At 46.0% G+C, this 72,089-nt stretch overlaps 1 protein-coding gene and 5 long non-coding RNA genes across 6 annotated transcripts in view; 3 read left to right on the top strand and 3 right to left on the bottom strand.

Moving 5' to 3' along the window:
- Nucleotides 1-7,798, top strand: part of LOC124657939 — an 8,838-nt gene extending 1,040 nt beyond the window's left edge. The window contains exons 2-4 of the long non-coding RNA XR_006988939.1: nucleotides 4,937-5,243; nucleotides 5,331-5,714; nucleotides 5,837-7,798. This is a non-coding gene — a long non-coding RNA (uncharacterized LOC124657939). The remainder of the gene's footprint in view (nucleotides 1-4,936; nucleotides 5,244-5,330; nucleotides 5,715-5,836) is intronic.
- Nucleotides 7,799-7,870: 72 nt separating this feature from the next.
- On the bottom strand, nucleotides 7,871-8,737 carry LOC124657133 (BTB/POZ domain-containing protein At1g55760-like). The gene has a single exon (XM_047195735.1). It carries the CDS (start codon nucleotides 8,735-8,737, stop codon nucleotides 7,871-7,873), a length of 867 nt encoding a protein of 288 aa, XP_047051691.1.
- Nucleotides 8,738-24,932: 16,195 nt separating this feature from the next.
- LOC124651859 lies at nucleotides 24,933-25,752 on the bottom strand. The gene is made up of 3 exons (XR_006987518.1): nucleotides 25,640-25,752; nucleotides 25,490-25,565; nucleotides 24,933-25,193 (listed from the first exon to the last, which is right to left on the bottom strand). It is a non-coding gene; the product is annotated as an uncharacterized LOC124651859 (long non-coding RNA).
- A 6,043-nt stretch (nucleotides 25,753-31,795) lies between these two features.
- On the top strand, nucleotides 31,796-36,059 carry LOC124658041. Its single transcript, XR_006988981.1, has 4 exons — nucleotides 31,796-32,281; nucleotides 34,873-35,025; nucleotides 35,386-35,535; nucleotides 35,867-36,059. It is a non-coding gene; the product is annotated as an uncharacterized LOC124658041 (long non-coding RNA).
- Nucleotides 36,060-36,069: 10 nt separating this feature from the next.
- Nucleotides 36,070-38,530, top strand: LOC124658040. The gene is made up of 3 exons (XR_006988980.1): nucleotides 36,070-36,217; nucleotides 36,295-36,375; nucleotides 38,141-38,530. It is a non-coding gene; the product is annotated as an uncharacterized LOC124658040 (long non-coding RNA).
- A 25,018-nt stretch (nucleotides 38,531-63,548) lies between these two features.
- On the bottom strand, nucleotides 63,549-64,132 carry LOC124654224. Its single transcript, XR_006988260.1, has 3 exons — nucleotides 64,047-64,132; nucleotides 63,902-63,973; nucleotides 63,549-63,604 (listed from the first exon to the last, which is right to left on the bottom strand). It is a non-coding gene; the product is annotated as an uncharacterized LOC124654224 (long non-coding RNA).
- Between the last annotated feature and the right edge of the window lie 7,957 nt (nucleotides 64,133-72,089).

Consider the following 72,089-nt stretch of genomic DNA (forward strand, 5'->3'; position numbering starts at 1 on the left):
TGTGTTTGCTTCTCTCATGAAGCACAGGGTTCTTGCACAAGGAGATAGCTGATCGGTTGTCAATTCGACTCGAACTTGACACTTCTTTCTCCCAGATAGTTCCTTCAACGAGTCGTGCTAACCGGACCCCTTGACTTGCTGCAGTGCTGCTGCAGCTATGTACTCAGCCTCACATGATGACCGTGCAACTACTCTTTGCTTCCGAGAGACCCATGATACGGGACAGTTCCCAAAATAAAACAAGCACGCCACCTGGTGCTCTTTCTATCATCAATATCACCAAGCATGGTCGCTGTCACCTGTATCCCAACAGAATTGGTCCGCTTGCGACTCTCCCGTAGCTGCAACCTAGATTGACAGTACCCTTCAAATATCTCGGGATATGCTTCACTCGCCATCATGTGTTCTTTCGTTGGCCTCTCCATGTACCTACTAACATAACCTACCGAAAAATTCAGATCAGTGTCCGGTATGTAGAAGATATACGAGGCTGCCCACTACACTTACGTATTCGGTTGAGTCCACTGATTCAGATTTACTATCCTTGCTAAGCTTCAATCTTGGCTCCATTGGAATATGGGTTGGGTTGCAATTAGCCATGCCCATTTTCTCCAATATCCTAGATGCATAACCAGACTGACAGAGTGTGATTCCCTCGTCAGTTTGCTTTACCTCTATTCCCAAGTAATAGCTCAGCAGTCCAAGGTCAGTCATACTGAACTTTGATCTCATCTGTCTCTTGAAGTCATCAATGGCTTGGCTGTCACTCCCGGTGATCACCAAGTCGTCCACATAGACACCCACTATGAGCACTGTTTCTTTCAGCTTCTTGCGGTACAAGCCAGATTCTGAAGGACACCGTTCGAAGCCAAGTTCTGACAATGTTCTGTCCAACTTGAAGTTCCATGCTCTAGGCGCCTGTCGAAGACCATACAGTGCTTTCTTCAGTTTGTACACTTTATTGGCCTGTCCCTTCACCTCAAACCACAGGGGCTGGCTCACATACACTTCCTCGGCCAAATCACCATTCGGAAAGGCAGATTTAACATCCATCCGGTGGATTTTCCGAGCAAGCCGAGCGAGCAAGTGCAATTAGGAGTCTTACCGATTCAAGGCGAGCTCATTGGAGCGAACACCTCATCGAAATCTATCCCCTGCCGTTGCACATACCCTTTGGCTACTAGCCTTGCTTTGTGCTTCACAATTTCTCCACTAGGTTTTCTCTTTAGTTTATAAACCCACTTCAGGCCAACAGGTCGATGTCCCCTAGGCAATTCACGAGAGATCCCATGTCTTGTTATCTTGAATTGCTGCTAGTTCTTCTTTCATGGCTTTTCTCCAGAGCATTCTTCCTTTATCGCATCGAGATGGCTAGAGGGTTCTTCCAAACCCAATAGACACAACCCATCTGTACTCTGCCTCATCCGGCTCGTCTTCTTCATAGAAGTCCGTCGGCGACCGTTTGCCTTGTGGACCCTGTGAAGGCTCGGAGTATGGTGTTGCGGATCTCTGTCCGATCGCTAGAAGATGTTGCCACCGGAGTTGAGAGTGGGAGCGGCAATTGAACAGGTTTTCCATCTCCGGACTGTCGTGTCTTCACTCCCGGCCTTGGCTCTGCTGCGGCCGACATTTCTCCTGCCTTTGCCATCACTGCAGGAGTTTCAGGTGAATTCTCTGTTGTGTGTTCCCCTGAACCTTGATGTCTCTGTTCTGGATACAGCACTACTAGTGGCTCCTGATCACCAGTCTGCGATGAACCAGGCGAGCTCCAGTCCCATGGCCTGTCCTCCTCGAACACGACATCGCGAGCCACCACTAGCTTCCTGGTCTCTGGATCATACAGGCGGTATGCTTTGGACCCTGTTTCATACCCGATCATGACCATCTGTTTGCTGCGGTCTGCCAGCTTGGTTTGGCCAGGTCCGATCTTCTTCACATGGGCTGTGCTGCCAAACGTTCTCAGGTGGTGCACTGATGGTTTCCTTCCATGCCACGTCTCATATGGAGTCATGCCCTTCACACTTTTCGTTGGAGCACGATTCAGCAGATATACGGCTGTACTCACCGCTTCTCCCCAAAACTTGGCCGGCATTCCCATGCTCTTAAGCAAGCTCCTGGCCATGTTCACGACAGTCTGGTTTCGGCGTTCTACGACTCCATTTTGCTGTGGAGTGTAGGGAGCCGTTCTGAAATGCTTGATGCCCCTGGCTTCACAATACTCGACAAATTCGACTGAGTTGAATTCCCCTCCTCTGTCCGTTCGCGGGCCTTTCAGCTTCAGATTTTTCTCGAGCTCAGTTCGCTGCTTGCACCTTTTTGATTGCTGTTAGTGCTTCATCCTTGCTGCGCAGTAACACAATCCACATGTACCGTGAACAATCATCTACCAACAATAGGAAGTACTCCTTTCCCGCAGGTGTAGCCGGTGATATTGGCCCGCAGAGGTCACCATGCCAAAGCTCCATTGGCAGCTCTGCTCGATCATCGCGCCTTTGCAGGAAACTGAAGACGTTTCTGCTTTGCAACCATACATCCGTCACAAATCTGCTCGACTTGCTTGAACTGAGGCATTCCGTTCACCATCCCTTCTGTAGACAAAGAACCCAATGATTTGAAGTTCAAGTGTCCATATCTCATGTGCCACAGCCAGGCATTCTCTGTTGCATGGTTGAGTAAGCACACAGGGTGCGTTTGCTCAATATTCAGGATGTACATGCGGTTCCTAGTCCGTGGCACTCTGGCGAGAACATTTCTTTGCCTGTCCCACAGTGTCATGATGCCATTCTCCCCTGAATATTTGCACCCGTTCTCCTCCAACTGACCAAGACTAATGATGTTATTCTTGAGTTTTGGAATGAGGTACACATCAGACAACACACGATGTTCGCCATTCAGGCACTGCATCAGAATTGCACCACGACCACATATCTCAACTGAGGATCCATCCCCAAATTTCACCCTTCCTTTGATTGAGTGATCCAGTTCAACAAACTTGTCAGGATCTCCAGTCATGTGGTTACTAGCCCCTGTATCTAAATACCAGGAGGCATCTCGGGAACCGGTGAATTTAGGAACCACCTTCTCCTCATTCGGGAAAACTTGCTGCGACGAGTGTCGCTCAACCGGACTATTTCACATGTTTCCAGCATGAGCAGCGTTGGATCATCTTCTTCCTTCTCCGTCAGGTTTGCCTTTTCCTTTTTTGGCTCGGGGCAATCAGACTGGAAATGCCCCTTTTCGTTGCAATTGTAGCATCTGACTTTGGCAATGTCGAACTTCCCTTTCTTCTTCTGCTTGCCACGGTCACCATCTGTACCCTTGCTGTTCTTGGTGCGATCGGTCTTTCCTCCTGACTTCTGACCGGAAGAGGAACCAGAACCGCCGGCACCGCTGTTCTTCTTGTTCTGCATGAGCTGCTCCAGCGCCCGGGTCATGAGCATGAGCTGATCCTCCTTGGTGCCACTGCTGCGACGCCTCCCACGCTGTCCGCTCTCGAACGCTGACAACCTCCCGAGGGCCTCAGAGACCGGCATGGTCTCCATGTCGCCCCATTGCTCTATGGTGTTGACCACGTCTGCAAATCTTTCGGGCACAGCATTGAACAGAACGTCTATAACAGCCTCATCACTGAGTTTCTCACCTAGCGTGCGGATCTCCGCGACGAGCGTGGTCAGCTTCGACCGAACGTCGTCCACCGACTCGCCGTCGTCCATCTGCAGCCGATCGAGCTGGCGCTTCAGCTGCTTGACTCGAGCCTTCTTGACGCGGTCCTCGCCGACCCGCATCCGCCGGATCGCCTCCCACGCCTCCGCCGCCGTCTCGTACTCCGCGATGGCCATGACCATGGCATCGGGGAGCGACTGCGAGAGCGCGGTGAACGCATCCTCGTCCTTGGCCTGGTCGTAGTCGCTCTTGCCGTCGACCGCTGACCAGCACCCGAGGGTGCGCATGATGATGCGCATCTTCACCGACCACACCCCGTAGTTGGAGTCGGTGAGCTGGGGGTAGTGTACCGGTACCCCGCCGCGCGGCACGCGCTCTGGCTGCGGTCGCGCCTCCGCTCGCGCTTGCATTGAGCTCGTCCGTCTTGCCCAGCGACTTGTCACCAATCTTCGCCATCGCGGCCTGATCCGCAACGCCCACGCCACCAGTTCCTCCGCCACCAAAACGCCTCCAACCCTAGTGCTCTGATACCAATTGACAGATCCTAGACCTAGACTCAATGCGATTTTGTGGATTGGTGGAAAACTTACAAACGCTCGCTCTGAACTTTCTCCTACTACGACGAACACACGACGGACGGTGCACGGGGAGACAGAGTTTTGCGACGCGCTCAACTTGCGTCTTTTCGGGGTTTTCTCCTTTTATTCACTTGATCCTACTAAGTCGGCCTCGATCCGATTTACCCGCGCCATCCCACGGACGGTATCGTGGCCAACGTCTACGGCATGATCTCTAGGAAAGAGTAAACGAAGATCCTAACTTGCCGCTGCACGAACAGGCGTGCGTCTGGCATTACACTTATTTTCAGATAAGCTACAATAAACGTGACAGGCTAGTTACAGGAACATCTAGATTAACATAACACTTGGCTCATCTCGTAGTACTGTAGAACCATGAATGTTGTTTTTGATATGCTGCAACCATTGGCATCTCAAAGTCTCTGGGAGCCATGGTGCACTTCAAACAACTAGCTTTGTTTTGACCAATTTCCTAGGCAATGCCTCACTGACACGCCTATCAGTCACCATACCTTGAGGTTTCAGGAAGATTTTGGTGGTTGTCGATTAGCAAAGCTCTGTTGCAACTAGAACGTTGTTTCTCTGGTTGAGCTGCGAATTAGATTAGTCAAGAGAGTGATAGCCTTAATCATGATTTTCTAGCCACCAAATTGTTCCCATAGTTATTTTCTCATTGACTCCATCAATTTACGCAGATCTCTATCAAATGTTGTCAGCTTGAACTCTGAAGTTGGGTAAGTTTGTGGTGCTTCATTTCTCCTTTAGTATTTACCGTGATTTACTTCTCCCTGCTACTGTGCAAGGGAAATGATAACAGATTCTCGGAAATAAATGATAAAGAAGGTTTGATCTTGGTATTGTTTGCAAGGACTGAACCCTTAAGTAGCAAGTCGTTCCTGGAAGAAATACATGGAGCATACCATTCATACTTGTTCATGATTTCCTCAAGCACAATTAGCTTCAAGGCTTCGACAAGCCATTAGCTCTAAGTCATGAAAGAAGGTAGTACTCACATTCTTCCTCCTATTTTGAATAAAAATTATATGTGACATTTCATGCTCTTGCAAAATCAAGTTTATTTTTCAACAGGTTATGGACTGATGACTAAGCGGTTCGAGCTGAAGGATCTTATGTACTGAATGAGCTGAAGAAAATGAATATCATGTTCTGGGAGTTCAAGCGAGTCTCCAACTGTAGAGAAGCAAACTAAATATGCCACACATATTTGTGCAAGAGAGGCACTTAGCTTAGACGTCTCTTCTAGCCTTGATGCTATTCCTGGTTTTCTGAGAGGAGTTGTTCAATCAGAATGTATGCTGATTGCAGCTTAATAAAGTTTGTCGATTAATGTAAAAAAATTGTACTTAACACATATATTTGATGCACTTTACCTGGTTAATTTGGTAACATGATGCATAGAAGCTGATTTAAATTTGCAGGTTTCAATACTGGACCAGAGTCAACAAACGACAGGTTTGTGTTATTATGGATACTTAGCCTTTTTAAGTCTTTTATTTTGTAAGAATACTAGGTAGATAAAATAATTATTGCCCCAAATATGATTTATGATTGTCGTTGCGTTTCTTTCATACTAGGTTCATGGGAATGAATCAAATAATTTTTCAGAAGTGTGTGGTATTGTGCGAGTTTCCTTTTCTGGCGTGTATGCGCTTTCCAGGTTGTTGACGGTGAAAAGGTATTTATTCCAGTCCATTGCATACTCTTTTCTGCATCCAGGTTCGTGCTTATTGCACTTTTGTTATGCTGGAGCTCAATTCTTATTTTTTCTGCTGATGTTGGTGTAAATTATATATGCATATGCTAAGCCAGCTTTGATTTAGTGAGATTAAATAGTTCAAGCAACCTTGTCTCTAACTGCTTTGGGAACCTTTTCTCTTAATTAAAAAACAGTAAAATTTAACTGCCTAGGAGACACTAGAACGTCCGATCTATCTATTAAATGCTCATGATATCTTGCCATCCCCAGGGCTCTTCTCCACCCGCCACCCATCATGACCAGTGAAAACATTGATGGGTGGTTGCAGTTTTTCTCTTTGTGCTGTAACATGGAATAACCAAAGAGAAGCTGTAGGAAAATTTTCTTGGAATCAAGTAAGTTGAGATTAACAGCATGCCGTTGATCTTGGAAAATTGGGCCTGCCTTCTACAAGATGCAAGGCTCTAAAACTCAACAAGGTTTCTTAACATATGTACTCCTCCGTTCTATGAAACTTGTCTGAACTTATCAAAATCTGGATGTATTTAGACACTATTTAGCATCTGATACGTTCAAATTTTAGCAAAGTTCAGACAAGTTTCATGAGATGTAGGGAGTACAAATGTGGAGCGATGAATCTCTATCAGAGGCACGTGGCATTTATTGCCAGGGTTTTCCTGCATATCTGAATATATATTGCTTTGATATGTTATCTGGGTCTCCTCATGTATGTCAAATGAAGTCAATTTCATGTGTCGTTCATATGAAATCCATGAAAGGTGGCCAGGAGCTGACCGGGAGTAAAGGGTATTCTGGAGCTTGTGATACAATTATGTGTAGCGCCGCGCATCAGTGTTCTGCATAATGCAACCCCTTTTATGTCACTCTTTCTCTAATTTTCCATGCAAATCAAAGATTAAAAATCTGTTTCTATGATCATTGCTACTTGGTATCAATGCCAAGTAGCAATGAGGGTCTGCTGTATATCAATGCTGGATTAAATTTGGAAAAAAACAAGTATAGTGTAATTTACTTATTGCTTACATGTATGTGCTCAAATTTTTCCGATGATTGTTACGATTCTTACTTATCTCTCAGATCTGTGCTTGGCTCTAGACTCAATAGTTCCAGTGTTACTACTTCATTTTGACATTCAGTTTTAGCAATTAAAATAATTCCCATTTTAGTGCTCTTCAAATATTTAGTTAGATCTGATCAACTTGATCATATATCTCATGGTACAACTATTACTACTTTGTGCATTGTTCCTATCATGAATCATGATGCCATCAACATATCTTCACAATTATATTCTATTTTTTTCCCTAAATTTACGTATATTGTTCCTGACTGTTGCATTAAAACTACTCAGGGACATGGGATAAGCCCAGAGGACTTAAATGGCCTATGCAAGTTTATTGATGCCTCCAGAAATTGAGGAGATAACTCTTTCCTTCAGTACGGAATATCATATGCTTCAGCAGGATAGGGTACTTAGATGAGTTGGTTTTAAAATCCGTTGATTAAGTACTTTGGTCTGTAGATACTAGATAGTCAATTCTTGTAATGCAAGAGTTGAATTTCTTGAAAATGTGACGTTCTTATTAGAGTTGAATTATATAGAAGAGTAGAAAATGCTAGCTTTTAAAGGATAGAACGGTGTAACTCATAGCTATATCCATTTTTATCAACTTTCTCATGAATGTGATCTTAGAATAAGGAAAAGAGAAACCGGTTATGTGAGTGTATTATTTTTTCTTGAAGTATGTACTATCACCTACATCAAGGCATTGTAACTATAAATATTCTTTTTTTTAAAGAAAATTTTGTATTGTCTAAATTTCCTACACATCTCTATTAACCATTCCTCACAATGGACGGGCGCGGCAACGCGCGCTTTTTATGGTCTAGTTTATCGTGTACCTCGAGAACCAGGCAGTGCCCACTCGTCACCAGTAAGCCGGACGTTGGCCCGTCTAGCCCGTTTATCCGGAAATGCGTCGGAATCCTGCCCAGATGTGGACTTCCGAACACTGGACCTCCTAGGCCGTTTAGCCGGAATGCTCGCCGAAACCTGGCTAGGTGTGGCCTTTTCGGCTTGTTTGGCTGGAGAGCCCGAAGCCTGTCTAGGTGTAGACTTCCGAACACTAGGGAGCCGAGCCTTTTTAGCCGAAGCCTTCGCAGCTGCAGACTCTCGTAGTATGGCCGGGAACTTTCTTCCCCGAGAAAATGCAAATCGCTTGATTTCATCTACGAGCTCCGGGTCCGAATTCTCGGTGAACTCTAGAAAATCTTCCGGAATCTCGTACATCTTCCCGAAATCCACGAGCAGCCTCACACAGCTCCGTTTGAGCGCCGCTAGGCTGTAGGTGTGCGCCATCTGCAGCCTGATCTGGAGCACGTTCTCCGTGCCCACGTCCTTTCCCAGGCTCTTCTCGCACGTCTCCTTCAGGTTCGCGATGCAGTACTTGTCGCCAGCGGCGACGAGCTCGCTCCGGTGGGCGAGCAGCTCCTCCTCCGACACAGAGGCACCGTAGATGTACCTGACGAAGGCCCGGCACGCGGCGATTGACATGTCCGAGATGTCCACCGTGGAGAGCTCCTTCTCCCGGAGAGCATGCGAAAACATGCTCAGGAACACGGGCGACCGCGCTGCCAGGACAGCACGGTGGGCCCTGATGCTGCCGCCCACGGCGTTGACGGTGATGTCGGTGAGGATGCCTTTTTGCAGCATGCGCGCCACGCCAGACTGAGCTTGCGGTTGTGACATCGTCTGCATTGTGAGGGAGAGCAAAGCAGGCCCTGTTCTGCCGTACTGTAATTCAGAAGAAAATGCACTGTTGTTACACTGGCTGTTAGGATAAATCTGTTTTGCTGATACAGTGAGGCAATCGACCGGAGGAGCAATATCACACGCAGAGACAGAGAGAGGAACCTTAAGAATCTGCTCTCTAGTTTGTTGTGGCACTATGAATTCTCTCCTCAGACCTCATCACAATTATATCGTAGACATAGGTTCTGTTCCATTCATGTAGTGGGGAATATTCATCTAAACTCAATCTGTCTGTCAGAGCAACTACTATGCAATCTAATAGCCTTTTAAGTGCAATCATCTAACTAATATAAGTACTTCTAACAAGCTAAGGTCTTACTAAACAGATGAAGTATCTAATATAATTTTAAAAGCAAAGGCCAAATTACAATAAATGATCTCACCACATAAGTACAATCTATCATGCCACAAAATTGAAATCCAATTTAAATCAGCCCTAGTAGAAAAGTAAAAAAAATGATTCCGTACATTGTTGTGAATACCCGCATCATATACTACACACATAAAAAAACTATGTTATATCTCTAAATTAGTAGAGACTAGGCTCTGTTTGGCAGCGTAGTTTTTCACAAACCGCAATATTTCCATCCGAAGACGAATACTACGGTTTTACAAAAAGGAGGTCTGGACCTCTTTTTCATATATACTACAAAAGTAGTGCAGTATTGTAAATGCTAAGGTATATAATACTGCAATTTTTGGTTAAGCCAAACACCTCAAAGTATTTAAAGCCATGGTAATCTTAAAATCCACTGTATTCAGTAAATACTTTAAAAAATAACTTTGTCACCAAACGTAACCTTGATTTACACTGCAGTTACTTTCGTTTCTTCTCATTTCGCTAATATCTTTTTTTTTCTAGTGCTAACCTCAGTGATCTCCCAAGTCTCTTGCACGGCCAGAGGAATCAAGGAGATGCCTTCTTGTCTTTTTCTTTGCCAGATGCATTATTTATCTCTTGACAATTAGAAAGTCTGAATATAGTCATTCAACTATACCATCTATTATTCTTGGTCTCTAAGGGCTAAAAAGCCTAAATCATCTTGACAGTCCAAGAGTGTCTGGTAAGAACTTGGGAGATTAAAGCTAAACACTTATAATAAATGAGGGACTAGAGATTTAGAAGTTTCCAAATAACCAGCAGCTATCTATCGTTACTTAAAAAACAAAAATAAAATAAAACTTGTGAGTTTACCTCAGTAACGCTGACAAACTCGATCTCAACCAAGCAACTTATAGATACACACCCATCCATCACAGGCCAGGTAGAATTACCACTGAGAGGTGCTTCAACTTCTGTTTGTGTGCAGCGCTTGTCAGTAATATTCGGGAAACTTCATCCATGTTAAATGTAAGTAAACAAGTAAATGCAGAGCAGTTTGAAATTACCCTTGCGAATTCATGCATGTAGAAAAAATACTAAAATATGAAGTATGAAGAAACTAAAAATAATCAACAATGCACAATAAAATGTTTGACATCCAGAACCCACAATATGGATTGTATATGAAAGTTCGCAAGGACAAATGTATTTTAGAAGACCATAAGTTCGCGGAGATTAAGCATATTATGTCACCAAATCCATGAGAAGATGATTAATTAAGGTGCTTCATTTTGGCACGAAAGATATATGCCACCGGTTTGGTCGATATCACACACTTGCAACAATATTTATGAACATGCTTGATATGTTGAAGAAACAAATTGAACAGGCCGGTTTGGTTAAGTTAACGACAATAAAAGAAAGAACAGCTCCACAACCACAACATATATTACTCTTTTGTAGCCATACTAATTGTTAGGCGATATTGCTAACACACCAAAACCGAAGAAAGTCTGAGGATGCAATGATGCTAAAGAGGGTGATCCATTATCTGGAACCTTTGTTTTTGGCGGTTTTAATAGTGGATATCAACAGGAAGACCGGATGCCTAAAAAACGGCCGCAAAACATGTATAAAGTTTTAAACATACAATGCATCAGCAGTCTTGAATGTCAATATCCGTCCTATATCAAGATTTTCTCATCTCTTCTGTACTTGCTCGAAACTTACTTCTAGATTGCATGGTCGCAGTAATTTATTAATCACACAAGAAATAGCAGAACCGTAATATCGATATCAGTTATCCTACAGTACTGTGGCAGCAACGCCTACGGGGGTCCGCAAATTCATACTTGTGAAGCAAGCCATGCGCAATGCGATAAAATTTGCACTTCAAAAATTCATAATCGGTTGTTCATCAAATAAATGGCTAAATAAATAACTTTGACTGCCTGACGAGGGCATAATCATAATAATTTTTACAAGAAAGTTTACCTGGAAGTTTCTGTACTATGGCCGGGCGACTTTTTGGAAAAAATGTAAGTCTTAGGGAAACGGAGGCAGCGACCCTGTCCCGGTTTGAACATGGCCAGAGCGTCACCCAAGTACGCTTGCTGGCTCGGACCACAGATATTTGCCTTCACAGTTCAGATGGAACAGTTGAATAAGAAAAGTATAGTAATACTGAAAATTAAGGCAAATAAGATTCCCCGTTGAATACAAGGTTTGGGAATCATCTTTTGGAGGGTGTATAACATCCAATCAAAATACTGCTCCACCAGGAAATTTCGCTGAAGAAACATTGAAGCAAAGAAGAAGAGTTGCAGTACCATTTCCACCACCCAACATAAAAGGGATTCGATTTTTCCTTTTGCCCATTGGGTCCGACCTCCAGTTGCACAAATCTTCCTTCGATTTCCACGTCCTTACCGGCGGTCGAGCTTGACATCTCTTGGGGGAGATAAGAGGCGGCGTGTCGTTGAGATCAGAACCCTAGAACTCAGAACGTTAAATTGCCAAGGGTACGAGTGAGGGGATGGTTCCGGTTTCGCGTTGCTGCGGAAACATGTGATGATTTTCATATATATATTTTAAAAAGCAGGAATTTAGTTGCATGTGCATTGTCAAAAAAAAAAGGTGCATGTCAAAATTTAATAGCGGGTCTGCCTAAGAGCATCTCCACTCGTCCCCCCGACGAGGCCCCCGAGCGACGTTTTTTCCAGCCGGGCCTCTAGGGAAACTACTGGATATTAAGGTACTCCTTTTTTAGAGTACCGGAGCAAAGCATTAACACTCCGTGAACACATGTGATCCTCACATCGCTACCATTCCCTCCGGTTGTCCCGATTTCTGTCACTTCGGGGCCATTGGTTCCGGACAGCGACATGTGTATACAACTTGCAGGTAAGACCATAAACAATGAATATCATGATGAAATAATAACATGTTCAGATATGAGATCATGGCACTCGGGCCCTAGTGACAAGCATTAAGCATAACAAGTTGCAACAATATCATAAAAGTACCATCTACGGACACTAGGCACTATGCCCTAACAATCTTATGCTATTACATGACCAATCTCATCCAATCCCTACCATCCCCTTCGGCCTACAGCGGGGGAATTACTCACACATGGATGGGGGAAACATGGCTGGTTGATGGAGAGGCGTTGGCGGTGATGGCGGTGATGATATCCTCCAATTCCCCGTCCCGGCGGAGTGCCAGAACGGAGACTTCTGGCTCCCGAGACGGAGTTTCGCGATGTGGCGGCGTTCTGGAGGGTTTCGGCGACTTCGACTTCTCTCCGTGCGTTTTTAGGTCGAGGCGAATAAGTAGTCCGAAGGGGGCGTCGGAGGCCAGGCCGAGGGGCCACACCATAGGGCCGCGCGGCCCCCCCTAGGCCGCGCCGCCTTATGGTGTGGGGCCCTCGGGCCTCCACTTCAATTGTCCTTCCGGCTCCGTCGGTATTCGGGAAAATAGGCCCTTTCGTCAAAATCCCGAGGTTTTTCCTGAAAGTTGGATTTCGCACAAAAACGAGACACCAGAACAGTTCTGCTGAAAACAGCGTTAGTCCGTGTTAGTTGCATCCAAAATACACAAATTAGAGGCAAAACAATAGCAAAAGTGTTCGGGAAAGTAGATACGTTTTGGACGTATCAGGAACACATGCCTATTGATTGATTAGTACTTGGATACCGTTTTATTATTATCTGCAAATGCCCTGCTTTGATTGTTACATGAGTTTCTCTCATCCATGCAACGCCCGTTCATCCATCCCTATGCCTACAGTATTTTAATCCTGCTGTTTACTATAATCACTACTGCTGTCTTTGTTACTCTGATGCTGTTATTTCACTACTGCTACTGCTATAAAACTGTTACTACTGATAAACTCTTGCGAGCAAGTCTGTTTCCAGGTGCAGCTGAATTGACAACTCCGCTGTTAAGGCTTTCAAGTATTCTTTGTCTCCCCTTGTGTCGAATCAATAAATTGGGATTTACTTCCCTCGAAGACTGTTGCGATCCCCTATACTTGTGGGTTATCAGGGAGCCGAGATGAGGTGGATGCTCTAGAGCAAGGATGTTGGTCCAAAGGTGGTGGATATGTCGTCATTCCTCGACTTCGTCGATGGGATGCGGTAGACCTTGGTCCAAGATAGCATGAGGACGTCCACAGTAAACGTGCCACAACGATATGTGAGCAGTGAGCCTGTTTATGCACTCACAAAATTTCGATGGTGATGATGGAGGCTCGAGGTCTCTTGAAACACGTGTTTAGGCAGTGTTGGAGTTTAGCGGCAGTCGCTGGCTTCGGCGAGTGTATAAACTCTAGGGATAGTTTTATATGTTTCTATCCTTTTATGATTCTGTCTGTAAAATTTTAGGATAACTATTTTTTCCTGGTATCTGCTAGTCTATGTAGTTTATAACTCATCATACACGGTTTGGGTTTTCAAACGTGTGCCCAATCACACACGTTTTTTCATATGTGTAGTAGACGTGCATCATCCATCCTTCGATGGTGACGGATAGATTTATCGTGCGTGATAGGTTATTTCAGCCATGTGTGAAAGACTTCTATATACTAGTGATAGACTTCAACAAAAACAGCTCTTGTAGAAGGATTTAGGGTAATTCAATGATCAAAAATAAATCTTGGAAAACTGTCAATATAACCCCCAAATCTGTTTTACCAAAATTTCACCAATCTATCAATAATCATCAACGGGACTACAAAGTTGCCCAAAAGTAATAAAAACTACAAATAGGTTACTAAACCACCTAGCGACGACTACAGATACTAGCGCGAGCCGAAGGCACGCCACCGTCCTCGCCCCTCCATCATCGAAGCCAGGCAAAGCTTGTAGTAGTAGAACTTGTTGTAGTAGTAGACAGACGTGAAGTCATCGTGCTAAGGCCACAAAGGACCAGCGCACCAGAGCAGCAACCATCGCCAAGGATGACAACCGTAGATCGGAAGAGACTGACCTGAAACCACACAATAGAACATGAAAGACGGCCGTATCACGGTAGATTCGTCGGACACACAACTCCACGCATCCTCCGCCGGCGCCAGATGCACCACCGGAGCAAGGATAGGACGGAGAGGACTTTATTCTGACTTCAGGAAGTAGCCATCGCCTCACAACCCCGAACAAGACACTGAAAACAAACAAAACAAAGAATTGAAACCTTCCCGCCGGCGAGAGGCCGCGGTCCGCCACATCTCCAAGGCCCCAAGGCCACTGGAGGTTCAGCGAAACGACAACCTCGCCAGCAAGAGGGATTAAACCCTAGATGGGTTTTAGAGTCATCGCCTTGCTTTCACCAAATCAAGTGAGTTGAAACTGAGTTGTTAGGGCATCTCCAACGGGGCAGCGCAAACGGACGCTGAGCGACCGTTTGCATTCGCGGTGACCGGAAATGCATTTGGTACCTGATACGTCTCAAACGTATCTATAATTTTTGATGCTCCATGCTTGTTTTACACCAATTCATATATGTTTTGTTTACACTTTGTTGCTCTTTTACATAATTTCCGGCACTAACCTATTAACAAGATGTTAGAGTGTCAGTTCCTGTTTTCTGCTGTTTTGTATTTCAGAACAGTTGTACATGAAATATTCTCGGAATTGGACGAAACAAAAGCCGAAGTCAATATTTTACCTTAACGAAGACGAAGTCCGAAGGGGGGTCGAAGAGGCATAGCAGGGCGTCCAAACCACCCCTAGGCGCGGCCTGGACCTGGCCCGCGCCTAGGGTAGGTGTGTGGCCACCAGGCATCCCACCGACCTAAATCCTCCGCATATTATACATCTTCTCGGGAAAACCCTGGATACCCGAGCCTCCATCCACGAAAAGTTCCGTCGCAGCCGCCATCGTATAACCCATCTCGGGGGTTCTGAAGCTCTTCCTGGCACCCTACTAGAGGGGGAAATCATCACCGGATGCATCTACATCGCCATGCCTGCCTCCGAAGTGATGCATGAGTAGTTCATCCCTGGACTATGAGTCCATAGCAGTAGTTAGATGGTTGTCTTCTCCATTTTGTGCTTCATGTATAGATCTTGTGAGCTGTCTTATATGATCAAGTTCATCTTTATGTAATCCTACATGTTGTGTTTGCTGGGATCCGATGAATATTGTATACTATGTTGAGGTTGATTATATATTCATGTCATATGTTATTTGTGATCTTGCATGCTCTCCGTTGCTAGTAGAAACTCTGACCAAGTGGATACTTGTGACTCTAAGAGGGGGTATTTATGCTCCATAGTAGGTTCATGCCTCTAGTTTTCTGGGAGAGTGACAATAACTTCTAAGATTGTAGATGTGTTGTTGCTACTAGGGAGAAAACAATAGTGTTTTATCCGAGCGTAATTTTATTGTTTACATTACACATAATGCTTAATGCAATTATCTGTTGGTTGCAACTTAATACTGGAAGGGGTTCGAATGATAACCGGAAGGTGGATTATTAGTCATAGATGCAGTTGGATTACGATCTATGTATTATGTTGTAATGCCCAATCAAATCTCATAGTAATCATCATGTATGGTCGATATTCTGTCAATTGCCCAACTGTAATTTGTTCACCCAACATGCTATTTATATTTATAGAGAGACACATCTAGTGAACTGTGGACCCCGGTCCTTTTTTCCTTTACACTGATAAATTCAACCACTGCAATCCTACTCTGTTACTTACCACAATTTTTGTTCTCTTTAATTACTGCAAACATCTCCTTTCACTCGATGCTTCTAATCCTTTGTGTTCAACAAACCAGTGAGATTGACAACCTCACTGTAAGTTGGGGCAAAATACTTTGGTTGTGTTGTGTGCAGGTTCCACATTGTTGCTGACACCGGTAGTGCGTCCTGCCACTAGTCAGCTAGCAACACCTTCAGAAATCACGCATTTCTCCTACTGGTCGATTAAACCTTCGTTTCGTATGAAGTCGGCGTAACGATAAGCACCATCAGTACCTGCTCCAGCGGGGCGACGCAAAGTGACCGGACCGTCCGCGGCGACGCAAATCTGGCCCAAATATGTGCCTCGGATGCATCTCTGCGGACGCGCAAAGTGTCCGCTCACGTCTGGCGGACGTTTCGTGTGGCCCGCTTGCTAGCGACCTGGCTCGATGCGTCTTCTCAGGCGCGCCAGCAACTGGCGCCGCTGCGTCGCTTCGGCAGTCTACGCCACGTTAATGGTGATGCCTCGCCTACCGAGCGGCCGCCGCCCAACTCCGCCAATGCAGTAATGGCGATGCCACGCATCCCGCGGCCTTCGGCTGCCTCCGGCCTATATAAACAGGACATGCGCTCTTCTTCCTCATCCACTTCTCCACACAAACCGTAGCCGCCACAAGCTCCACCGTAAACCCGCCTAGATCTCCCTACGACGCAGCAAGCCCCGCGAGGAAGTCCATGGCGGGTCCTGGTGGCCAGCGAGGCGGTCGAGGTCGCAGGCCTGGGCACCCCCGGGGCCGGGGCCGCCGAGGTGGAGCAGCTACAGCCCCACGGTTACCGTCGCCTGCACACGGGGTGGGACAAGTTTGCCCGCGACATTGCGCTCGAGCCCAGCCGCCAGCTCACCTTCCTCTACGAGGGGGACGAAGAGATGATCGTCAAGGTATTCGACGACACATCCTGCCGCAGGCACTACCACACCGGCGAGTCCGGCTCGGACACCGACAGTTAGAACTGTCAGAGTGTTCTTTCTTAGCAACGAATATGGCCACGAGCCAATTGAAGCCACTAGTGATGGTTTCTGGATGTTCTTCCTCAAAAGGACCAACAGGACTACAATTACCAGCTGGATTTTTCAGTTTGGGTGATTGAGTGTGTCCGAGAGTGTTCTTTCTTGGCAGCAAACATACAGAACCAACACTAGTTAGGTTTCCTCATTTTGCAATGTCTTAATTTGTGTCAACCATGGTTCAAACTATGTATTAGTTTGTGTAAACCATGTTCCAAACTATGTATTAGTTTGTGTAAAACCATATGCCTAACTATATGTTAGTTTCTGTAAAACCATGTGACAAATTATGTGTTAGTTTATGTAATGTTTGGAACTATGTTTAAATGGAAAAAAGAGAAAAAAAAGATGTAGAAAAAAATCTGCCGGCCCCCTGGAGGCACCCCAGATGCAAACGGACACGCGGACATAAACGGTTATTTTCGCGTCCACTAGGCGACGCAAATAAAAAATTTGGACGTCCAAAATGCGTCGCCCGCTGGAGATGCCTTCATAGTTTGTTCACATAGCCACCAAATCTAATGGATAACAGATTCTTCATATAACAGGAAACTTCAGGAGGAAAAAATAAAGAGGAAAAATAAAGGAGTGCATGCATATGCCAGAGTACAAGACGTTTGAACTATCTGTGGCAACCCTGAGCTGCCAATGCAGCATAATACCATGGCTTCTCTAGACCTTCCAACACCACAATGTCAGTTTTTTGGAGGTTCACAGAAACACGCATCAAATAGTCGATGAGCTGACAAACATCGTCGTCGTTTTCAGTGTGTTTGATCTCCACAAACTTGAGGTTCAAATGTTTGTTGGACATTTCCATTGGCATGGCCCATTCCGCCATGTTTTCAGAGCTCGGCGGAAGCTTTAATTTGACAACAATAATGAGCGTTGTTATGATTAGTTCAAATTGTATCATAGAAGACGATAAAGAGTGGTCACATGCATGCAGGTTTAGATATACCCTAGTAGATTGCTAGATGTGTACCTCGCAGTTCTTGAGAGTAAGCTTCTCCAAGTTGGGAGCGTGTTGGAGAAAATACTCCAAGAGCGTGGGCTCGTCATAGTTGAAATCGCACTCATCCAGAATTAGTGTCGTCAGGTTATGAAACTCTGGCATGTCTCTATCATCGTAGTCTTCCATCACCTGAAAAACATAGATCAAGATGTAAAAAAAAGTTTACCGTGCTCGTGGTTTATGTGCAGGTCTGATCTTGTGGTATGTAAAGAAGGAATCCCCGTGTAGAGAGTGAGACACAGACGGACCAGGTCTAGCGGCGGGAAGCTGGATATCTCTAATCTTGTCACATTATGAAGGCTGCAAAGAAGATGGAATTCATTGTAGTAGCAGTCTCTCTTCATTTGAACCGTGGCCTGGACGAGAGAAGGCATCTCGAAATTCCACAGGTCAACTTGCCAGCGCAGGAGCACGAGGTGGAGAGAGGCGAGGCCACGAGCCACAATGCGCGCCAGGCGGAAAGGGCTTTGCTTCATGCTCATGTTGGAAGAGTCGACGACGAGGGTCTTGAGCGTGGGAGACATGACCACCTCGTCGAAGCCGATGAGGCAGTCCCTGAGCTCGAGGTGCTCCAGCAGAGGGCACCCGGCGGCGCCGAGGAGGCGCTCGAAGCCGTCGCAGAGCATGACCCCGGTGAGCCGCAGCGTGGTGAGGCGGCGGAGGACGGTGGTGTCGTCGCTCGTGGTGGGGCGCAGCGGCACGTGGGCGCCCGGCGAGCGGTTGTGGATGTCGAGCACGGCGGGGCTGTAGCGCGCGAGGTAGCGGCGGACCCAGCTGTTGCCGTCGGGTTCGGTCGGGCGTCCGTCCCGGTTCTTGGGAGGCTCGATGACACGCATCCGGAGGAGGTCGAGGCCGAGAGTGCCGTGCTGCTGGACGAGGCTGTCCGCGAAGTTGTTGAACCTGGCCCAGTTCTCGTGGTCGTCGCCGCCGGCTGCCTGGAACTCGTTGGGGCTGACGTCGAGGCACGGTGCGGTGCGCCAGAGATGGCGCCACCGCCGCGACAGGGTGCTGGTCTGCACGAGCCGCCTGGCGCCCATGGAGGAGAGGGAGATGATGTAGTGGAGCAGGCAGTCCGGCAGGTCGCTGAGCCTGTCCAGCTTCGCGGCGGAGCCGGCGGCGGCATGCTCCGTCTCCATGGCAGATTGTGCGTGCGAGTCAACCGATCGGCGACGGAGACGGCGCGACATTGTGGTCGTGGTTGTAGTTGTAGCGGTCACGGCCTCTCGGTCTGTTTATTTTTTTCGATGTTATCCGTGCCCAAACCGAAGTTATGATTCAGCCCGTCGGTGAAAACAGGAAAGTGCAGCACAAACGTATTCAGCCTCGGGGTAAACCGTCCAACACCAGCCGCCTCCGTCGCTACCTCCATGAGAAAACACCACAAGCTTCTGCGCCACTGGCTTCTCCGCTGAACAGGGAGAGGATGAGGCTGAGCAGGCAGTCCGGCAGGTCGCTGAACCTGTCAGGCTCCGCGGCGGCGGCATGACTCGTCGCAGATCGCGATTTAGGTGCTTGTGAGGGGATCGATCGGCGATGTCGGCGCGGCATTGTGGAGCGGTGGTGGTTGTGATTGTGCGGGCCGGTGTCGTACGTTGAGAGCGAGGCCAGGCTGTGTCCAGTCAACACAATGTATCCCCGCGCGCGCCCAGGGTTGACCGCTCGGTGGCGATTCTTTCTCTCTCTCTCTCTCTTCCGTAAGCACGCACGCCCGCGTTTGTGTGACACGAACGCGCCAGGCTGTCTCCTGCCAAGAGATTTTATTCTTCCGATGACTCGATTCTGCTGCTCACCGCGCTTCTTCACTGGAATGGAAGAAATGAATGGAGAGGCAAATCCTTGATTTATTTCTCGGTCGAGTCGATGCGCTTAATTAAGCAACAAGAGAAGTACTCTTCCTCGGTTTGGTTTGCATCCATGCGTTCCAATCAATCAACATGCAGAGAAAATCACACATTTATTGCTAGCATCAACTCTTGTTTTTCTCACGATATAAATAACTCTGCCACAACCTACCTAGCTCGCTATCTAGATTTTGTTTTTTATCCCATTCTCTTTGCTCAAATCAACAACAACAAGGTGCGCTCACGTACCAAACTCATGGCCTATTTTTCCAAATGTCTTCTAAGAAATAATAATAATAATAATACTCTAATAATAATAATAATAATACACCCTATTTGTTTAAATCTGGCCCTATCTACATACACGCATCTAAATGTAAGAGCAACTTCACTCCAAACCCCAATACGAGGTTCGCTGTTTGCTCGTATCGGCCTCGAGAAGAGCGAGCGGAAGTGCTATTCAAACATTGGGCATGACAAAGCGTATTTCTAAACCACAGCAAAAGATAATTAAATAAGCATTATAAGGCCAGAAGGTAAAATTAACCCTGAATTCTTCCGAACGGGCGCGTGCTGAATGGAAGTCCTAGGAGGGGGCACTACAGGACAGACAAAACCCGCACACACGCTCTACGTGACAAATCTCCATGAAGAGCGAGCGGAAGGGGGAGGTGGACCTGCAGCTCGTTGGGTTGCAGATCGCAGCTCCCCCACACGGATCTCCATGAAGGCGGCGCCGGCAGCCCCATCTACAGCGACGTGACGAGCAACAATTCTTGATTTATTTCTCTGGAGAGCAACCTGTATCTAACAAAGTATAGCCAATGAGGAAATCTTCCCCCGTTGGTTAACGTTTTATGATTTCTTCTTCTTTTCTTCTTATTAAATAGAGCTATATACATCATAAGTCCCACAACTTGTTCTCAATGTACAAACTAGTCCCACAACTTGCAAAATGTGAATCCATAGTACCACAACTTGTATTGAGGGAGCAAATAAGTCCCAAATCAATCGGAAGCTGACACGTGTCATTGTAACTTTCACAAAAAGACCCCTGCTCTTTTTCTTGTGGCACAGTTGACCTTTACGTTGCCTCACAATGCGGGTCCCACCTGTCAGTTCGAACAAGAAACAACTTAAAATAAAATGCGTATGGAGGGATTCGAACACCAGATCCGAAAACAATATGCTGATGCCGTAACGTGATAGCCATAACAACCAGCAGTGCTTTGTGGTACAGTTGAGGCCGATATTTCTTAAATTCGGATTTTATTTAGTTCTGAACTTTCCATTACCGGCTTTCTTCGCCGATGTGTGCATGAAGCCATAGCACGTACAGGAAAGTAGAAACCTAGCAGTGGCTCACCGTCGAGGCAATCACTCAGACTGCTTGTCCTCTGGGTGTGTTCGGTTTGAGAACCGGAAGGAATGGAACGGAATGGTTCCATTTCGACGGCATGTGATGATTCCGACCCCGTGTTCGGTTCAGAAAAAATCCAGGAATGGAATGGTTCCGTTTTCTGTTCGGTTCAGGAATCCCACAGCGGAAAGAAACTGCCTAAATATGATTTTTTTTGTCCAAATCAAAATTAACATAAGCTAAACATGATTTTTTGCAAACGAAAGTCAACTCAGGCCAAAATTAACAGGAACGGAGGAGCACGGTCGTGCCCTGCCTGGCCGCCGCTGGTGCCTGGCCTCCCACGGGCTGGCCGCCGCGTGCTGGGTTGCCGCCGCGCGCTGGTCGTCGCCGGTCGTGCTGGCCGCCGCCGCGCGCTGCCATCGCGGGTTGGGCGCCGCCGGGAGCTTGCCGCCGCACTGACCCTGGGTGCAAGTCCTGGCATTTCATATTGCATGAGGAAAACACCACGCTGCTCTTGAGACAAAAGCAATCTGAGCGATTGTTTCCAGCGGATTGTTTCCAGCGATCCACTGCTAGGAGTTACTGCCTCTGTTCCTTTCTATAATGCATATAGATTTTTGGTATTTATTTCAGAATATAGGGTTGTAGTTTGACTCTTTTTCAATTACCCCCTCTACCGGTCAGCTCCCACACGACATGCGTGAAAAAAAATCAATACAAAAAGGAAATAATTAATTGAGATTCCTAATGCATCACCCCAACGATTCCTTAGATTTAGTACAAAAAGATAATGTTTTTATTTTCTTAATATAACCTGGCTGCACATACATGGAGAGTCAACCAGAGATATTTGTGGGATTTGTTATGTTAGTTTAGGAAGTTACCTATTTTCCTTATTTTACTCTGATCTCAAATCGTTAATCTAGGGGGTCTTGTGTAAAGAACACTCTTGTGCTAATTTCCGTACCAAAAAATTATAGGCACTATATAATGGAACGGAGGGAGTATATTATTTGCGGCGACATACCACGACATGCAAAGTTTAGATCTCGGAGACAAGATGCACGACATGCTCTTAACCCATCGTACATACACAACAGAGTGCCGCACTCTACTTTCTTACGTTCATCCATGCATGCATTGGCGTGAAAAAATCCCGTCCGCGGTGAGTTCAGAGCTATCTAAAAGCAGCCCTGTTTAATAAAGTGACGTCCAAGAACATACAGCATAGCTTCGTTTGTTTGTAATGGTAAAGGGGCTTTGGGAGCAGCGCTTAGTCGTCGGTTCAAATCCCCTGCCACACAGATTTAATTTTAATTTTTCTTTCTCCAACTGACGGGTGGGACCTGCTTGATGAGTTAGCGCCAGGGTCAACTGTACCACAGAAAAATGAGCAGGGGTCTTTTTGAGAAAGTTACAATGACACGTGTCAGCTTCCGATTGGTTTGGGCCTATTTGCTCCCTCAATACAAGTTGTGGTACTATGAATTCACATTTTGCAAGTTGTGGGACTAGTTTGCACGTAGAGGACAAGTTGTGGGACTAATGGTGTATATAGCTCTATTAAATACTACCTCCGTTCCCTATAAGGTGCGATTTGCTAGTACTAATCTCCCCGAGATAACCTCATTAAGTCTGCATGCTCCTCAATAATAGCGTTCCAGTTACGACGAGGCAGCATCTCCTTCCTTTCGTATTCCCAGCTGTTAATTACTGATGAGTCCGCCTATAAATCGTTGCTGGTGTTGGGTGGGCTTGCTCTGCAATTCAAGCCTGTAACCAAGGTAGAACCAATAATCGAGGAGACTCAGCGCAAAAACTAGAGATATTTAAGTAGAAGGGGAGAATTTTCAGGGGCAAGTTTGGCAAGTATTTCCCTCAAAATCACTCCTTAATCCACGCGCCAAAAGATATACACATTCTTCACCGGAACTCCGGAGGGAGTATATAAGAAACAAAAGCACCATGCCTAGTTCAGCTACTAACCAATTCAAGTTCAATCAGCAGCGTGAACAAACACTGTTCAGGCTTTTGCCATGACCTCTCTGACCCTTTTCAAACATCCAGACCATGGTTCATGCAGCAGGAACAGTAAGAGGTGCATGAGAAGCACAACTAAAACTGGCAGCAGCAGCACGCTCAAGCACTACTACCGGAAATCTCCCAAATATTCACCCGAATCCTTCTTTTACTATCTGATTGGTTGGTGGTAGCAAAGCAACCAGAATAAACCTACAGCTTCAATACAACTCATTCGACTTTTACAACAACCATTATACTGCTACTAGGCCATAGAAATGATTTAGACATACCGGATGATCAACTATGTAAACGAGGCTCACAAGAAATCACAGCAATGACGAACCAACAATGTCCTTGTTTAGTCCTCGTTATCCTCGAACAAGAACAGAGCATGGTCAGGTCAGAAAAGCAAACATTGGCATTTATTTAGACAAGACCCAAAAAAAACAGCCGCTAATAAACATACTCGTACCATTGATTCATTCATTACCCAGCAATCAAAAACACTTGAATACAAGAAGCAACCCAAAGAATGTATGTACTACTTGAAACTAAAACAGAGTTCAACAAGCCCTAAACTAAAACAGAAAAGCAAACATTGGCATTTATTTAGATACCCGTTAGTGGCACAACACCAGCAAATCTTCTAATCAGATGATTGATAGTAGCAGCCAAGTGAGAAAATGGCTTGGGCAACTTAAATAAAAGCCACTTTAGCCAAACCAAACACTAGTGTTCTCTAAAAACCAAACAGGAGCATGTTTTGTTCTTCCAAGCTGCCTGGGAAAGAGTGCAAGTGTGTTTAAACACACTTGTACTCTTCACTCGTTCATTGACTCATGACCCGGCAAGCAAAAATATTAGAACCAAAAATTGCATGCCAATATGTATGCAATACTTGAACCAAATCAGAGATACACGAGTCCTAAAAATCACACAACATGACCTACCTGTCAGTAATCAAAACACACACATACGCAGCTAAAAGATTAGAAAGAAGCCATAGGTTTTGCAACAGAGTCTAGAGAACTACAGCCTGATGCTTTGGTAAAAGAAAGCCAGCAACAACTGGAAATCGCTGGATCAACATACTCGAGGCCATCACAACATCGGGCAGCAGTCAACATAAAGTTCACAGTAACTTAAACATGAACTTGGAAAATAAGCATCTCCAAGGTGACAGGATCATCATCATCACCATAATTCAGATAAGGGCCATCGAGCCAATGTCCAGAACATTGAGAGGAACCAAAATCTTACCTAAACACAACATGGAGTCAAAAAACAAGGCCACCTCTGTCCTTTAGTTCTCCTCATTGTCCTCGAACAAAAAAAAATGGTTAGCAACAGAGAAAATATTTAGCAAAACTAAATTCAGAAGACAGTTTTTACTTAAATCCACATGGCACCGACGGACCGCAATATCTACAAGCTAGTACAGATACTACATGATCAATTACACAAGACTACCACAACAGTATTGCACCGCACAATCAAAAGAGCATGAATTTAATAAAGGCGAGTAACATATCAGAGACCACAAAGCATTCAAACTGACCACAATTAAGCTATTGTTCAAGTATTAGAAGGGAAACCTGGTTTCATTGTTGACAGATAACCATACTTTTTAGCACAAGTATAATCAGTTTGCATCACAACCAGGAGACAATAAGACCAGGACACATACAAGTTTAATCATTGCAAGCTGATAAGACAAAAAGTAGTTCTATACTGCACCTCCTAGTACCCAGCGACTAGAGAAGAAAATATAATCCAGGACTACCATAATGCACAACTTATTGCTTGATTCCCTAGTTCGCCAAACATATTAGAAGGCTACGCAATCAAACCAAACCAAGCATCCACTTGCAGGCTTCAGACCAGCACTAAAATAGAAGCATGCAAATAGGAGTGATGTGCAACCAAACGTGGAAACCATGTGCAATTCTTCTCCCCCCAAAAAAATTTCCTGCAGCTCAAGGAATTGGCCTGACCTGCGGGCTGCGGCGTCCTAACAGTGCATCAGCAGACGGCGGAGACCATCAACAGTACATCCCGCCTAGCTCCTTCAGCTGCCTGCACAAGAAAGCAAAATAATGTTTCAGCTAACACTCAATCGGCGGTTTAGCTAACTACTTAGGTGCAGTTAAGGACAGCTCGCTAACACCAGAAAAATGCAGGATTAATATACTAATCAGAAGCAGACTAAATGTCCTTTCTCAATTTCTCAAACTGGACATGTACGCAAGGTTCACATAGCACTGATTTGCATATATGTGCAACCAAAACGTGACAAGCAAATGCAATTTCTTCTCCCAAAGCAATTTCCTGGAGCTACAAACCCCTACAGCAGATCAACGAGTTGGCCTCACCTGCGCCATCATACCACTGCAACCAGCGGACGGTGGCCACCATCAGCAGCACATCCCGCTTCTCTCCTCCGGCTGCCTGCACAAGAAAGGTACGATTTTTCAAACGAGGAGAAGCGGGATGGGGGAGGCGGGTTAGGCCGCAGCTCATACCTTCAACAGCAGTTGCGGCTGTCGACGTCCCGGAGCCGGCGAGGCAGCGGGAATCTTCCCGCGCGGCCATAGCCTCCAGGCGCGAGGAGCAGGTGGTGAAGGGTGCGGGCTCGGGGACGGAGCAACGAGGAAGACGTCGGGGAAGCGGGAGACCAGGGGTAGCGGTGCCGCGCGTGGCCTGGCCTGCGTCGTCCTCGACGCCGGCCGGCGACCTAGTGTTTCGTGGCGGCCCAATTGAGGGTCGATTGGAGGCGCGTCGCGGGGGATTCGGCACGGGGGAGCTTCGCCGAACGGTGGCGAGGTCGAGGTTGACCGGCAGGCGGCGGGTATGGAGCGCCGAAGCTGGAATCCGACGCGAGGATAGGGACGGAGGGGGTCTCGGGAGAGAACTGGGAGGAGGAGGTGGTAGGAGAGGTCTGGTGCCGGCGACGGAAGATGGCTGGGGTGGCCGGCCGGCAGCGCAGGTGAGGATACGTGGTGGCCGGCGGCTGTGGGTGGAGGTGAGGAAGAGGGGCGCTCGGCTGGTGAGTGGGAGGGGAAAAGACGAGAGGTATGAAGGCGTGATTTTGGGCCAAAGTAAATATTTCGTCTGAAATTAAATTCTTGTGGCGGGCCCTCTCTACTTTTTCGTTTTGGCGCTTCTAATTAAGTGAAACAAACATGTGATGTCAATGAGTGGCGAGTTTGGGTGACAAGTGATTATCTTCGAAACAGACTTTCATCCCGCTATATTAATATAGCAACCACAACGATACAAGTCTGATAACAAGAAAACACTAAGGGCAATATCACATACATGTCCAAAAGGAAAAGAAAATGACGGAAATGGCGAAGCGCCGTCGGCAACCCGCAACCGTTGCGCCCTCCGTCATCAACCCACCAAGCTCCAAATACTCCGAAGCGCTCGTACCAAGCGGTACGTAGGGTATAGTGGACATGGGAATCCATCACCACCCTCTAGGAAGGAATGGTGCCACGCATCGGCGGCACCACGTCAGGGCCAGACAAGCTGACGGGGATTTCTCCCGCCCCCATCCACAAAAAACCCTGGCACAATGGAGCACCACCGCCCATCTTCTCCACCCACCCAAACGCTAACACGATCTGTAAGTGGACACGTCCACGGCTGTTCGCTGCCTTGCCACTTCTGTCGGCTTGATTAAACGGAACTAAGAGTTTGCCCCTTAATTTCCGCCTAGTTTTCACGATTTCCTGCAAGCCACTTAAACCCGTCAAACAGCCTCGGCTGTCAACCGACAGTTCATCATCTCTGTTGGTTCGTTCTCTAAGCTCTTCTTTTCCCCTTGTCTTTTGTACTCCACCTACTACCAACCTATCAGGTGCACCCGTGGCAAAAATCAATCAAAAAATCCTGAACAAGTCATGGTCGCACCATTGGCCTCTCCCTGAATGGTATTCGTTGCCTAGCGGCCGGCATCCATCCTCTATCTTTGTTCCACCTTCATTTCAGTTACCCCAATCCGTCGTCGCCACATTAGCAAGCATCGCGGTCGTCTGCTCCTCCTCCTTTGCCGATGGTGCTCATGGAAATGGCGCTCCCGCCTCCTGAAGCATTGGCGATCGACGAGATGGGTATCACGGAGGGCCAGTTCGTGGTGCAGTTGAACATGGCCGCAGGCGTGACCACGGTGCTTATCTTAGGTTTGGAACATCGGCACAGGGACGAAGGGGGTCTATGCGCATGTGATAACATAAATAAAACACTCGTTGATAGCCTTTGATAATATGAGGGTTTGTCATGCGCATAGGATCTCCAATAAAGAAGCTCATTGTCTAGCCAGAAGCATAGTGCTAGATGTTCTAGGCCGCCAAGTGTGGCTAGTTAATCCGCTAGAGGGCGCTTCTGTATTTCTAAATTTGTTGAAGCTAATATAAATGGTGGTTTCCCTTCAAAATAGTTTAAGTGAAACAAGCGTGTTTTATGATTGGCCGGACAGAGATAGGATGAGTAGGTGTGATTGGTGGTTGGCTCTAAAAATTGTACTCCCTCATTTTGTCCTAAATTTTGTTAAAATATGCATATATGTATATTTTAACAAAGTTGAGACATATTTTTGTGAACGGATATACTACCTCCATCTAAAAATAGGTGTTTTAGTTTAATCTAGATACGGATGTATGTAGTAGACACATCGTAGATTTAGATACATCCGTATCTAAAAAGAGTTGAAACAACTATTTTTAAAATAGATGGAGTAATATAAATTCCTTCCGTGACAAGCTCTCTACTAAGTATCTCCATTTTAGTTTGATTTGGCGCTTGTTCTATTCAAGTATTCAACTAATGGATTGATGCACCCTCTCGTAGCTAGCTTCATTTGCATATGTACATACATACGGATCAACTACAACATGTGATGATTCAAACCAAGTTGACACCTTTATCTAAATAAATAAAAAACCAATAATACAGCTCCTATTGGGACTCGGCCTTTGCTACATTAGCTACACACATCACGCGAGCGAGGCAAAGTTCAAGAAAAATATGAAGGAGCCTAGTACAATGGCTCTGAAACTCTGCTTACGTAGCTAGCCATGTAGTACTAGCTAGCATGTCTCCACTCCACCATGCCATGCAACGCTAAGAATGCCTACATGTTACTAGTATATATATGTGGCATGCCCACCGATCTAAGACACTCAAGATCAGTGGACAGGGTGTTTCTGCACCCGGGTGCATATGCACCCTTTATTTGAAATACATATTAAATATATTTACAAATGTCAAAAAAATATAAATAAAAATGCCGCATGTATACCTTGACATGTTACATGCTCACAAAGTTGTCTCAGCAAAAATCAAGATGTTTTGTACCCTGTGCAAAAAAGACAAATTTTTGGTGCTAAAATAGTCTATTTCTCGAGGCATTATTTGTCTTTTTTACACAGGGTATAAAAATTGTCGGTTTTATGTGATACTTTACGTGCACACATAGAACATGTCCCTCTACATGCTAATTTTTTTTCCTAAATTTTTTATGTTTTTGAAATATGTTTTATACATACCGGGTGCATATGCACCCGGGATCAGTTTTGGTTTTCTGAAGATCAGTTCTCTTCTTTCTTTTTAAGTGACATATAGGCTAAATATTAGTTTGAGTAAAACCAGCAACTAAACAATCTTGTCCTCCGCTCACCGAAGGTCACCATAGGTACCATCGTGCACGTTGTCGTGAAAGCCAAACACGGACCCTATGTGTACAGAGAAGTATTCTGATCTTCCGCACAACGAGCCATGGAAGAAGACGGCCTATGTTAGCTTCGCCATCGTGTTGCAACAGTATATATAAGTCTACCACGTACAGGACGAGTTGTTCTCTTGGACAAATTCAATTGCACTAGATGGTTCTTTCTTAGGGGAAACTAATGTTTTAAATAGCCAACTATATAGCTGGCTATTTAAGAACTTTGACACCTTTTAGCGGGCTAATGCAGTTAGTCACACCATGCGGGAAATGCTATAACGGGCTATAGCCGGCTATTTAAAACTATGGGGAAAACCAAGAAAATCACCACTGTGCACCCAAAAAAAATAGGGAGTACATGACATAAGATCCACCTAACTGGGTTTCCTCTAAGAATGCACATGGAATGATACACACACCCACCACACACACGCGCATGGGGGCCTATTTTACTTATATTAGGGTGTTGTGAAAAAGAAAAGCCATTGAACAACTCTTTGTTTCACAAACATGACTATTTTACATGAATATTTTGGACATAGAGTATGAAACCGCGTTTTGCGTGCTATTAAGGATCGAAAATGCACCCACACTTGCATGGGGTCCCATTATATGAATATGATGGTGGCGAGGATAGGGAAATCCACTCCCCAACAAGTTGCATGACTCATGTAGCTCTATGTGACTCCCACATTAACTCACCTTACAGACATCCACTATTAGGAAAAAGCTTATCATCGACAGACAAAAAAAGGTTACCGCCGGCACAACGTCGCTCGCCAGTGGCAACACACATGTGGTAAAGGCTTATCGCTGGTGCACCATCCTGGTCCGCCAGTGGTAAGATGATTTATCGCCAACGCACCATCGTGATGTGCCGGCGGTATTTTTACCATAATTCAAAAAAAGCGATGCAGATCTAGATCTAGATCTAGTCGTTCGTTGCAGTGGCCGTCTCTTTGGAGGGTTGTTGGAGGGAGTGCAGTTGAGGAGGTGGCCGCCAGTTGTAGCTTGCCGGAGGGAGGTCGAAGGAGGAGGCGATCGGGAGTAGCTAGACGGAGGGAGGTCAAGGAGGTGGTTGCCAAGAGTAGCTCGCCGGTGGGAGGTCAAGGAGGTGATCGCCATAGGGAGGTTGAGGAGGTGGTCTCCGGAGGGAGGTCAAGGAGGTGTTCGCCGGAGAAGAAGGAGGAGGGAAAAGGTGAAGATGAGGAGGATGGGGAGGAAGTGAGAAAGGAGAGAAGAGGTCGCCGACTAGTTTTGAATTTATAGGAAGGTTACCGCCAGCGCACGACTATGGTGGCATGTCAGCGGTAAGTACCCACTTTTTTAATTTTTTTCGCAACAAAATCTAAAAGATGAGAAAACTCTGTTTTTTATCTTTATGATTGTGAAAATCGGTAAATGTCCTACGACCGTTGAAATCGGAGGTCATATGCAACCCCGAGAGCCATTTTACCGAAACATTATGCCTTTTTGTATAATATGTTAAAATTTATGTTTGTTAATTTTCCTAACAACTAGAACACATAACATATGGTCATCTCGAAGGATTTTATTTTCAAAATTGTATCATTTAGTGGGGCACCGGTGGTAACTAATATACCACCGGCGGCCCACTATAGTGGTGCGCCTACGGTAAGTGGAGGGCATGGCTCTAGCTTGCCTGGGACCTGGGCGACCCTTACCCTCGGTGCACCAAAAGTTCTGACCGCGGGTGGTATATTGGTTACCGCTGGCGCCCATAAATTTGGTGCACTTGCGGTAATATAGTGTCAACGGGCCACTTTTTTGGCGGGCTAGCGGTATCTCGGGGCCTATAGGGATTTTTCTAGTAGTGGTTGCAAGCACCACCCTTGGCGTGTTGGATCACAATCAACAACATATCGAGCCACAAACCCACCTCATTGGGTTGTAGCCACGCCGCAATCCACGTCCTCCATCGACATGAAAAACAACCCTTGGACGTTGCCTCGACACCATCCCACCCGCCGACTAGAGACAAACAACCTTGGTAGCACAACTGCGGATGGTGTAAAAATGTGACCCATTCTCCAAGGGTACTCCCCACGGGGAACAACAAATAATATGTTACCCAAAATAGAAACCAAATTTCCATCTATCCCTGGCTAGTTCGACATTGGTGTCCATCACACAATAATTAAAAAGAAGTTTGTTCAGCTCATTGAAGAAATCCAGAGGTAGCTAGTGCTAGTTGATTTTCTTTGGTTATCTTGGCTAGCTCTTGAGCTTCTTTCTTCTACTCCCTAGGTTCCAATTTAATAAACGCAGAGTGTTTAACTTATCTCGATGCCATGAGTAGTTGGCTGGGTGAATGCATTAAGGCATCGAGCAATCAACAACTAGTACGTGATGCCTCGCTAACAAGCGAAGAAATAATTAAGGCATCGACCGAATCAATTGTCGATTGATGTACTCCTATTTTATGTTCTCACCTTTATTGTGGAGAAGAAATAATCTGCGCCGTTTAAGCTATCCAACACACGCAGCAGCCAAACCATTTCTCTCCCACCCAACCAAACCCTCCCAGAACGAGAGATAGAGGCGGCCACGACCACACGCCGGCGGCGTCGCGGCGGGCTTGCTCGCCGGGGCGCGCGCGCATCCTCCCGCGGCGCTCGGTCGAGCTCGCCTGGCTGCGTCGCGCGCGCGGCCGGGGACGCCAGGATGCTGCGGCGAGCCATCCGCACGGCGTCCTTCTTCCTGCCGCCGGCGGTCGCCAGCTGCCGCGTGCCGTCGCAGCCCGGATTTTCCGGCATCCCGGCGACGGAAGTCCACAGAGTCCACGTCAAGCTCGCATCACCGCGTCGCGCGCCACGCGCGGCTGAGATCCCCTTCCCCGCCTTCTCTCCACAACGCCAACAGGCCCGCGAAGCAGCAGCAAGGCCTCGCAGGTGACGTACTCAGTCCCTTTCCCCATCACTTAGAACGAGTCAAGTAGAATCGAGTCGATCTTGACAGGCGAGTGTAAAAAATAACGATTTTTCATTTGTTGCACTACAATTTTTAATCCTGGGAACAACCAGCAGTTCGTAGGTTCATACGAGCTCTTGTACATGTACTGCAACTGCTACTTTGTACCAATTCACATTGGTTTGACTACGAGGAGGCATACATGTTTCTTATTTATTAATCATCCAAGGTAATACGAGCGCACACAGATGATAGATATAGTAGGAATCCTAAAATTTTGCATTTCCCATATGACAGGCTTTGCATCTGATTTCGTAACTAGATTAACTAAGTAACTGTGTCAAACCCTTTTATGTTACGTCTGGATTGATTCGATTTTCCGCAGGTTATGTTACTGTTCTGGTGGTGTTGGCGTTCTGGTGCTGCTGCTGTCCACCAGAACTCCTCCTGGCGCAGCCACCGTCCAACGGAGCTCCTGCCGGCCTCCATGTCGCCCAATCAGAAGGTCTCTATCTCGATTCCTCCACTTTTCGTTGAAAAGTGTGCTCGAGCACCTGCTCAGTGCACACCCATATTGCCGTCGTCCGTACAATCTAGAGATACAAGAAGTCGCTCCACGCACGACAGATGGTTAGCATTGTGCGCCACATTAGTACAACTGTATCCGCTAATTATGTGCTAAGCATAGGCGCTTTTGCATAGGGATTGATTTATCTTTTTATTTGTCTCTTACTGTCTGGGCTCATGGGGCACCCACCACTGACTATCTGGGCTTGTGGCTCGCCACTGTTCCCTGTTTATGTCCGGCTTTGGTCTCCATCAAACTGAACCAAAAATGACTATTCAAGTATTGACTTATGTCCGGTACTAATCGACCCTAGTTCCCTTGCCATATTCAACTAGGCTGAGTAGTTGAAGAGATTTTTGAGGCAGCTACAAAGCTAAAGGCAGATATACAAAGGAAGGGACTGGCTCTCATTTCCTCTCTATGCTGCTACAGTAGTTGGGCGAGTTCTCCCCAGATCCGGGCTGGACCAAGGTCATCTATGGTGGCGATGCCGCCAGAGAGTGGCTGAGGCGAGGCTCCGGCCACCGTAGTGTGAATAGGTTTAGGTGTTGGCTTTATGACATAATTTCGAGTAGGGCGTCAATCTCCGTTGACAAGATTGGTACAGTATGGGGTGGCTCTCCCTAATTGTCAAGCTCTGATGGTTGGAGCCATAGCTGCCATGTTTCTGGTACGGAGGGTACAGGGGACGAAAATGGGGGACGTGAATCGGATGAAAAAAAGGAAACATCTCTAGATCGAATCTTATACGTCGGGGACGCGAACCGAGTTGTTTCGGTACGGTGAACCCGGTACGGTAATGTGGTACGGGAAATATGAACCTATCCTAGTTGATACAACTAACCCAAAAACGATATTCAGATGAAGTCTGCAGCTTATATATGATAGAAGTTTTGAAAGATTAAGATCAAATCATCAAATTCATGGAAGAAAACAGACTCGAAATCCCAATTCCCATCAAATCTTTCTATCTCTCTGTGGCTGTCCTCCAAGAAATCCATGGGATGGGAGTACACTTATAGAGGATGGGAGAAGAAATAAAAGGAATCCTGGGATTCCTGCTGGCTCCATTGATGAAGAATTGGAGATGGTGAAGGGAAACGAGGAGTCGAATGGGAGAGGAAAAGATACAGCGGGTTGGGACTCTGGCTCGGGAGTTAATACGATTTGGGGAAGGGGAACTTCTGTCTCACTGTTTTTCTCCAGTCGTCAAACCTGGGACGATCCCGGGCAGAGGAAACGTGAATCCGCTGCGATTTTGACTGAATCGCGGGGCGTTTCTGAATCCATATTCGGTTCATCGAATCCGGTACGAGGGACGGACCACCGTACCCCGAAACCGGTTGCTATGCCGGTGGTGAGCGTTGCCGCAGCAGCAATCTCCGGCAATAAGGTCAAGCTTCACCAATTCTGGATCTGGGTTGCCGTTAATGTTGATGTGTTTTTCAACTTTTCTGAACACGTGTCAATGTGTTTCTGAATTTTTTTCTGGTGCCCAAAAATAAGGTATCAAAATCGCTGCCTTTGTTTTTAGGCATCTGGAATAGCTGCTCTTCGTTTCATTCCCAAAACAAAAAAAGTGATGCCTTAAAACCAAAAAGCAGCACCCAAAAATACAACATCTGAGATGCTCTTAGGAGATGAAGCACGAACACACTTGTGCCAAGAGCTTGATTAATTTTGCGCATTCATTTTCGGCAATAATACAGACATATTCGTGCTAAAAATCAATTGTCAAGGCAGGAGCCTAATAGTCATGGGCTGATTTATTTTTTCATTTTTGGTCGAGTCACAGGCCGAACAGGGACATATATAGAGACATAATCTGAATATGTAGCTGTTTCATGGGTCAAGAGCCTCAAAGGTATCAGCAACAGTGATCTACGAGGTTCAACGGGATTTCAAGCTCGCCTTATATATAGAGACATAATCTGAATATGTAGTTGTTTCATGGGTTAGAGCCTCAAATGTATCAGGCCCAACAGGATTTCAAGCTCGCCGCCCATCACTAGGGAGTCTCATTAATCTGCCATCCTGCTCGCACATGCCAGGGATGGCCCATATCCCCAGGAAGCCATGCGATGGGTGCACGGTTCAGATAAATGGCCCCGCTCCTTTTCATTTTCCTTGGACTGTGTTGTGTATGAGGGTGACAGACAGACAAACGAATGAATCGGGCTCCACATTTATTTGTCCTAGTTAGGTGCATGTCTTGTATATTGTTAGCTCATATTAAATACTTGTTCTACTGCTACTACTTTGAGTCTGATTCTGTAGCTAGATTAATTAACTGTGTGCTCCTTGATTTCTCACTTGCTTATATTCTGATATTTTTGGATACACACTTGGATATGGGAAGCAAGTGGATGGAAGAAGTATCATCTATCATGCAGATTTCTTAGGGGATATTATTCCCGCTATAACACTCGATAATTACCATGATGCGCTTGCCATGTTTTTTTAAATATTCTAGTATGTATTCCTGTAAAAGTAACTTGTTACTCATGCTTTGATTTGATTTTGATCAGGTCACTGTCATTTTCCTGTGTTGCAAAACACCTCTGGGGGTGCTGTGGTGGCGGCACTGTCCACGGGAGCTACTGCTGGTGCTCACTGCGGCTTGCTGCCCCTGCCTTGTTTGACTGCGACCTCTCCTACAGCACCGTGTCACCCATCAGAAGGTCTCTCTTTCTCTCTCCCTCAGTTTCTCTAATTTCCTTGACAACTCAATGTTCATTTGCATACAAATGGTTTTTTACTACCTACTTCGAGTCTGATTCTGTAGATAGATTAATTAATTAACTGTGTGTTTCTCAATTTCTCACTTGCTTATATTCTGATATTTTTGGATACACACTTGGATGTGGGAAGCAAGTGGAAGGAAGCAGTATCATCTATCATGCAGATTTCTTAGGGGATATTCTTATCACTATAACACTCAATAATTACCATGATGCGCTTGCCATGTTTTTTTTTAATATTCTAGTATGTATTCCTGTAAATGTAACTTGTTACTCATGCTTTGATTTGATTTTGATCAGGTCATTTTCCTTTTCCTGTGTTCATCCCCTTGGGGGGTGCTGTTGTGGCGGCACTGTCCACGGGAGCTCCTGCTGGTGCTCACTGCAGCTTGCTGCCCCTGCCTTGTTTGACTGCGACCTCTCCTACAGCACTGTGTCACCCATCAGAAGGTCTCTCTTTCTCTCTCCCTCAGTTTCTCTAATTTCCTTGATAACACAATGTTCGTTTGCATAGGAATGGTTTTTTTACTACCTTGCGGCAATGTAAAGGTGTTGATCTGTGGTGATGATGAACGTGTGAATATGTAGTCCTTGCTGTACTGTTTTGCTGGAATGATTTCCAGAGAAAAACGATGCTATATTCCTTGGTTACTCTTTATCGGCATGCCTTGATATGTCTTTTGCAGTAGACACTGGTCTTGGTTATTTTGGTTTTGTAATTGTTGCAGTTCAGTAAGTTCTTTGCTCAGTTTTGCTCTGTTGACTTGATTGCCATGTGCAGGGCGGTAGCTCATCAATGTCAGCGTGTACCGCAGTCCATAGCAAGGAGAGGGTGTCATCTAAAGCATGGAGATGGCCAAGGAGCTTGTCCAAAGGCAGGATTGAATGAGGTGGCCTTACTACGCCAAAGTTTTGGAACCATGGGTCTCGTGCTGCACAGTTTCATTTTCCAATGCCATTTATGAGCCTCACAGTTTCGCACATGATTATTTCGGGCAGTGATAGATATATAGCGTTACTATGTTCTGTCACTTGTATATTTGATCTTCCATACAGTGATGCTGGGATTTCTGCTGGTGCTTTTTGCCCAGGAGAAAACATGGCTGTGAGCTCCTTTTGGCGGAACTTCAAGGTGTGCATTTCTTATTAGCTTTGTGGATGATGCCCTATTTCATTCTCTCCTTTCCCTGAGTATATTTTGACCTATAGGTGTGGATCCAAAGTTCGTCTTTAGAATCAAGCGATGGGAAGTCAATCTGGATGGAGATGCCAATCAGTTGGCTCATAAAAGTGAGTTGACTATGATTTCCTCTAAGCAATAACATCTGTTTATATTAAATGGTTATGATTGTATTTACTGTTGACCTATGTAATAATGATTTAGAGAGCGGTCATTTCATTTATTATTTTTGCATGGCAAATGATGCAGATGATATGTAGGGAGGTAAGTTCTTGCTCTGTTTTGCTCTATTGACTTGATTGCCATGTGCAGGGAGGTAGGTCATCAATGTCAGCCAGTACCGCTGTTCAGAGCAAGGAGAGGGTGTCGTCAAGAGCATGGAGCTGGGCCAAGGATCTTGTCCGAGCGAAGGATGGAATGGGGTGGCCTTACTACACTTAAGTTTTGGGACCATGGGTCTCGTGCTGGAGAGGTTTCATTTTCCGCTGTCATTTATGAGCGTCACAGGTTGGCACATGATTATGTCGGGCAGTGATAGATATATAGTGTTACTAGATTCTCTCACTTGTATATTTGATCTTCCATACAGTGATGCTGGGTTTTCTGCTGTTGTTTTTGTCCCAGGAGAAAACATGGCCATGAGCTCCTTTTGGGGGCAACTTCAATGTTAGCTTTGTGGATGATGCCCTATTTCATTCTCTCCCTCTTTCCCAGAGTATATTTTGACCTATAGGTCTGGGTCCAAAGTTCGTCTTTACAATCAAGCGATGGGAAGTCAATCTAGATGGAGATGCCAATGAGTTGGCTCATAAAAGTGAGTTGACTATGATTTCCTCTAAGAAATAACATCTGTTTATATTAAATGGTTATGATTGTATTTACTGTTGACCTATGTAATAATGATTTAGAGAGCGGTCATTTCATTTATTATTTTTGGCAAATGATGTAGATGATGTGTAGAACAACTAAAATTTTGTTGGAAGAAACCTATGACAGTTGCAGCCTTCACAGGTGATTGAAGGGTCATCACATTGTTGGACCCTGATAATAATCCACTTGTTGTGATTGCAGAAGCACTATCGGGATTTTATTATTCCCCATGCTGTACTTTTGCCATTATACTAACACTAGTGTTCTGATTTTTCTTACCTTTCATGTGCAACCCATTCCCAAACTTTTCTTCATTGGGACATTGACATATTAGATGTCTCTATCTCAGAGTTCAAAACCCTTTGTGCAGAAGGTGTAAAACTATACGATGCCACCTTGTTTGAAAATGGCATGTACTCCCCGTCTGTACATGTTTAATCGACGCACCACTCGCACTTACACAAGCTAATCCCTCTACACCACGCGTGTCAGTTTAATCTGAACGGAGGGAGTAGCTCATGATGAATGTTTTACATTTGTTACTACTTATTATGCTTCCTGTATTGGACAACCCAATTATGGAGCTCTGAATCTTTGATTTGTAGAAGCATCAAGTTGCTTAGCCATGCCAACTGTAGGCACATTAAAATGATCTGGTGCATCCTTGTTCGATCTGCTATTACTTGTTGCACGACTATAACTCTCCTTAAGTAGGCTCAGTATTACCATTTAGATACGTTTGGCCCCATCTTCAAGGGCTACATGAATATGATTACTGTAGCTGTCCTTGTTCAAGCCTTGTTCCCCTTTGAATTCATGGTTGTTTATGTTGCCCCTGATATAGTGATATGTTAAAATAAACTAGAAGTGCTCCGTTTTAAACAAAGCCTTGTCTTTGGTGCGATGCTAATTCATCATAAATAATCATATTCAGTGTCAACCTTGTGATCATATTTTACTTGCTATACAACTGACATCCTTCATTTCTTTGCATGACCTACCTAGGTGAGTATATACATGAGTTAATTATATTGTATATCTCGTGGCTGCAAGGGGTCAAGTCAAGGACTCCAATGTCATGATCAAGATCGGTGCGGAAAGTGTTGCTCCACTTCTGTGCAGATTGCACCTGGGAAATAAGCTACACTTCCTTCCTTTTCTCCCTGCCTTCCTTTGCATTTTGCAACGCTTTGTTTCTCACTACCGTTAAATTTTTGCGGTTCTTGTAATATTGTAGTTCCTTCTAATGTGCAGTAGCATTTGTTGTAATCAACATGCATCTTGACGGAATGTTGATCTCCTTTATTTTGGTGTACCCAAGTTGTAGTTGATGGACAAATCATGCACATAGAAATGGTTGTTATGAAGGGAGAAATTTGGCTGTTATGTCACAAATGATTGTTCTTTGCTGATTGATTTTTTTTTTGGTATTTTTCCGAGTGTAATTTAGTTATGAAGGGAGAAACCTGGCTGTTATCTTGGATGTTAAGATATGTGGTTAGCAAGTGTAGTGCGTAGCACTTGCGGTGATGTGCCTGAAGCTGATGGTACCTATATATATACATGCGTGCCAATGCTGGGTATGTTGTTTATCCAGTAACTAGCAAGCTAATGTGCATGCACTCAACTCTGTTAATTTTCGTGTAGCTAGCTAGCTGATGTAGTAGTGTCGTGACCATCAATCCATTGGTCATTGGCTTGAGTTGGGTTATGACCGTCCATTAACTTTTTTGGTTGCAACCTGAAGCTCAAAGATAATTCCTAGCTATAGCACCAGATTATTATGTTGTAACAAATTGGTCAGCACTATATTTTTATAACACTTTCAGCTACAAGTGTCTTGAACGGGATGTTTTGGAGGTGCATTAATGATTGAAATTTAGGATGTTTATGTAGGATGGTTATGATTGTATTTACCGTTGACCTGTATAATCATGATTTAGAGAGCGATCATTTCATTTATTTGTTCTTATGAAATGATGCAGATGATGTGTTGAACAATTAAAATTTAGCTGGAAGAAACCTATGATAGTTGCAGCCTTCATAGGCGATGGAAGCATCATCACATTGTGGGACCCTGATAATAAATGCACTTGTTCGTGTGATTTCAGAAGCACCATAGGTATTTTATTATTCGACATGCTGTACTTTTGGCATTATACTTACACTAGTGTTCTTATTTTTCTTACCTTTCATGTGCAGCCCATTACCGAACTTTCCTTCATTGGGATATTCACATATTATATGTCTCTCTCTCAGAGTTCAAGACCAGAGGTTGTAGTGTGGAATGCGTTGAATCTTTCCATACAATGGCCTTACACCCCTTCGTGCAGAAGGTATAAATCTACGATACCAACTTCCTTGAAAATGGCATGTAGCTCATGATGAATGTTTTACTTCCTGTATTGGGCAACCCAGTCATGGAGCTCTGAATCTTTGATTTGTAGAAGCATAAAGCTGCTTGGCCATGCCAACTGTAGGCACATTAAAATGATCTCCTTAAGTAGGCCTAGTATTACCATCCATATATGTTTGGCCCAATCTTTAAGGGCTCCCAAATGATAGCTCAAATAACTTAATTCTAGTGTAATAGTGCAAGCTGATGTGGTTCATGACCAAATAGTTTGCACACTTGTATCATATGGAGTAAAGTAGGGCCGTGTGGTTACTGTAGTTGTTCTTGTTCAGGCCCTTTCCCCCTTTGAATCCAGGCTGACTATGTTGCCCCTGATATGTTAAAATAAACTAGAAGTGCTCCGTTGTAAACATTGTCTCTTCTTGGATGTGATGCTAATTAATCATATTCAGTGTCAAGCTATGGTTAAGCTACTACATCTTCTCTATCTGATTTTCACCCATGATGTGATCATATTTTCCCTGCTATACTACTGACATCCTTCATTTCTCTGCATGACCTACCTAGGTGAGGATAAACATGAGTTAATGATGATATTGGATATCTCGTGGCTACAAGGGTCAAATCAAGGACACCCATGTCAGAATGAAATGAAGTTTGGCCGGCTCGTAAAAGAAGGAAGTTACAGATATCCGGTAGATAAGCAAGTTGGAAAACGGGAGAGGCAAATGTTGTAGCTTACGTCTTTGAAGAGTATATTGTATATACTTGATCCAAGTTAACAGAAAGTTATGATTGCAATTAGAAGCATATGCCACTGCGATGTACCAGTACAAAGCTTCTAATTGCATATGGTAACTATTTTATTATTTGTGTTGCCTACTGCTCGCTCTCCATATTGTGCCTTCAAGGTCAACTAGTACTATATAAATGGGCCAAAAAAAGGTTTCATCTCCTTTTGCGGGATCTTGAAATCCATATTGGGAGAAGAATTGCAATGATATCCATATTAGTTCCACGAGCCGCTGAATGATGCTAGTACACGAGTGAAAAATGCAGAAAATCTTTGTACTTTATTTTTTCTAATTTCAAGCGTATACATGTAAAAGCTTCATTTGATACTATATCTTTGTAGGCTTGTTGTTTTAGTACTATTTCCCACCTCACATCCTGTGACTGCCGCAGGAGGTACTTGCTAAGGTACAGATGACGAGTTGATGCTCGCCGGTCCAGCTTAACCTGTAACTCATCCAGCTGTTGTCCTCTTTATTCTCTCGCTGGAAGGAAGCATTGCGACCCTAGTCGTCGGCTCTAGTGAGGGGGGTACTACGTTTTGACGCCCCACCACCATCTTCCGCAGAGCCGACGAATCCATGTTGCCTCGATGCCTGAGCGAAAGAGCAACAACTTAGGCTCGAACTTCCTTCCTCAACCTGATGGACGACGACAGTTGCAGCCAGGTGAAATTGGTGTGTGGTGTGGGAGGGGTTGGACGAGTAGCGCTACCTTACACGGCTCTGTCGACTGAGTCATCTTCGACGAATCCATGTTGCCTGGATGCCTAAGCGAAAGCGCATCAACTCAGGTTCGAACTTCCTTCCTCAACCTGATGGACAACGGCACTTGCAGCCGGGTGAAACTGGTGTGTGGTGTGGGAGGGCTGGACGAGCTTCGCTACCTTACACGACTCTGTCGACCGAGTTAAGAAGCCTCCCCTACACCCTGATCTAGCGAATGTTTGCCACCCCAATACCCTATGATCTATTAATTCCTACATGGACATCTCTAGCAGCTTCTGGTCCGTGAACTCCGTGCAGGAGGAACAATGAGCAAGCAAGCGGAATTAACAAGGCTTCCAATTGATTGATCAAACTAGTGTGATGATTCTTTCAAGAGGATGGGAGTAGTTGGTATGCGAGAGGGGAGACAAAGTTTTGCACGAAGAAGTCGAGGTTGAAATCATGCGCTAGTTCAATTGATTTCCTTCAGCCTGCGTGATTGATCTTTATGATGTACTTTAGTATTAAGGAGAAGAAACTACAGAGTATGTTTATATTTTATATTAGCTAGAAAATAGAGGTGGGGAGAAAAAGTGCCTAAACCATGGGATGGAGAATTAACGGAAGGACACAGGAATGGTGGCATGACAACCCACCAAATAAGGAAAATCGAGGAGACGTGCCCCGTGATTATTACTTTATGTTTGACTACGTGGATTCTATCATATAATTATTTGAGATGCTGTTATATCCTCACCGTTGTAATTATGAGTGTGCTTATTTTAATGCCATGTAACCAATCCGTGGAATGACATATCTCACCCATGTACACATAGTTCTCTTAATTTTGAAGCTCTCTTCCCTCTAAAGTGAGTCTATAATTAAAAGACATGGTGAAAACCGTGGGCTGATGTACTAGTGTCACGATCATCAATCCATCTGTCATTGGCTGAGTCAGGTTGTGATCGTGGATAACTTTTTTGGTTGCAACCTGAAGCTGAAAGATCATTCCTAGATATAGCACCAGAGTACCAGACTATGTAACAAATTGTTCTGCACTATATTTTTATCACACTTTCAGCTACAAGTGTCTTGAACTGGATGTTTTGGACGTGCATTAATATACTCCCTCCATGTCATACTAGACTTACTATGTCTTGCAGCGTGACCAAGATGCGAGTGCATTGGACGATAGGATACCTCGCATTGGGCGATAGGATATCTCTCCAAACTTTTAGCCAACGTAAACCCCGCTCCAAGTTCTACATGGATCTCTAACTGCTCTATTAGGGCCAGATTAACTGGAGCTTGTACTGGTTGAGGTGTTTCCCACGGGAATGCATGCAGATCAAATTCACATCCAGTATACGGAGGAGTGTATCCATGTAGGAAGCCTTTTAAACCGATAATATGAATGCAGTTTATGGAATGGACATTTTGTTATGTGCTTGAATATGAATGCAATGTAATACCGGCCATCAAAACCTCAAGCTATCCATCAACTGAAACACTACTTTCTACTACCTCCATACCAGTTTACAAGGCTACTACGCGTTTCAAGAAGGAAATTTGACTATAAATTTGGTCAATAAAATATGAAATATATACCACAAAAATTATATCATTGAATTTATATTCAAAAGAGGTTTTTAATAGTATAACTTTTATTGATCAAATTAGTAGTAAAAGGTTTTTGCGAAATACGTAATAAACCTGTAAACCAATATGGAGGAAGTACCTTAATTTGGTCAAGGCTATTAAGGGAAAAAGGCACTTACCATTGAGGTTAGTTTTCAAACCTGCCCCTGATAAATTGCGCTCTCTCTCCTTTATTTTCTCTTCCTTCCTTGGTACAGATGCAATAACCTCCTTGTGCATGTGCTGTGCGCAACCAGTCAACACCGGATTTAGGGGAAACTAATTGTTCATGCATGCGCCGTCCCTGGATTTACCTATTTCTTAGGAAGTTGTGGACGGAAGGGTTTGGTAACCCACGAAATAAGGAAAATCGAGGAGACACACCCATGATTATTGCTTTGATTGACTACGAGGACTCATTCCATAATTAACTGAGCTGCTGTTGATCTCATCACCGCTGTAACTATGGGAGGACTTGATTTGACGCCATGTCACCAATCCGTGGGATAACATATCTCAACCATCCAAAGCAGCAACCAGCAAAATGAGGATAACCGATGGATCCAGACACACACATAGTTCTCTTAATTTTGAAGCTCTCTTCTCTCCAAAGCTACTCTATAAATAAAAGCCATGGCGAAAGCCGCGGGCGGCAGCGCGTGCCGTGACTTATGACTTTGGACTTTGGCGAGGAGAGGAGAGGAGAGGACATGACGCTCCGGTTCTCATTCGAGGCCAGCACCGTGATTATTACTTTGTGTTTCACTACGTGGATTCTGTCATGTAATTATTTGAGGTGCTGTTATATCCTCAGCGTTGTAATTATGGGCGTGCTTGTTTTAATGCCATGTAACCAATCCGTGGAATGACATATCTCAGCCATCCAGATATACACATAGTTCTCTTTATTTTGAAGCTCTCTTCCCTCTAAAGTGAGTCTATAATTTAAAGACATGGTGAAAACCGTCGGCTGACGTACTAGTGTCACGATCATCAATCCATCTGTCATTGGCTGAGTCAGGTTATGATCGTGGATAACGTTTTTGGTTGCAACCTGAAGCTGAAAGATCATTCCTAGCTATAGCACCAGACTATGTAATAAATTATTCTGCACTATATTTTTATCACAGTTTCAGCTACAAGTGTCTTGAACTGGATGTTTTGGACGTGCATTAATATACTCCCTCCATGTCCGGAAATCTGTTTCGGGTCATACGTCCAGATGAACATATTATCTAGACCACAGAGCCACCTCGGGATCTCTGCTGCTGACACGTATTCTAGTGTGTATTCTGTAGTACAACGGCTATTTGCACAGTGCACGGTCCCACAATAACAGCAACGGACTTGTACCAATCAGACGGCAGGGCCAAACCTGTACATGACGCTTCACTATTTCTTGTACCGTGCACTCCAAATCCTGTTCCGGCACCAACAATCTCATTAAATCCACCCATCGTCGCTTCATTGCGACCGTCTTATTCCTTTGGCTAGCTTAGGCCATCTCCAACCGGACGACCCAAATCGCGCCCGCTCGTCCGGATGAGTCGAATCGGACGAAAACGCAGCCCAGCGCGCAGACCCATCCCTAAAACGGATGGCCGCAGCGTCCGGGATGACCCAAACCCGGACCAAATCTGGGGTGAGTTTGCGTGGCCGCGGATGCCGAATGCTGGTCGCTCGCGTCCGCCCCTTGTCCGCCCATGGCCCGCGTGTCATAGAAATATATTTTTTTTTCATTCAAGGGAATCATTACAATTTTTTTAGCCTACTACTTCTATCCTAATACGTACGGACCTCGGCGACCCCTTCCTCGCCGGCTCGCCGTGGGGGCCGTGGATTTCACTCGATGCGGGCGGCCTGTACGCGTGTGGATTCCACTCCAGCTTTACGAGCTGGGTGGCGCGGCGGAGGACTTCATCCTCCTCCTTTCCGCTCGCGCACCTCGGGCGCGCTCGCGCTCCGCCTCCTGCGGTGGCACCATCCGCTTCCCGCATAGCTTCAGCTCCTGCAGGGCGGCGCGTTCCACAGCGGTGCGCGCCTCCAGGCGAACGCGGTCGGCGGCCTGGGCCTCGTGGTTCTCGTTCCGCCGGCGCATGCGTTCTTGTCGGTCGCGCTCCGCCGACGCCGCATCCTCCCGGGCGCGCCGCTCTGGCGAGGGCATCTGGATGAGGTGGCGGGCTGCTCGAATAGCGAGCAGCTCGTTCTTCTGGCCGAGGAGGTCGCCTAATCGGCGGCGGCCGGCCCGCCAGGTGGCCTCGTGCTCCTTCGTCACGCGCGTGAGGTCGGCGAGACGCTCCTCGATGGTGGCGTTGATGTTGGCCAGCGCGAGGTCCTCCTCGTCGACGGGCTCCTCCTCCGCGGCGGCCGCGGCCTCGTACCAGCCGTCCGCGGTCTCGTGCCAGCCGTCCGCGGCCGCCTCCACCATCGCCGCGTCCCCTTCCTTCTTCGCCGCCGCCTCGGCAGCGACGCGGAGCGCGACGTCGTCGGCGACCCACCGCGTGTCCGCGCGCTCCTCCTCCTCCGTCCGCGGAAACCTAGCCCGGGCGGCGAGGGAGAGCTTGGCCCACGTGGCCTGCAGGGTGCGCGGCATGGCGCCTGGAGAAGGTGGAGAGGGAGAGGACGGCGGAGAGGGTGTGATGCGGTCTCTGGCCGCCGCCGTCTTTTATAGCCGGCGGCCTGGCGGGAAACTTGGGCGCGAGCACGTGCCAAAGGGCTTTTCGCGCGCGGGGGAACATTGGTGCGCGCGGGAACTTTCCCGCGCGTTCCACCGTCCACCATTGCTGTCCCGTCGAGGCCTGCCATGGCGCAGCGCCGCGCAAGGAAGACGAACCACGTGGCGTCTGTTTGGGTCGCCGCGTTGGGTGCAGCGTGCGACCCAAACGGACACGCGGACGCAGGCCGCTGTCCGCGTGTCCGCTCGGCCACCCAAACGGTCCAAAACAGATGGCACAGCGCGTCCGTTTGGGTCGCCCGGTTGGAGATGCCCTTCGGGTATCTTCAGCCGTCCGAGGCAAACGAAAACAAAAGCAAAGTGATAATTTATATTGACGCAAAATAATGTTTTGTGTGCAGGGACGCAAATGCAGACAAATTTGGTTAAAATGTGTACAGACTGCACTCTGCTTTGGGCCCGTCTCATAGCGACTGCAATCGCTTCGTCTTTTATGGGTCGTAGGGACCGAGGCAGAGGGTGCGGCCGCAGGGCTGGGCAAGGGCGGCCATACTGGATCTGCACGCTCACCATCGCTTGCGCGCTCACCCTCCCCTGAGAAGTGGGAGTGCATGTTCACCATGCACTTCAAGTTTGTCGTCTACATTATCGAGGACCCCCTTAGCCGAAAGAAACTCCCATATCAGTTCGCGGATTTTCTCGCCGGCGGGGAGCCGACCCCCATCAACCTATGGGAAGACAGATGCGGCGAGTGCAGGTGGCCCATCGAGGTTGTTGTTTGACGGGGGAAGGCAAGATGTACCTCGATGCCAGCATCGAGAAGTTTGTCCGCGCCCACTATTGGAGGTCAGATACATATGCTGCTCTGCAGCTACGAAGGTGATGGCGACATGAGCGCTGGTGTGTTCGACGACTCACGATTTACCCTTACGCAAGATTTTCCCCACCAGCCACCCACGTCCCTAACCCCGGCACGAATGTCATGTTGTAAAGATTAGTTCTATGCGTGGTGTCAACTATGACCACATCACGGGAAGAGGAGATTTCACATCATCAAACTATGACAACATGCTCTCTTCTCTTCTCGGGATAACCTCCGATCGATTTTCTCCGGTGCTCCAATTTTGTTTGCGCACGGAGTACGCTCTGCAGTTGGCTCCGACCCTTGCCCTGTAAAGCACAATGCAATTCCATCCCAAAAATAATCAGACTAAGTTCATGCACCTCTTTGTCTCCTATGAATTACCACCTGGTACACACTGAATTTGGGTATCAAACGCTACTGAATGAAAGTGCTAGCAGTGAAGTATGCATGGCATGGATTCCAGAAGAACGGTATGAATGCACGACCACAAATAAATCTCGAACAACAGTTACCAAGGCACTGACAATTTTGTCCAACTAGGAGCTTCTAGAAGCTTCTGGGTCAACTTTGAGAGTCAACTGTTCTGGATCGGCCGGGCACTCGCAACAAGATCTGGTGTTCTCACCAATAGGTTTTCCTTGCATCACAAACTTGAATGGTAAAAACATTGCTCGTGCCAGCAAGCATCCATGTGAACAATTGACCATTTACTTACCCCACACCCAGGGTTCAGCCTGCTCTTGCATTGTCTTCGACCTTCCAGGGTTCAGCCTGCTCTTGCCATACCTTACGCCGAACCCATGTTCCTTGTAGAATTCATACGCCTTGCTCAGTGAATCGAATGTCATGCCTAACATTGGCTCGACAACATGCTTTCCTCGCTTCTTAGGGTAACTACGAATTAATTTCTCCAATGCACCAATTCTGTTGGCACAAGGAGTGTGTTCCGCAGCGTTTGCCTGAACCCTTACCATGCATAGCGCAACAGAGATCCACCCCACGAAAACAAATGTAAGTGTCCCGTTGCTGCACCTCATGTATATCCTACATGCCTACCAAAACCGATATGTCTCTACTCTCTAGTGGTAATGTGGTATGCAGTAATTGCATCTTTTTACAATCGACATTGGTAGTAAATAATTACATCTACATTGCCAACACTGAAAGTTTATGCAAAGAAAACAAGACAGACTGAAGTTGACAGTGTAGTATGGAATTCCACAATGAAAGCTAGAATGTTTGATCTGCACGCATGAAAACAAGATTTACTCAACTAAAACTTAAGCAGGAACTGGCCGTTTAATCCAGCCTGGAGCTTCTGGGACTATTCTAAATCTGCCCCAACCTCCTCTTCCCGTTCACCCTGCCGCGGCCATGCTCTCTCTGCATCCGAGCAATTGCTCTGAATTTTCTTAGCCGCGGCCCGACGCTGACAGCCTCGTCGTCTCCCGGTGCCTCCGCCACAGCCCACGGCAGCTACCACACTAACCGCCCCCTCCTCCTCTATACGAACTACAGAGCCTGGATCCATAATGGCAGCCCCCGCGCTCGAGTCACCGAATCAAACCGGGACAGGTCGAGGAGAAATTCTCGCAATCAAATTCGCAATCCAGGCTTCCTACCAACCTAGGCAAATACTACGGGATGCCAAGCACAAGACGTACCAACCTTTCAACCGGATCGATTGGGAAATCCATGGCTCCAACCTCCAGGAATAGGCGGCGAAGCTGCCCCGCCTCCGCATCCGCCGCCGTCCCTAACCCCCTGCAACCCACGCGGATTCCAAATCTTGGACCAGCAGTACAGATTTTCTGAATTTTTCTGCTCCACCGGCTCAAGAAAATGGTCGTTAACTCTACTGACAGCAGAGCTCAACCAGAGCATTAATTCCTATACGTACCGACGAACAGTGCGCACAACTCGCTGGTATATTTCATTTTCAGCGAGATGAGCTCGCCTGACAATATCTGACAAAACAGATCTCCACGCAAAAGTGGATGGTCCAGATAGTAAGATCATCTGGTCATATGAGCCGAAACGCCGCTTCCCTCCATGTCAGCCTACTAGACTTTCTTGCAGCGTGACCAAGATGCGAGTGCATTGGACGATAGGATACCTCGCATTGGGCGATAGGATATCTCTCCAAAATTTTAGCCAATGTAAACCCCGCTCCAAGTTCTACATGGATCTCTAACTGCTCTATTAGGGCCAGATTAACTGGAGCATGTACTGGTTGAGGTGTTTCCCACGGGAATGTGCAGATCAAATTCACATCCAGTATACGGAGGAGTGTATCCATGTAGGAAGCCCTTTAAACCGATATGAATGCAGTTTATGGAATGGACATTTTGTTATGTGCTTGAATATGAATGCAATGTAAAACCGGCCATCAAAACCTCAAGCTATCCATCAACTGAAACACTACTTTCTACTACCTTCATACCGGTTTACAAGGCTATTACGCGTTTCGAGAAAGAAATTTGACTATAAATTTGGTCAATAAAATATAAGATATATACCACAAATATCATTGAATTTATTTTCAAAATAGGTTTTTAATAGTATAACTTTTATGAAATCACCTAAGAATGCTAAGGAGATACGAGGATTTCTTGGTATGGCAGGCTATTATCGGAGATTCATAGAGGGATTTTCGAAGATTGCAGGACCAATGACCAAGTTACTCAAGAAAAATACTCCATTTGTGTGGACAGATGAGTGTGAAGCCAGCTTCCAAACACTCAAAGATAAGTTAACCACGAGCACGGTGTTAGCAGTTCTCGAACTCTGGAAAGGATTACACGGTGTATTGTGATGCTTCCAAGAATGGACTTGGATGTGTTCTTATGCAAGATCGGAAGGTAATAGCTTATGGATCAAGACAAGTTGAAACCCCATGAACACAACTACCCGAGTACATGATCTAGAGTTAGCGGCGATTGTGTATGCTCTGAAGAGTTGGAGACAATTTCTATATGGATCCAAGTGTGAGTTATACACCGATCACAAAAGTTTGAAATATTTCTTCACTCGAAGGAATTAAACATGAGGCAGAAGAGATAGTTAGAGTTGATTAAGGATTACGACCTTAAGATCAACTATACACCAGGCAAAGCTAATGTAGTAGCAGATGCCCTAAGTAGGAAGAGTACGGAGAATCAACCTACGGAATGGGAGATTCCAAAGGAACTTAAAGAGCTAGAGGAGGCTCAGATTTTGTTTATTCAAGGTGATGATAAGGGAAGTATAGCAACCATGAGGATTATGGATGAGATGTATTCAGATTTGAAATATGAGATTATCCGGAAGCAAGCGGATGATTTGTTCATACAAGAGGAAATCAAGAGGATTGGTGAAGGAAGACCATCGGAATTCCATCTAGGGGATTTTGATTCACTATACTTCCAGAAGAGGATATGTGTACCGGATGATTCCAAAGTGAAGTCAATCATATTTAAAGAAGCACATGAAACCCCTTATTCCATACATCCGGGAAGTACTAAGATGTATATGGATTTGAAGGAGATGTTCTGGTGGAACAACATGAAAAGAGAGATAGCACAATATGTCTCGGAATGTCATACATGTCAACGAGTGAAGGCAGAACATCAGAGTCCTGCGGGATTACTCAAACCACTAGAGATACCGGAATGGAAGTGGGATGAAATCGGAATGGATTTTGTTACTGGTTTACCAATGACTAGTAAGAAGAAGGATATGATATGGGTAATAGTGGACAGACTTACCAAGAGTGCTCATTTCATAGCCGTAAACACAAAAGATACTGCAGAAAAGCTTGTGGATATATATGTGAAGGAGATTATGAGTAAGCATGGAGTACCAAAGAAGATAGTCTCAGATAGAGGTTCAATTTTCACATCGACATTCGGAAACGACTACAAGAAGCTTTGGGATCCAAATTGGATTTCGAGTACAGACATATCATCCACAAACCGGAGGACAAACCGAAAGAACCAATCGGATACTTGAGGACATGCTTAGAGCTCGTGCTCACGAACTTTGGAGGCTCATGGGAGGACCATTTACCTCTAGCGGAGTTCTCATATAACAATAGTTATCGGAGTAGCATCCGGATGGCACCGTACGAAGCATTGTACGGAAGAAAGTGTCGATCACCAATTTGTTGGTTTGAAACCGGAGAAAACAAGGAGTTTACACCGGACTACATCAAGGAGAGACAAGAAGTCATCGAGGTGATCCGGGATAGACTCAAAATAGCTCAGAGTCGTCAGAAGAGTTACGCCGACTTAAAGAGAAGAGATTGGGAACCGAAAGTGGGAGACATGGTTTATTTAAAAGTTAGCCCAATGAAAGGACTTAAGAGGTTCGGAGTGAAAGGAAAGTTAAGTCCTCGATATATTGGACCATTTAAGATACTCAGTCAGAATCGAGGAACAGCTTTTGAGTTGGAATTACCGACACAATTAAGTCAAGTTCATAATGTGTTTCATGTTTCACAACTCAGGAAGTGTTTGAAGGCACCGGATGATCCCATCACATATGAAGAAATAGAATTGCAATCTGACCTAACTTATGTGGAAAGACCGGAAAAGATCTTAGAAGTACAATGGAAGAAGTTAAGAAACAGAGCAATCAAATATTGCAAAGTTCAATGGCAACATCATCCTGAGCGAGAAGCAACTTGGGAGACAGAAGAAGAATTGAGGAAGTCATACCCCGAGATGTTCAGGTACCAATCTTAACTTCGGGACGAAGTTTCTGTTAAGGGGGAGAGGCTGTAATAACCCAGAACATAGGAACAACGAAGGGTAGATTTAGAAATGGGATGTGCATTTCATCGCAAAACGGGGAAAATTTTTGCGCCTTATTGCAACTAAACCTAAGAGGGATCGAGGTTCTCTCTCACTTTGCATTTAGGGTTAGGCAATGTGAGTTAGGGAAATTTCGACATGATCTCTTTTGTAACTTGTTACTTTGAGGAATGTTTGCATTTGATAAGTGTTAAACAGTAACTATAAACATCACACCATATAAACAATGAATTTAAAATTCAAACATAAGATATAAATTCAAATCACTTTGAATTTCAAAGTGAATATCAAATAATATTTTATCAAGAATATAAACATTACATAATACAAAACTCATAAACCAAAACTTGAGCTTTATTGATATACAACACAATTACAAAGTCTTTACAATATTCTTGATACAAGAATTGAGATATAATGAACAGAATAAAAGAAAAGGAAAATTACAAGTTTAATTCTAAACTAAACCTAAACTAAGTGTCTTGAGGATGATCTTCTGGCCATAGTATAATTTAAACCTGCAAAATAACACAGAGAACAAGAACTAGCCAGAATGCAAGTGTTAGCAAGATTCAGTTTAGACAGTTAGCAGAAATAACACAAATTGGTCAGCACTATATTTTTATCACACTTTCAGCTACAAGTGTCATGAACAGGATGTTTTGGAGGTGCATTAGTATACTCCCTCCACCTTGGTTTACTAGACTTGCTATGTCTTGAAGGGCGACCAAGGTGCGAGTACATTGAGCGACAGGGTTTCTCTTTCCAAAATTTTAGCCAATCAGTGTTGTTAATCCTCCCGTGAAATTCCATATAATGCTAAGAATAGTTATGGGATGCGAAGGAACAACCGAGGCCCACGATGTAAATCGCTCCACGTTTTTCATGTATCTCTAACTGCCCAATTAGAACCGGATTAGTTGGGCATGTACTGGTTATCTGATTTGTTAATTGCTTAGATTTTCTCGAGTGTAACTATGTTTCTGCAAATTATGGGTCTCTCTCCGATACCTTTTAATTGATTTAAATTTAGTACAACTTAAACTTATTAAAGCAGAAGGAGAACCATATGAAAGATGTAAATCCGGTCATCAAAACTGAAGGTATCCATCAACTAAAACACTACTTCCTTGGTTCACATGGTCATCAAAACTGAGACAAGGAATATGCAGCAGCCTTCTCGTTAACCGCAATATGCCAACACACGTCCTGGCCTCTCTCATGCATTGCGTTGTTTTAAATCAATCAACACCGGATTTAGAGGAAACTAATTCAGAGATCTTCAATTGTGCATGCATGCATGCGCCGTCCCTAGATTAATTATTACCCATTTCTTAGGAAGCTGCGAACGGAAGGGATGGGTACTCTCGGGAGAAAGGAAAAAATGGAAAAAGAATATTTACCGCTTAATTTAGGGAATGGAGGGAGTATTAGCTAGATAAAATTGTTGTAAGCAAAAACCTGTAGAGTTTGCACCCATATGACAACGAACATGTAGATCCCATGTTGGTCCAGATTGATGAGACTGAATTCCAGGTGTTGTTCCCATCCATATTGTGTTGTTCCCATCCATATGACAAGCCGATTTCATTTTAGGAAGCATGCAGATTTAGGTAAGCCAACACATAGTCAAGCTAGTCCCATACGGTCCAGCTTTGGTAACCCGAAAATCGAGGAGACGGCCCCCCTGATTATTGCTTTGATTGACTACGAGGATTCTGCCCTGTAATTAACTGAGCTGCTGATGTTGATCTCCTCACCGCTGTAGAATCTCATGTTGTTCCTGATTGAGGCTGAGTTCCAAGTTTTGTTCCCATCCATATGACAAGCCGATATGATGTTAGGGAGCATGCAGATTAATTAAGGTAAGGCAACGCACAATGGAGCTAGTCCCATGCAGTCCAGCTTTGGTAACCCACGAAATAAGGAAAATCGAGGAGGCGACACCCATAATTAATGCTTTGATTGACTACGAGGATTCTGTCCCATAATTAACTGAACTACTGTTGTTGATTCCTCACAGCTGGAACTATGGGAGGGCTTGTTTTGTCGCCATGTCACCAATCCGTGGGATAACATATCTCAGCCATCCAAACCAGCAACCAGCAAAATGAGCATAACCGCTGGATCCAAACACACACATAGTTCTCTCAATTCTGAAGCTCTCTTCCCTCCAAAGCTAGTCTATAAATAAAAGACATGGCGAAAGCCGCGGGCGGCAGCGCGTGCCGTGACTTATGACTTTGGACTTTGGCGAGGAGAGGAGAGGAGAGGCCATGACGCTCCGGTTCTCATTCGAGGCGAGGGCCAGCGCCGGCGGACGAGGTGTGGCGTCGGCTATTCGTATCCGTCCTCACCATCTTCGATAGGATGGCTGGCCTGCCGGATGCGAGAAGATGATCTCCGTACTACAGCAGGTAAATTACTTGTTCGCACCCGGCTCCTCTAGACCTTCAGAGAGCACAATGTCAGTCCTCTGGAGGTTCTTAGAAACACGCAGGAGATAGTCAATGATCTCACAAACACCGTCGTTTTCACGTTGTTTGATCTCCACAAACTTGAGGTTCAAATGGTAGCCACATATTTTCCCTGGCTTGGAACTTTCTGCAGCCTTCTTAGAGCGCGGTGGATGCTTTAATTTGGCATGCAAAAAGAGTATCGATATGATTAGTTCTAGATGAAGAAAACTAAAGAGAAGGCTATGTAGAATTGATAGGGAAAAAAGTCACGTCTCCAGGTTCAGATATAAGCTAGATGCGTATACCTTGCAGTTCTGCAGAGTAAGCCTCTCCAAGTTGGGAGCGTGGCGGAGAAAATACTCCAAAAGTAGTGGGGAATTATATCGTAGACATAGGTTCTGTTCCATTCATGTAGTGGGGAATATTCATGTAGACATAGGTCCTCTGGAGGTTCCTTCGATGGTGACGGATAGATTTATCGTGCGTGATAGGTTATTTCAGCCATGTGTGAAAGACTTCTATATACTAGTGATAGACTTCAACAAAAACAGCTCTTGTAAAAGGATTTAGGGTAATTCAATGATCAAAAATAAATCTTGGAAAACTATCAATATAACCCCCAAATTTGTTTTACCAAAATTTCACCGATCTATCAATAATCATCAACGGGACTACAAAGTTGCCCAAAAGTAATAAAAACTACAAATAGGTTACTAAACCACCTAGCGACGACTACAGATACTAGCGCGAGCCGAAGGCACGCCACCGTCCTCGCCCCTCCATCATCGAAGCCAGGCAAAGCTTGTAGTAGTAGACAGACGTGAAGTCGTCGTGCTAAGGCCACAAAGGACCAGCACACCAGAGCAGGAACCATCGCCAAGGATGACAACCGTAGATCGGAAGAGACTGACCTGAAACCACACAATAGAACATGAAAGACGGCCGTATCACGGTACATTCGTCGGACACACAACTCCACGCATCCTCCGCCGGCGCCAGATACACCACCGGAGCAAGTATAGGACGGGGAGGACTTCATTCTGACTTCAGGAAGTAGCCATCGCCTCACAACCCCGAACAAGACACTGAAAACAAACAAAACAAAGAATTGAAACCTTCCCGCCGGCGAGAGGCCGCGGTCCGCCACATCTCCAAGGCCCCAAGGCCACTGGAGGTGGAGCGAAACGACAACCTCGCCAGCAAGAGGGATTAAACCCTAGATGGGTTTTAGAGTCATCGCCTTGCTTTCACCAAATCAAGTGAGTTGAAACTGAGTTGTTAGGGCATCTCCAACGGGGCAGCGCAAACGGACGCTGAGCGACCGTTTGCATCCGCGGTGACCGGAAATGCGTCTGGTACCTGATACGTCTCAAACGTATCTATAATTTTTGATGCTCCATGCTTGTTTTACACCAATTCATATATGTTTTGTTTACACTTTGTTGCTCTTTTACATAATTTCCGGCACTAACCTATTAACAAGATGTTAGAGTGTCGGTTCTCGTTTTCTCGCTGTTTTGTATTTCGAGAAAAGTTGTACATGAAATATTCTCGGAATTGGACGAAACAAAAGCCGAAGTCAATATTTTACCTTAACGAAGACGAAGTCCGAAGGGGGTCGAAGAGGCATAGCAGGGCGTCCAAACCACCCCTAGGCGTGGCCTGGACCTGGCCCGCGCCTAGGGTAGGTGTGTGGCCACCAGGCATCCCACCGACCTAAATCCTCCGCATATTATACATCTTCTCGGGAAAACCCTGGATACCCGAGCCTCCATCCACGAAAATTTCCGTCGCAGCCGCCATTGCATAACCCATCTCGGGGGTTCTGAAGCTCTTCCCGGCACCCTACCGGAGGGGGAAATCATCACCGGATGCATCTACATCGCCATGCCTGCCTCCGAAGTGATGCATGAGTAGTTCATCCCTGGACTATGAGTCCATAGCAGTAGTTAGATGGTTGTCTTCTCCATTTTGTGCTTCATGTATAGATCTTGTGAGCTGCCTTATATGATCAAGTTCATCTTTATGTAATCCTACATGTTGTGTTTGCTGGGATCCGATGAATATTGTATACTATGTTGAGGTTGATTATATATTCATGTCATATGTTATTTGTGATCTTGCATGCTCTCCGTTGCTAGTAGAAACTCTGACCAAGTGGATACTTGTGACTCCAAGAGGGGGTATTTATGCTCCATAGTAGGTTCATGCCTCTAGTTTTCTGGGAGAGTGACAATAACTTCTAAGATTGTAGATGTACTGTTGCTACTAGGGAGAAAACAATAGTGTTTTATCCGAGCGTAATTTTATTGTTTACATTACACATAATGCTTAATGCAATTATCTGTTGGTTGCAACTTAATACTGGAAGGGGTTCGAACGATAACCGGAAGGTGGATTATTAGTCATAGATGCAGTTGGATTACGATCTATGTATTATGTTGTAATGCCCAATCAAATCTCATAGTAATCATCATGTATGGTCGATATTCTGTCAATTGTCCAACTGTAATTTGTTCACCCAACATGTTATTTATATTTATAGAGAGACACATCTAGTGAACTGTGGACCCCGGTCCTTTTTTCCTTTACACTGATAAATTCAACCACTGCAATCCTACTCTGTTACTTACCACAATTTTTGTTCTCTTTAATTACTGCAAACATCTCCTTTCACTCGATGCTTCTAATCCTTTGTGTTCAGCAAACCAGTGAGATTGACAACCTCACTGTAAGTTGGGGCAAAATAATTTGGTTGTGTTGTGTGCAGGTTCCACATTGTTGCTGACACCGGTAGTGCGTCCTACCACTAGTACCCGCTCCAGCGGGGCGACGCAAAGTGACCGGACCGTCCGCGACGACGCAAACCTGGCCCAAATATGTGCCTCGGATGCATCTCTGCGGATGCTGCGCAGACGCGCAAAGTGTCCGCTCACGTCTGGCGGACGTTTCGTGTGGCCCGCTTGCTAGCGACCCTGGCTCGATGCGTCTTCTCAGGCGCGCCAGCGACTGGCGCCGCTGCGTCGCTTCGGCAGTCTACACCACGTTAATGGTGATGCCTCGCCTACCGAGCGGCCGCCGCCCACCTCCGCCAATGCAGTAATGGCGATGCCACGCATCCCGCGGCCTTCGGCTGCCTCCGGCCTATATAAACAGGACATGCGCTCTTCTTCCTCATCCACTTCTCCACACAAACCGTAGCCGCCACAAGCTCCACCGTAAACCCGCCTAGATCTCCCTACGACGCAGCAAGCCCCGCGAGGAAGTCCATGGCGGGTCCTGGTGGCCAGCGAGGCGGTCGAGGCCGCAGGCCTGGGCACCCCCGGGGCCGGGGCCGCCGAGGTGGAGCAGCTACAGCCCCACGGTCACCGTCGCCTGCACACGGGGTGGGACAAGTTTGCCCGCGACATTGCGCTCGAGCCCAGCCGCCAGCTCACCTTCCTCTACGAGGGGGACGAAGAGATGATCGTCAAGGTATTCGACGACACATCCTGCCGCAGGCACTACCACACCGGCGAGTCCGGCTCGAACACCGACAGTTAGAACTGTCAGAGTGTTCTTTCTTTGCAACGAATATGGCCACGAGCCAATTGAAGCCACTAGTGACGGTTTCTGGATGTTCTTCCTCAAAAGGACCAACAGGACTACAATTACCAGCTGGATTTTTCAGTTTGGGTGATTGAGTGTGTCCGAGAGTGTTCTTTCTTGGCAGCAAACATACAGAACCAACACTAGTTAGATTTCATCATTTTGCAATGTATTAATTTGTGTCAACCATGGTTCAAACTATGTATTAGTTTGTGTAAACCATGTTCCAAACTATGTATTAGTTTGTGTAAAACCATATGCCTAACTATATGTTAGTTTCTGTAAAACCATGTGACAAATTATGTGTTAGTTTATGTAATGTTTGGAACTATGTTTAAATGGAAAACAGAGAAAAAAAGATGTAGAAAAAATGTGCCGGCCCCCTGGAGGCACCCCAGATGCAAACGGACACGCGGACATAAACGGTTATTTTCGCGTCCACTAGGCGACGTAAATAAAAAATTTGGACGTCCAAAATGCGTCGCCCGCTGGAGATGCCTTCATAGTTTGTTCACATAGCCACCAAATCTAATGGATAACAGATTCTTCATATAACAGGAAACTTCAGGAGGAAAAAATAAAGAGGAAAAATAAAGGAGTGCATGCATATGCCAGAGTACAAGGCGTTTGAACTATCTGTGGCAACCCTGAGCTGCCAATGCAGCATAATACCATGGTTTCTCTAGACCTTCCAACACCACAATGTCAGTTTTTTGGAGGTTCACAGAAACACGCATCAAATACTCGATGAGCTGGCAAACATCGTCGTCGTTTTCAGTGTGTTTGATCTCCACGAACTTGAGGTTCAAATGTTTGTTGGACATTTCCATTGGCATGGCCCTTTCCGCCATGTTTTCAGAGCTCGGCGGAAGCTTTAATTTGACAACAATAATGAGCGTTGTTATGATTAGTTCAAATTGTATCATAGAAGACGATAAAGAGTGGTCACATGCATGCAGGTTTAGATATACCCTAGTAGATTGCTAGATGTGTACCTCGCAGTTCTTGAGAGTAAGCTTCTCCAAGTTGGGAGCGTGTTGGAGAAAATACTCCAAGAGCGTGGGCTCGTCATAGTTGAAATCGCACTCATCCAGAATTAGTGTCGTCAGGTTATGAAACTCCGGCATGTCTCTATCATCGTAGTCTTCCATCACCTGAAAAACATAGATCAAGATGTAAAAAAAGTTTACCGTGCTCGTGGTTTATGTGCAGGTCTGATCTTGTGGTATGTAAAGAAGGAATCCCCGTGTAGAGAGTGAGACACAGACGGACCAGGTCTAGCGGCGGGAAGCTGGATATCTCTAATCTTGTCACATTATGAAGGCTGCAAAGAAGATGGAATTCATTGTAGTAGCAGTCTCTCTTCATTTGAACCGTGGCCTGGACGAGAGAAGGCATCTCGAAATTCCACAGGTCAACTTGCCGAGCGCAGGAGCACGAGGTGGAGAGAGGCGAGGCCACGAGCCACAATGCGCGCCGGGCGGAAAGGGCTTTGCTTCATGCTCATGTTGGAAGAGTCGACGACGAGGGTCTTGAGCGTGGGAGACATGACCACCTCGTCGAAGCCGATGAGGCAGTCCCTGAGCTCGAGGTGCTCCAGCAGAGGGCATCCGGCGGCGCCGAGGAGCCGCTCGAAGCCGTCGCACAGCATGACCCCGGTGAGCCGCAGCGTGGTGAGGCGGCGGAGGACGGTGGTGTCGTCGCTCGTGGGGCGCAGCGGAACGTGGGCGCCCGGCGAGCGGTTGTGGATGTCGAGGGCGGCGGGGCTGTAGCGCGCGAGGTAGCGGTCGACCCAGCGGTCGCCGTCGGGTTCGGTCGGGCGTCCGTCCCGGTTCTTGGGAGGCTCGATGACACGCATCCGGAGGAGGTCGAGGCCGAGAGTGGCGTGCTGCTGGACGAGGCTGTCCGCGAAGTTGTTGAACCTGGCCCAGTTCTCGTGGTCGTCGCCGCCGGCTGCCTGGAACTCGTTGGGGCTGACGTCGAGGCACGGCGCGGTGCGCCAGAGATGGCGCCACCGCCGCGACAGGGTGCTGGTCTGCACGAGCCGCCTGGCGCCCATGGAGGAGAGGGAGAGGATGAGGCTGAGCAGGCAGTCCGGCAGGTCGCTGAACCTGTCCGGCTCCGTGGCGGCAGAGGCTGCGGCGGCATGCCTCGTCGCAGATCGCGATTTAGGTGCGTGCGGGTGGATCGATCGGCGCGTCATTGTGGACCGGTGGTGGTTCTGATTGTGCGGGCCGGTGGTGTCGTACGTTGAGATCGAGCGAGGCGGCGGTGGATGTTGTAGTGCTCGGTTCGATGGCCAGGCCAGGCTGTCTCCAGTCAATACAATGTCTCCCGCGCGCGCCCCGGTTTGGTGTACATAGCGTCCGCGTTTGTGTGACACGACCGCGCCAGGCTGTCTCCTGCCAAGAGATTTAATTCTTCCGATGACTCGATTCTGCTGCTGCTCACCGCGCTTCTTCACTGGAATGGAAGAAATGAATGAAGAGACAAATCCTTGATTTATTTCTCGGTCGACTCGATGCGCTTATAATTTATCAAGACACTCTTCGTCTCCTCGGTTTGCGCCCATGCGTTGCGTTCCAATCAAGATGGAATTTACTGCCACCATCAACTCTTCACCATAATAATAACTCAGCCACAACCTACGCAGCTCCCTATCTAGATTCTGTTTTGTATCCCCTTCTCTTTGCTCAAATCAACAACAACAAGCTGCGCTCACGGACCAAACTCATGGTCTATTTCTCCAAATTTCTTCTAACAAGTAATAATATACCCTATTTGTCTAAATTTGGCCCTACTACATACACACATCTAAATTTTGACAGATGTAAGACCAACTCCACTCAAAACTCCAATACAAGGTTCGATGTTTGCTTGTATCAGCCTCGAGAAGAGCGAGCGGAAGGGTTGCAGGTCGCAGCTCCCCCGTACGGATCTCCATGAAGGCGGCGCCGGCGGCCCCATCTACAGCGACGTCACGAGCAACAACCGGAGCGGGATCGACATCGTTCCGTTGTCCTACATGGGGGGAAGTGGAGAAAAAGTACGAGAAGAGTGACAGGGTGACACACGTCGCACAAATTTTATTGACTTTGCTGTTAGCCGGCGCTCCCACTTGCCTCCCTTTGGATTAGGTTTGGCCTGGGTTTACCGGCGTCGACACAAAAGCAGAAAATAGGGCATGCATCTGCGCATATTTTCTCTCTCCAACGTTCCCATTTTTAGCATCTTTACCCCTTTGGGGAGGACTGATCAAAATGATCTAAGACAACTTTGGTGGAACGAAGCAAAAACATGTTCCAAAAATATAAATCCAAATTGACCAGGAAAAAAAAAACACTAGTGCCCTTTTGAATCAACGTCTATATTGCCCAAGTACTCCCCTCCCATAATTAGGAGTACTGGGTACCATAAAAACGCTCAATTATTAATCAACTGCAATTCAAACATTGGGCATGACAAAGCGTATTTCCAAACCACAGCAAAATATAATTAAATAAGCATTATAAGGCCAGAAGGTAAATTTAACCTTGCTACTACTAAACGACAGAATACTACAGCACCATAATAACAGCCATGCTACATCGATGCATACATACACGCCAGATCTGATCGGGAAGAGAGCTCGTCGTTTTTGAAACTTCTTTGTTTAGGATTTCTTCTTCTTTGAGAACTGAGTGCTTGCTCAGTGGAAAGGCTTGCGAATGCGCAAGCAGTCAATCCAGGTTCGAGTTCCAAGGGGATCAAATTATTGGTTAACGTTTTAGGATTTCTTCTTCTTTTCTTCTTAGGCTGCTCATAGTGGGGAGTAACTTAGACTAGTAACATATGCCATGTTACTAGTCTAGGTTACTAACTTCATAGTGGGTAGTAACTTATATGTTGTGTCATGCATTGTGTCATTTATTATGTTGTAGACTCATTTTGCCTTGGGGTGTGTGATGTTATGGTAACATAGCTAGTTAACACATCACTCTCTTTCTTCATTTATTCGCATGCCATGTCACCAAAATGCTTTGAGATGTGTGATGTTACTAGCTATGTTACTCCCACTATGAGCAGTCTTAAATACTCCCTCAGTTCCCTATAAGGTGCGATTTGCTCCTAATCTCCCCGAGATAACCTCATTAAGTTTGCATGCTCCTCAATAATAGCGTTGCAGTTACGACGAGGCAGCATCTCCTTCCTTTCGTATTCCTAGCTGTTAATTACTGATGAGTCCGCCTATAAATCGTTGCTGGTGTTGGGTGGGCTTGCTCTGCAAGCCTGTAAGCAAGGTAGAACCAATAATCGAGGAGACTCAGCACAAAAATTAGAGATATTTAAGTAGAAGGGGAGAATTTTCAGGGGCAAGTTTGGCAAGTATTTCGCTCAAAATCACTCCCTAATCCACGCGCCAAAAGATATACACATTCTTCACCGGAACTCCGGAGGGAGTATAATAATAAGAAACAAAAGCACCATGCCTAGTTCAGCTACTAACCAATTCAAGTTCAATCAGCAGCTTCAACAAACACTGTTCAGGTTTTTGCCATGACCTCTCTGACCTTTTCAGACATCCAGACCATGATTCATGCAGCAGGAACGGTAAGAGGTGCATGAGAAGCACAACTAAAACTGTCAGCAGCAGCACGCTCAAGCACTACTACCGGAAATCTCCCAAATATTCACCCGAATCCTAGCAACAGCTCTTCTTTTACTATCTGATTGGTTGGTGGTAGCAAAGCTACCAGAATAAACCTACAGCTTCAATACAACTCATTCGACTTTTACAACAACCATTATACTGCTACTAGGCCATAGAAATGATTTAGACATACCGGATGATCAACTATGTACACGAGGCTCACAAGAAATCACAGCAATGGCGAACCAACAATGTCCTTGTTTAGTCCTCGTTATCCTTGAACAAGAACAGAGCATGGTCAGGTCAGAAAAGCAAACATTGGCATTTATTTAGACAAGACCCAAAAAAAAAAATAGCCGCTGATAAACACACTCGTACCATTGATTCATTCATTACCCAGCAATCAAAAACACTTGAATACAAGAAGCAACCCAAAGAATGTATGTACTACTTGAAACTAAAACAGAGTTCAACAAGGCCTAAACTAAAACAGAAAAGCAAACATTGGCATTTATTTAGATACCCGTTGGTGGCACGACACCAGCAAATCTTCTAATCAGATGATTGATAGCAGCCAAGTGAGAAAATGGCTTGGGCAACTTAAATAAAAGCCACTTTAGCCAAACCAAACACTAGTGTTCTCTAAAAACCAAACAGGAGCATGTTTTGTTCTTCCAAGCTGCCTGGGAAAGAGTGCAAGTGTGTTTAAACACACTTGTACTCCCTTCATTCGTTCATTGACTCATGACCCGGCAAGCAAAATTATTAGAACCAAAAGTTGCATGTCAATATGTATGCAATACTTGAACCAAATCAGAGATACACGAGTCCTAAAAATCACACAACATGACCTACCTGTCAGTGACCAAAACACACACACACATACGCAGCTAAAAGATTAGAAAGAAGCCATAGGTTTTGCAATAGAGACTAGAGAACTACAGCCTGATGCTTTGGTAAAAGAAAGCCAGCAACAACTAGAAATCGCTGGATCAACATACTCAAGGCCATCACAACATCGGGCAGCAGTCAACCATACAGTTCACAGTAACTTAAACATGAACTTGGAAAATAAGCATCTCCAAGGTGACAAGATCATCATCATCACCATAATTCAGATAAGGGCCATCGAGCCAATGTCCAGAACATTGAGAGGAACCAAAATCTTACCTAAACACAACATGAAGTCAAAAAACAAGGCCACCTCTGTCCTTTACCTCATTGTCCTCGAACAAAAAAAAAAAGATGGTTAGCAGCAGAGAAAATATTTAGCAAAACTAAATTCAGAAGAGAGTTTTTTCTTAAACCCACATGGCACCAACGGACCACAATATCTACAAGCTAGTACAGACACTAGATGATCAATTACACAAGACTACCACAACAGTATTGCACCACACAATCAAAATAGCATGAATTTAATAAAGGCAAGTAACATATCAGAGACCACAAAGCATTCAAACTGACCACAATTAAGCTATGGTTCAAGTATTAGAAGGGAAACCTGGTTTCTTTGTTGACAGATAACCATACTTTTTTAGCACAAGTACAATCAGTTTGCATCACAACCAGGAGACAATAAGACCAGGACACATACAAGTTTAATCATTGCAAGCTGATAAGACAAAAAGTAGTTCTAAACTGCACCTCCTAGTACCCAGCGACTAGAGAAGAAAATATAATCCAGGACTACCATAATGCACAACTTATTGCTTGATCCCCTAGTTCGCCAAACATATTAGAAGGCTACGCAATCAAACCAAACCAAGCATCCACTTGCAGGCTTCAGACCAGCACTAAAATAGAAGCATGCAAATAGGAGTGATGTGCAACCAAACGTGGAAACCATGTGCAATTCTTCTCCCCCCAAAAAAAATTCCTGCAGCTCGAGGAATTGGCCTCCTAACAGTGCATCAGCAGACGGCGGAGACCATCAACAGTACATCCCGCCTAGCTCCTTCAGCTGCCTGCACAAGAAAGCAAAATAATGTTTCAGCTAACACTCAATCGGCGGTTTAGCTAACTACTTAGGTGCAGTTAAGGACAGCTCGCTAACACCAGAAAAATGCAGGATTAATATACTAATCAGAAGCAGACTAAATGTCCTTTCTCAATTTCTCAAACTGGACATGTACGGAAGGTTCACATAGCACTGATTTGCATATATGTGCAACCAAAACGTGACAAGCAAATGCAATTTCTTCTCCCAATGCAATTTTCTGCAGCTACAAACCCCCTACAGCAGATCAACGAGTTGGCCTCACCTGCGCCATCATACCACTGCAACCCGCGGACGGTGGCGACCATCAGCAGCACATCCCACCTCTATCCTCCGGCTGCTTGCACAAGAAAGATACGTTTTTTCAGGAGAAGCGGGATGGAGGATGCGGGTTAGGGCGCAGCTCGTACCTTCAACAGCAGTTGCGGCTGTCGACGTCCCGGAGCCGGCGAGGCAGCAGGAATCCTCCCGCAAGGCCATAGCCTCCAGGCGCGAGGAACAGTTGGTGAAGGGCGCGCGCTCGGGGACGGAGCAACGAGGCAGACGGCGGGGAAGCGGGAGACCAGGGGTAGCGGTGCCGCGCGTGGCCTGGCCTGCGTCGTCCTCGACGCCGGCCGGCGACCTAGTGTTTCGCGGCGGCGCAGTTGAGGGTCGATTGGAGGCGCGTCGCGGGGGATTCGGCACGGGGGATGGCGCCGGAGCTTCGCTGAACGGTGGCGAGGTCGAGGTTGACCGGCAGGCGGTGGGTATGGAGCGCCGAAGCTGGGATCCGACGCGAGGATAGGGACGGAGGGGTCTCGGGAGAGAACTGGGAGGAGGAGGTGGTACGAGAGGTCTTGCGCCGGCGACGGAAGATGGCTGGGGTGGCCGGCCGGCAGCGCAGGTGAGGATACGTGGTGGCCGGCGGCGCAGGAAGAGGGGCGCAGGTTTTCTTTGGGGTGGCTGTGGGTGGGAGGGGAAAAGACGAGAAGGTAGGAAGACGTGATTTTGGGCAAAGTAAATATTTCGTCTGAAATTAAATCCTTGTGGCGGGCTCTCTCTATTTTTTCGTTTTGGCGCTTCTAATTAAGTGAAACAAGCATGTGATATCAATGAGCCGCGAGTTTGGGTGGCAAGTGACTATCTTCGAAACAAACTTTCACCTCATTGTATTAATATAGCAACCACAATGATACAAGAGTCCGATAACAAGAAAACACTAGAGCAACATCACATATGCATTCCTTAGGTCCTCCACCCTCTAGGAAGGAATGGTGCCACACGGCGGCGGCACCGCGTCAGGGCCAGACAAGCTGACAGGGATTTCTCCCGCCCCCATCCACAAAAAAACCCTGGCACAATGGAGCACCACCGCCCATCTTTGCCACCCACCCAAACGCTAACACGATCTATAAGTGGACATGTCCACGGTTGTTAGCTGCCTTGCCACTTCTGTCGGCTTGATTAAACGGAACTAAGAGTTTGCCTCTTAATCCCGCCTAGTTTTTGTGGTTTCCTGCAGGCCACTTAAACCCGTCAAACAGCCTCGGCTATCAACCGACAGTTCATCATCTCTATTGGTTCGTTCTCTAAGCTCTTGTTTTCCCCTTGTCTTCTGTGTACTCCACCTACTACCAACCTCTCAGGTGCACCCGTGACAAAAATCAGTCAAAAAATCCTGAACAAGTCATGGTCGCACCATTGGCCTCTCCCCAAACGGTATTCGTTGCCTAGCGGCCGACATCCATCCTCTATCTTTGATCCACCTTCATTGCAATTACCCCAATCTATCGTCACCACATTAGCAAGCATCGCGGCCGTCTGCTCCTCATCTTTTGCCAATGGTGCTCATGGCAACGACGCTCCGGCCGCTGGCGATCGGTGGCGATATGGGTATCCTGGCGGCAGCCGCGACCACAGTGCTTATCTTGGTTGTACAGGACGTGAAGGAGTCTGTTGGTGGAGCGCTCAACAATCGGCTGCGTACGGGAAAGATCTTCCCTTGCCCATACTTGTTCCTCGGCGCCGCCATCACCGTGCTCTAGATGAGGAAAGCGGAAAGATAGAAAAGCGGAACCGCTGTTTCCTTTTTCTTAGAACAAGTTGTTTGTTTCCTTCCATTAGAAAAAATGGGGTGGAGGTGGGCTTAACTAGGTAGCGGGTTAACCGCCACATCCCGCCAGCTAACATGGTCTACCTACGGGCATCCACGAGCAAGATTAATTTGGGAACGGCTGGCAGCCCAGTGGACTGCCCGCGCCAACTTACAGGCTTAGGTTTGGAACATCGACACGGGGCCAAAGGGGGTCTATGCGCATGTGATAACATAAATAAAACACTCGATGACAACCTTTGATCATATGAGGGTTTGTCATGCGAGTAGGATCTCCAATAAAGAAATAAAGAAGCTCATTGTCTAGCCAGAAGCATAGTGCTAGATGTTCTAGGCCGCCAAGAGTGGCTAGTTAATCCGGTAGAGGGCGCTTCTGTATTCCTGAATTTGCTAAAGCTAATATAAATGGCGGTTTCCCCTCAAAATAATTAAGTGAAACAAGCGCGTTTTATGATTGGCCAGACAGATAGGATGAGTAGGTGTGATCGGTGGTTGGCTCTAAAAATTATACTCCCTCATTTTGTCCTAAATTTTGTTAAAATATACATATATCTAGCACTACTAGGAAAACTAGGAAAACGCCTATAGATGGAAAACATGTTGCCGGCGCACCAGATTTCCCACGCGCCGGTGGAAACTGCCGCCGGCGTGTCCTTATCCCGCCGCGCCAGCGAAGAAGTCCTACTGCCAGCGCACAAGGCCACGGGGTGCGCCGGGGATAAGGGTGAACCAGAGTCGGGCAAATCTGAAAGTCGGGACACCCCTTACCGCCCGCGCACCAACATGGTGGTGCGCCGGTGGTAAGGGGTGCCCTGATTTTTTCTCTACACACACACCCCCGTGGATCGCCTTTTCAGTTTTGAAAAAAATAAAAAAATGGTAGAAAATTCAGAAAATTAAATCCTTTGAAATGACCATGTATTATGTCATCTAGTTTTAGTGAAAATTGGAAAACATGAATTTCGATATATTATGCAAAATGGCGTTATATTTCGGTAAAACGGGAATTCTGGTTGCATACGACCTCCGATGAAAAACTTTTTTATATCAAAAAGTATCTACGCGAAATTTCCTATTCGAATTCATGGATTCGTCAAATTCAAAACATAAACAAGACTTTTTTGAGCTTTTAGATTTTGGTAAAAAAATAAAAACTACCCCTGGCGCATCGCCGTATTAGGTGCGACGGCGGTAACCTAGACTATATATTCAAGCCGGCCCACCTCCCTATTCTCCTTCCTCACTTCTCCCCCTTCTCCTCTTTCCCTCCTCCTCTTCTCCTTATAATCCTCAGCGACGGCCTACTCCTCCTACTACTCCAGTGACCTCCTCCTCCTCCGGTGACCTCCTCCTCCTCCGGTGAACTCCTCCACCTCGGGCCTCCACCTCCACCTCCGGCCTTCTCCTTCTCCTCCTCCTACTCCTCCACCTCCACCTCCGGCCTTCTTCTCCTCCACCTCCGGCCTTCTTCTTCTCCTCCTCCTCCTAAACCACCACCTCCGGCTTCATCATCATCCTCCTCCTCCTCCTCCTAAACCACCACCTCCGGCCTCATCCTCCTCCTCCTCCTCACACTCCTACACCGGCGCGGCAACGACAACAAGGCGACGCATGACCACCGTTTTCGAGGACGAACCAGAGATACATGAACCCAAGCACCCGAGCTAGATCTAGATCTGGATTGGCCTTTTTTGAATTTTGAAAAAACATACCGCCAGCGCACCAGGCCTGGTGCGCTGGGGATAATTCGTGTTACTGTTGGCGCACCAGCTGGTGTGCCAGCGGTAACTCATTAGCACCGGCGTGTTCCCATCGACGGGCTCTGATGCGTCGGCAGTAGCCTTTTTTGGTGCGCCGGTAATAAGGCTTTTCCTAATAGTGTAGACTGTATATTTTTAACAAAGTTGAGACATACTTTTGTGAACGGATGTACTACCTCCATCTAAAAATAGGTGTTTTAATTTTATCTAGATACGGATGTATGTAGACACATCGTAGATTTAGATACATCCGTATCTAAAAAGAGTTGAAACACCTATTTTTAAACAGATGGAGTAATATAAATTCCTTCCGTGACAAGCTCTCTACTCAGTATCTCAATTTTAGTTTGGTTTGGCGCTTGTTCTATTCAAGTATTTAACTATGTGATTGATGCACCCTCTCGTAGCTAGCTTCATTTGCATATGTACATACATACGGATCAACTACAACATGTGATGATTCAAACCAAGTTGGCACCTTTATCTAAATTTAGAAGAAAAAAAACCAATACAGCTCCTATTCGGACTCGACCTTTGCTACACACATCACGCGACCGAGCCAAAGTTCAAAACAAATATGAAGGAGCCTAGTACAATGGATCTGAAACTCTGCTCACGTAGCTACGTAGTACTAGTATGTCTCCACTCCACCATGCCATGCAACGCTAAAAATGCCTACATGCTACTAGTATATATATGTGGCATGCCCACCGATCTAAGACACTCAAGATCACCTCTCTTCTTTCTTTTTAAGTGACATATAGGCTAAATATTAGTTTGAGTAAAACCGGCAACTAAACAATCTTGTCCTCCGCCCACCGAAGGTCACCATAGGTACCATCGCGCACGTTGTCGTGAAGCCCAAACACGAGCCCTAGGTGTAGATAGAAGTATTCTGATCTTCCGTACATCGAGCCATGGAAGATGGCCTATGTTAGCTTCGCTATCGTGCTGCAACAGTATATATAAGTCTACCACGTACGGGACGAGTTGCTCTCTTGGACAAATTCAATAAACCACACTTAATTAAGCTTGCACTAGATGGTTTCCTTCTTAGGAGAAACCAATGTTTTAAATAGCCGGCTACGACAGGCTATAGCCACGGCTATATAGCCGGCTATTTAAGAACCTTGACACCTTTTAGCGGGCTAATGCAGTTAGCCACACAATGCAGGAAATGCTATAGCAGGCTATAGCCGGCTATTTAAAACTACCAGGAAAACCAAGAAAATCACCAATGTGCACCCAAAAAAAATAGGGAGTACATGACATAGGATCCACCAAACTGGGTTTCCTCTAAGAATGCACATGGAATGATACCCCCCCCCCCCCCCACACACACACATGGGGCCTATTTTACATATATTAGGGTGTTGTGAAAAAGAAAAGCCATTGAACAAGTCTTTGTTTCACGAACATGACTATTTTACATGAATATTTTGGACATAGAGTATGAAACCGTGTTTTCCATGTAATCATGCTATTAAGGGTCGAAAATGCACCCACACTTGCATGGGGTCCCAATATACGAATATATGATGGTGGCGAGAATAGGGAAATCCACTCCCCAACAATTTGCATGACTCATGTAGCTCTATGTGACTCCTTACAAATATCCATTACTAGGAAAAAGCTTATCGTTGACCAAAAAAAGGTTACCGCTGGCACAACATCGCTCGCCGGTGGCAACACACCGGTGGTAAAGGCTTATCGCTAGTGCACCATCCTGGTCCGCCAGTGGTAAGACAATTTATCGGCGACGCACCATCGTGAAGGGCCGGCGGTATTTTTACCATAATTCAAAAAAGCGGTGTAGATCTAGATCTAGATCTAGTCGTTCGTTGAATTGCCGTCTCTTTGGAGGGTTGTTGGAGGGAGTGCAGTTGAGGAGATGGCCGCCAGCTGTAGCTTGTCGGAGGGAGGTCGAAGGAGGAGGCGATCGGGAGTAGCTAGACGGAGGGAGGTCGAGGAGGTGGTTGCCAAGAGTAGCTTGCCGGTGGGAGGTAAAGGAGGTGGTCATCGGAGGGTCGCCGGAGGTGGTCGCCATAGGAAGGTCGAGGAGGTGGTCACCGGAGGGAGGTCGAGGAGGTGTTCGCGCCGGAGGAGAAGAAGGGAAAAGGTGAAGAGGAGGAGGATGGAGAGGAAGTGAGAAAGGAGAGAGGAGGCCGCCCACTAGTTTTGAATTTGTAGGAAGGTTACCGCCGGCGCACGGCTATGGTCGCGCGTCGGCGGCAAGTACCCACTTTTTATTTTTTCGCAGCAAAATCTAAAAGATGAGAAAACTATTTTTTATCTTTACGGTTGTAAAAATTGGTTAATGTCCTACCACCGTTGAAATCGGAGGTCATATGCAATCCCGAGAGCCATTTTACCGAAACATAATGCCTTCTTGTATAATATGTTAAAAATTCATGTTTGTTAATTTCTGTAACAACTATAACACATAACATATGGTCATCTCGAAGGATTATATTTTTGGAATTTCTATCATTTAGTGGGGCGCCGGTGGTAACCAATATAACACCGGTGGCCCATTATAGTGGTGCGCCTACGGTAAGTGGAGGGCATGGCTCTGGCTTGCCTGATACCTGGGCGACCCTTACCATCGGTGCACCAAAAGTTCCGTCCGCCGGTGGTATATTGGTTACCGCTGGCGCCCATAAATTTGGTGCACTAGCGGTAATATAGTGTCAGCGGGCCACTTTTTTGGCGGGCTAGCGGTATCTCGGTGACAAGGGATTAACTTGTCAATGCCTATGGATTATAGGCTAGGGTTTAGTTGGAAGTAGAGGGCAAGTAGATCTCGAAGGTTTCAGCCGAAAAGTACTCGACGAATATGAAAACTAGGGTTTGCAGACAATGATTCGATGATCTTCTCGTCCCCCGACCCCCCCTTATATAGGTGGAGCCGAGGGATTCGTGCTATACAAGGATTACATAGTCCGGGACGGTTTCTAACTCATCCCGCCGATTACAAATAACACTTCCTATTACAACTCTATCTTTTCCTTAAATACATCTTGGGCTCTCGAGTCTTCTTATTCTTCGGGTAGTGGGCCTTCAATAAACCCCGGGTACTATATGAGGCAGGCCCATTTGGGATGCCTATGTCAGTAGCCCCCGAGATTTTGCTTGAATCATAGAGTCAGGGAAAATCTCCACTGTTTATTTTACTCGAAAGCTCTAACTTTCATACTCTTTCTCATAAAATTCTATATTGTACAGGGATATTGGTAGTTGGGGCTAGTTCATCTGACGGATCAGGTACTAGTTAACTGCTCTAGTGGCAATCCGCAAAAACCTACTTCAAAATCACGTCCCTGGACATGATTTCGGGATATTGGTGTAAACTTCGACGGGCGCCGCTTAAGGTCTTACCATTCCGTCGAGTCCCAGTTAAATTTATCGAGTACCTAACGCGTCCGTTAGGATTTTTCTTCGTATCCGTTGATACGGATAAAAGTAGCGAGAGCGCGGTCTTCGGCGATGCCACGCCCGGCGAGAATAGGTCCGGGGTCTTACCTTCGCAATTTTGCGGCATTCGGAAATTGATCGCAACTTCGGCGTTACGAGAATATATTGTCGAGTGCTTTTCCGACTGTTGGAATGGCACATTTTATTGAGTCAAATATGACTTATATTGCTTTCCCGATGGGAGTATATGGAGAGTTAATGATAACTCGAAATATACTATCTTGCTTGTTCTATTTTTCCTTTGTTAATTTCATCGGGCACGTGAACAGCGTTCCCGATGGGAGTAGCCCCCGAGGCTACAGCCGAGAACTTGTGCTTGGTTGTATGCTCAACATTTTAGTCCACCTTGTCACTATATTGCCATTATCTCCTGATATTCTTTCCTCCTTCTTCTTCTCTCTTTCTTTTTTTTATTTATTTATCGGGTGCGCGAACAGCGCTCCTGATGGGAGTAGCCCCCGAGGCTACAGCCAAGAACTTGTGCTTGACTGTAGGCTCGACATTTTCTATACTTGCCATTGTCGAAATTTTTCTTTCTTCGAAGTAGCCCCCGAGCATTTGGGCAAAAACTTGTTTCTGACTAAAGGCTCCCGATGCATTCAAATAGCTTATCCTGTCGCCATTCTCCTTTCTCTTGTCGACATATTTTCCCTTGTCAAATTTCTTCAACTCTGTCAATGGTCGATTTTTTTTCTGCTTTGTGGGTCCATCGTTCCCACCATATTGACACGTCGTGGAAGTGGGGGACACACGTCCTCCGCTTTTTCGGTGCACGTACGGTAACGCCTATCCCGAAAAAAATACTTTTTTGCCCTTGTAACTAGAAGATCGATTCTCGCCACACGATTTCCTCATCCAACGGTGCACTTGCTTCACCCAATTCTTATATAAACCTGTCTTCAACCTCCGTTCATCCCTCGCTTGCGCCGCTCACCTGCTCCTCTTCGCAAATCTTCCTCTCGCGCCCAATCTTCGCCGACTTCCCGCTCTCGCATACATTGCTCAAACCGCTTCCGTGGATGCCGCCGCGTGCGCGTTTGACCCGCCACGAGCACTCCGCAGTCCGCGATGGCCGCCGAAGATCTTGAGTGGGAGAGATCCAAGATCTCCAACCAAGACGCCAACCG

This window comes from Lolium rigidum, chromosome 5 (genome assembly GCF_022539505.1).
Source record: "Lolium rigidum isolate FL_2022 chromosome 5, APGP_CSIRO_Lrig_0.1, whole genome shotgun sequence".
NCBI lineage: Eukaryota > Viridiplantae > Streptophyta > Magnoliopsida > Poales > Poaceae > Lolium > Lolium rigidum.

What these genes read in the sequence shown, in the direction of transcription:
- LOC124657133 (XM_047195735.1), bottom strand. Translation starts at nt 8,737, where the DNA reads ATGCAGACGATGTCACAACCGCAAGCTCAGTCTGGCGTGGCGCGCATG.